Here is a 72089-nt window from a genome sequence, read left to right on the forward strand (position 1 = left end):
AAGAAAGAAGTTCCACCAGGCTATGGTCAAGTGACCACCGGAAACAGCAGCTCACTTGTCTTCTTCCTCGGTAGTAGTCTGGGAGATAGTTTGCTGTTTTTCGTTTGTTTTTGTACTTTCTTTGTACTGATAGGAAGTAATGAAATTTTGAACTGTTAGAAGGGTAAAATATATAAAGGAAATAAGAATGTTTTTGACCAAGCCTCGCTGTATGGTCCTCACTGGATAGGCATTTTCTATGCAGAGGGAGCTGGCTTTGAACTCCTACAGTTCCACCTGCCTTCCAAGTGCTTAGATTAAAGGTGTGAGCTACTATGTCCCATAGGCCCTGGGTTCTATACATAGTAGAAAAAAAATAAATAAAGGATAAATAATTAAGTAGATATGTCAACCACTCAGGAAGACATTAACCTGTGAAAATAAAATCACATTTGGTGCCCATACTCCTATAAGTGAAAAGAGCCATCCTCCATGAGATGATTCCAAGATCATTAAAGTCATAATCACAGAAATTTTTTTTATTTATTTATTTTTTTTTAGTTTTTCCAGACAGGGTTTCTCTGTGTAGCTTTGCGCCCAGGCCTTTCCTGGAACTCACTCTGTAGACCAGGCTGGCTTCGAACTCATAAAGATCCGCCTGTCTCTGCCTCCCGAGTGCTGGGATTAAACATTCTTGATGACTACATCTCACCTGACAATTATGCTAAATACCTTGGGGAATGACACTGAAGTCATTTTCATAATATTTATGTGCAAGCATACTGTCAGAAGTACGAGAAAGATTTTCTAGAGCATCGCGTTCTAAGTGAAGGGGAAGACATATCCTGTAAATTAAGTTAATCAAACCCAAGGCATCAGTTTTGGGGGTATGCTTAACACATTCACAAGGAAAAATCTCCTCAAACTGGTGGAATTAGATTACTTTGGAATTCTCCCCCCAACTTTGAATAGTCAGTAATTCCTTTCTTAGCTTCTTTGGCTTTTACAGAGGGGTTCACTAAAGCCTCAACTGATATAATTATTGGCTCAGATTGTTAGCGATCTAGGCCAGATGGCTGTGGGTTTCTAAAGTCTCAGTTGCTTGTGGTAGCTTTCAGAGTTTGTCTATAGGGTTTGGGGATCAGCAATTTGAAAGGGTTGCAAACTTGTAAAATGGTGTTATTCATGGGGGCAGAGTGTTCATCAGCGTGACCCAGCAATAAATGCATTCATTACAGGCATTCCTATTCTGCACAATTTGCCACACAGCACTGGTTTCAGGAGGGGGAAAAAGACAATGGCTTATAAAATGCTTTTGAATGCCTAAAATGAAGGAGAGTTCTTGCTGGGACTCTTGCTTCTTTGGGAAGAACCTACTCAGTGACTTTAGCTGAGTTCTGCTGAGAGTAAGCAAAGTGGAAAAATTGGAAAATTACTTTTTTAAAAATGTGTTTCTGGGGGGCAAAATAGAGTGAGAGAAAATAAATGGAAAATAAGTTACATGGAGATTCTGTGAAGCAGGGAATATGCAAGTAGAAGCTGGCTGAGGAATAATGCAAAGGGTGGGGGAGGGTGAGCAAGAATGGAGCTACAGTGATAAACTTAAAAGGAGCCGCAGAGCAGAAGGAACATCATAAATAATCATATTTTCAAATAAGAATACCATATCAACTCTGTGACCTGGATACAGCACCTACCTCCTGAGATATTTCCAGCACTCTGATGCACACAAAATGCAATTTTCAGCTCAGACATTTTATTTCTCTGTGTAAACAACCTTTGGGTTTTTTAAAATACATATCTGGAAACTGTTTTCATAAATAATGTATATATTATAAAAATTTGACTTGTAAACTATTGAGTCCATGTCCCCTCAGTACTCATTGTGAAAACTCACTACGGATAGGTATTACTATATTGGCAGAATTCGCTAAGCGAAAGCTACCAATTTTAGCCAAGATAATAGGATTTTTTTTTTTAAGTGCAAGACAAAGAAATATCAGAAACAATTTTGCTCAAACTAAAGAAAGGGCTGAAATAAGGTAGAATTACTTTGTTAATTAGTTCCAAATTCTGAGGTGTTTCTTTAAATCTTGCTAATTAAGAGAAATCAGGAGCGCAAGATAGCCGCTTTCTTATCTTCAAAGAGTAAAGATGAAAGAACACAGAAAATGAAACCTCTCCACTTGGGCTGTTCTTTAAAACAGAGCTCCAAGAAAATCGGCTTGTGTGCTCCTTGGAGGAGAAAAGACCCAAGTATTTGCCGAGGGGGAGGGGAAGGTGCATAATTAGAAGCAAGTTTTCCCATTTTATTAAATTCCTCCACTGACAAAATACAATTGGAGGTATGTTAAGTGAAACCAGCATTTAAGGAACCCCGAAAAACAGATGATTACATGTTTGTGGCATAAGAAAAGGGCAATTAAGAAAACAAGAACTACTTAATGTGCCATATAAATACAGACGACCAGAAGTTGATTTAAAGTTTTTTTCTTGCTTTCTTTTTCCTCTTTCTTTCCCTGTCTTTTTCTTTGCTTTCTTTCTTTCTTCTTCTTTTTTTCCCCCTTTCCTGCTGTAATTTGTCTTCCCTTTGTCGCGGCACGCTTGGAGAAAGTGGATGGAGGATGGAGGAGGGGCGGGGAGGGTTGAACCCCACCCCCGGCCGCGCTCCCGCGTCCCCCGCTGGTCCCCAGCCCGCGCCCGCCACCCTCCCGCTCCCACCCTCCACGCGCGCCCTCCCTCGCTCGGGTGACTCCAGCAGCTTCGGATTTGGAAGCTCACTGATTGGCTGGAAGCGATTCAACACACGCCAGGCAAAGAGCTTTGTCTGAGTTGAAGTGAAGTTGTAGAGATTTTCAGACTGGAGTCAGCAATCACGGGTGTTTAGTCTGCAGTCGAGCAGAGAAAGGGAAAGGGGGAAAAAGAAACCAAGACTCGCCCGGGAAAGGCACACTGCAGACTCCGCCAGCATCCTGCAATAGATGGGGACGGAGTCCACGCCGGGAGCCAGGCCGAGGTGACACGCGGCTCCCAGCCGGGAGGATTGGCGGCACCCCCACCAGGAGAGGACTTCAGGCTCCTGTCCGGAAGTCGCCACACGGTGTGTATGAAAACTGAAGTTTGTGAGCTGTTGATTGCTGTGTGATTAAGAGTCGCCTTCAAGTCGCAGAGACCTGATGTGGCTTAGAGCTCTGAGTGGCGGGGAGGAAGTTGCAGGGATTGCTTGGCTGTTGTAACTCGCCCTGGGAAGGGAATCTAGGAACTGACCAATGCACCAAATGAATACTAAAATGCACTTTAGATTCGCACTTGCACTTCTGATGGCGTTTTTCAGCCACGATGTCCTGGGTAAGAATCTGAAATACAGGATTTATGAGGAGCAGAGGGTCGGGTCGGTAATCGCTAGACTATCAGAAGATGTGGCTGACGTTTTATTGAAGCTACCGAACCCTTCTGCCGTTCGTTTTCGAGCCATGCCAAGGGGGAATTCTCCTCTCCTGGTGGTAAATGAGAATACCGGGGAAATCAGCATCGGGGCTAAAATTGACCGCGAGCAACTATGCCAGAAAAACTTAAACTGTTCGATAGAGTTTGATGTGCTCACTCTGCCGACCGAGCATTTGCAGCTGTTCCATATTGAAGTGGACGTGCTGGACATTAATGACAATTCCCCCCAATTCTCAAGACCCGTCATTCCCATTGAGATATCGGAGAGTGCGGCGGTCGGGACTCGCATCCCGCTGGACAGTGCGTTCGATCCAGATGTTGGGGAAAATTCCCTCCACACCTACTCGCTCTCTGCCAATGATTTTTTCAGTATTGAAGTGCGGACCAGGACAGACGGGGCCAAGTACGCTGAACTCATAGTGGTGAGGGAGTTGGATCGCGAGCTGAAGGCGAGCTACGAACTTCAGCTCACGGCCTCCGACATGGGAGTGCCCCAGAGGTCTGGCTCCTCCATTCTGAAAATAAGCATTTCGGATTCCAATGACAACAGCCCTGTCTTCGAACAGCCCTCTTACACAATACAACTCTTAGAAAACTCCCCAGTTGGAACCTTGCTCCTGGATCTAAATGCCACCGATCCAGATGAGGGCGCTAATGGGAAAATCGTGTATTCTTTCAGCAGTCATGTGTCTCCCAAAATTATAGAGACTTTTAAGATTGACTCAGAAAGAGGACATTTGACTCTTTTCAAGCCAGTGGATTATGAAGTCACCAAGTCCTATGAGATTGATGTCCAAGCCCAAGATTTGGGTCCCAATTCCATTCCTGCTCATTGCAAAATTATAATTAAGGTTGTGGATGTCAATGATAATAAACCTGAAATTAGCATAAACCTCATGTCACCTGGAAAAGAAGAAATATCATACGTTTTTGAAGGGGATCCCATTGATACATTTGTTGCTATTGTCAGGGTTCAAGACAAGGATTCTGGGCTGAATGGAGAAATAATCTGTAAGCTTCATGGGCATGGGCATTTTAAACTTCAGAAGACATATGAAAACAACTACTTAATCTTGACCAATGCCACGCTGGATAGAGAAAAGAGATCTGAGTATAGTTTGACTGTGATTGCTGAGGACAAGGGGACACCCAGCCTCTCTTCAGTAAAACATTTTACTGTTCAAATCAATGACATAAATGACAATCCACCTCGCTTCCAGAGGAGCCGATATGAATTTGTCATCTCCGAGAATAACTCTCCAGGGGCATATATCACCACAGTGACAGCCACAGATCCAGATCTTGGTGAAAATGGACATGTGACATACACCATTTTGGAGAGTTTTGTCTTGGGAAGTTCCATTACCACGTATGTAACCATTGACCCATCTAATGGCGCCATCTATGCCCTCAGGATCTTTGACCATGAAGAAGTGAGTCAGATCACTTTTGTGGTGGAGGCAAGGGATGGAGGGAGTCAGAAGCAGCTTGTAAGCAACACCACAGTTGTTCTGACCATCATTGATGAGAATGACAACATCCCTGTGGTTATAGGGCCTGCAATGCACAATAATACTGCAGAGATCTCCATCCCCAAGGGAGCTGAAAGTGGCTTTCATGTCACAAGAATAAGGGCAGTTGACAGAGACTCTGGGGCAAATGCTGAACTCAGCTGCTCCATAGTAGCAGGGAATGAGGAGAACATCTTCATCATGGATCCCAGGTCATGTGATATTCACACCAATGTCAGCTTGGAATCCATTCCCTCCACTGAATGGGCACTCTCAGTTATCATCCAGGACAAAGGCAATCCTCCTCTGCACACCAAAGTCCTTCTGAAGTGCATGATCTTTGACTATGCAGAATCTGTGACAAGCACGGCCATGACCTCTGTGAGCCATGCATCCTTGGATGTGTCCATGATCATAATTATTTCCTTAGGAGCAATTTGTGCAGTGTTATTGGTTATTATGGTACTCTTTGCAACGAGGTGTAATCGAGAAAAGAAAGACACCAGATCCTACAACTGCAGGGTGGCAGAATCCACTTACCAGCATCACCCCAAAAGGCCATCCAGGCAGATTCACAAAGGAGACATTACACTGGTGCCCACCATCAACGGCACACTGCCCATCAGATCTCATCACAGATCCTCTCCGTCTTCATCTCCAACCTTGGAAAGGGGACAAATGGGCAGCCGCCAGAGTCACAACAGTCACCAGTCACTCAACAGTTTGGTGACCATCTCATCAAACCACGTGCCGGAGAATTTCTCCTTAGAACTCACCCACGCCACTCCCGCTGTTGAGGTAAGATCATAAACTACATCACCTGCTAATGCCAGCTGTTAGTGCTCAGGGGTTGAGCAGTCGTCACACCTTTAAGACTGTCATTGATAAGTGACAATATCCAGTTCCAGTAAGACTCAAGTCACAGTGTGTACCTATCTCAAGTGCTCACTTTGTCATACTCTTCTTTTTTTTTTTTTAATAAATAATTCACTTGCATGTAGTATGTGTGATGTCAGATAGTAAATATGAAGTTCACACCAGACTGTGTAATCAGAGTCCCTTCACTTCTCAGAATAAGGTGCTGGGAAGTAAAAAAACAAAAAAAACAAAAAACAAAAAAATCTCTCCTGAAAAAAAAAAAAATCAACATTCTAGGCCTTCAGAATCTCATTTCAATGCATGCTGTCTTTGTAAAACTTTGCAGTTTTCTGGCATTGTTTTAACTAGCTGAGTTAACAGTGTATTTTACTGGATCTTTTTGAGTATTTTTGTTTTAACGTCTGACCATTTTATCTGAACTGTAAAAGAAGGCAGTTATTTAAAAGGAAATGGTTCAAGAACGAGCAACTCAGCTGTGTTTTGAGGTTATCCAACTCTCCCTGCAATATATCTTAGCTGTGTTTCCTGGCTGACTGCACTTTCTGCATGGTCTAGCATATGTAAATCACTGACATACAGAAATTGTGAGCTTAGCATGTAATAACAGGCCTCTCCTTTTCCCTTGCTTGATGCACGTGAATGCATGAGGGTTTTTTTTTTTTTTTTTTAATTCCCCCTTCAGAAATCAGTTCTGTCTCTTTGGTTTCCAGCAGGTCTCCCAGCTTCTCTCCATGCTTCACCAGGGGCAGTATCAGCCAAGGCCAAGTTTTCGAGGAAACAAATATTCCAGGAGCTATAGGTATGAATTATCCTTTGTGCTGGCTGTTAAGTCTCAAGTAGCTTAAATGCTGAAGAGTAAAATTGTGTTTTTTGGTTTCACTGATCTTTCTAGATATGCCCTTCAAGACATGGATAAGTTTAGCTTGAAAGACAGTGGCCGTGGGGACAGTGAAGCAGGAGACAGTGACTACGATTTGGGGCGAGATTCTCCAATAGATAGGCTGCTGGGCGAAGGATTCAGTGACCTCTTCCTCACAGATGGAAGAATTCCAGCAGGTAAGAGGGGAAACCATAGCTAAATCTTCATTTTCACAGCTACCACACCAGGATGATGGACAGGTTCTCCCAGGCGTCTATTGCTGCTCTCTTTATCCTTTGCACTAAAGCAGGTGTCGTCTGTACACTATTAACAGTGAACAAGCATGAGACACTTGACATGTTCTCTTCTCAAAATCCACAATAAGCAATTGGTAGAGAAGAAAAAATATGAGGGCTTAATGGAAAAAGGAAGGGGTGAGAACACGGAAGGAACCACACGGCTCCCCTTCTCTTTCTGTCTACCCAGCAGTGCCATAGGGCACTCTTTAGCACTCCAGAAAATTACTGGGTGGCTGTTTGTATTCAGACAGCCTGTTTGGTGAACATTGGTGAACTGGACTATAATTTGGAAGATGCATTTCCTGTGATGGGAACCAACTCACAAAATCAGAGACTAAAATACACTGGAAAGGGTATACTTTAGGCACTAAAAATAGGTGGAGGAATGTACCTTTGTAGGTGGTGAGTGGAGCATATTTCATGCCACTTTTCATTTCGACTCTGTACAGCAACAGAGGAGGAAAACAAACCCAGAGGGGAGATTTATAAAGCACATAGCCAGGTGGAGGAGATGCTATTAAGTTTGAACCAATTTTTCCTTCGTGACTCTTACCTCTAATTGTGCAGTAGGAACTCTGATCCAAGTCAGCAAATACTGAGAGCATCAGTAGCCGTCCTGTTGCTAAAGGCTGTGCAGTAAGAAATCAACCCTTAGGAGAACAGAAGTTTTCCTCTGACTATCACATGTCTAAATTTATTGACTGTCGATTAAATGACTGTCATTTGACAATATACACAGAGGAAAAGAACAATAGTTTACCCCCATCTTACTTCTTTCTAGCATGAAATTTTCTTTATAAGAATAAAGGAGTGTAGAAAATATAAGAGAGTTTACCAGAAATTTGGGGAAATCCAATAAAAGGAATTTTAGCTCTCCTGAGCTGTAGGAATCATGGTAGCACTAGCTAATCAGCTGCAGGAGCCCTTACCAACTGTGTCCCAGGGTATCCTCTGGGTCCAGGCTGAATACTCTGGGTCCATATGGAGTCTTTTGCCTGCCTTGTCTCGCTCCAGGCTTTGACAGTGGAGTTAGCTATGTGGTGGTTGTTGACTTTATTTGCATTTCAGTGAATAAGTCCTTATCATTTTGAAAACATTGATGTTATGCTCATTGTAGTTAGTTATGGTGGTGGCAGTGACATTAGTGTATTTTCAGCTTTGAAAACTGGAAGCTTATAAAGGTTGCAGTAACACACCCCAGGCAGGCAGACTGTGCCTGGTGGGAATGAGATGGTGAGATCTGAATCAATTCCCACACCCCCAATCACTAATCTATGACTTATTTAAATAACAAATGTTTCCTTTTTAAGTAAAATGCCTAGCTTGTTTATTCTCCCCCCTCTTCCCCCCCTTCTTTCTGTGAGTGTGTGTGTGTGTGTGTGTGTGTGTGTGTGTGTGTGTGTGTGTGTGTGTGTATGTTTGCCCATGTGTTCCTATGTAGGGGCAAAAGACAGTGGATGTCTTCCTCTATTCTCTTTGCCTTGTTGCCTCGAGAGAGGATGTCTCCTTGAGAAACTCATGGATGCAGCAAGCCAGTTGACCAGCAGGCTTCCAGGACACCTGTTTCTGCCCCCTAATGCCAGGGTTACAGGCACAGGCAGCCATATCCGGCTTGTACATGGGTGCTGGAGAGTCAGTTCTTCCTGCTTGCACAGCAGTGAGTGCTCTTACCTACTGACCCATCTCCCTAGACCCTTATTTGCTTTTATATCCTGAAGGCCTTTCTGCAAACACTAAATGTTACATGTTCAGTTATATGATTACAAGGATAAATACTTTATCACTGGCTAGACAGATGTATAGGAATGATGTCTAGTTGCATTGAGGCCTACTGTGTGCATGACGGCCTATATTTGCACAGTCACCCATGGAATCTATTAGTTTAAATTTATAGATTCTTTAGACCGATCTAAAACCAAATCACTGAAGTATCTAAAGGAACATATATCCTCAAAGACCACATGCCCCAAGACAATTAGTTTTATTTTTCTGGCTTATATAATGGAGTAGCTGGTTCAATTTCCATGATTCTCTGATATTATGATGCTGACAGGGCCCTAGACTAGAATAGTAGAATTTCCCAGATTAGATTATTTCATAAACAAGAACACATGGGCAAAACATCAATATTTCAGTGGATATTTTAAAATGCTTGGGGTTCATGTATTGGAATTTTAATTTATTATGGCAACAAACTGGAGAATAAAAAATAGACTATTCTAGAAAAAATAACCTTGCCATTTGTGGACCTAAACAACATCTGATGTCTCTTTAAATTCCAAAATCATACAATTTGAGTAGTTAGCTGTTAGTATATTATTTATTCACTCACTCATTCGTTCACGCATTCATTGCTTGCAATTCTGGGAACCGAACCCAGAACACCACACACATCAAAACTATGCTTTCTCTCTTTGCAATGCTTCTCATCTGTGTTTTCTTTTAGAAAAAAAAAGCAGAGTCAAGTTATCTTTCCCTCTTCCCTATATTTCCAAAGTTATCATCATTCCATATGTTCACGGCAGAAGAATTATCTAGTGCTTGAAGTAAATAATGATTAATAATGATAGTAATAAATGTTAAAGAATAAAGAGATTGGGTTAAGTGTGGTAGACAAAGATAAACTCTAGAAAACTGCCAGTCTTGTTTATTAAGTGTCTTTATCTCCATCAATACATAATTGTCCAAAACTATAGACTTTGTGTGTGTGTGTGTGTGTGTGTGTGTGTGTGTGTGTGTGTACACATGTATGTGTGCTTCTTATCAATTGTGTCATAGGAGACACATTCCTGCCTCAGTTGCTTCCTGCTTCTACATGGGGATGAGCTCTTCTCAAGTTACAGGGAACTGGGAAATGAGCAGTGATTGATGTTGCTGCCATTATGTTCACGTTTTACCAGCACAGATTGCAATGCATACTGAGTGTCTACAGAGATAACAGTCTTTTAGTCATGAGCATTATTGAGGTGACACTGTGTCAACATCCTAGATTCCTACTCATTCGGGCAACTTCTGCAGGCATGTTAGGTTGTAAAACTAGTGGTTTGCGAAAGTATCTACTCAGGAAATACCCCGAGTAGAGAAAAATGTTGGTCCACATCTGAATCTTATTAACAGAGATCAGCACAATTTTCTAAAGTATGTGTATTTTTAGGACTTAAGTGTCTCATTCCAACTGTTCTTCTGCATTGATTTGTGAACAAATATAGATTGCATTGCACGGCGTGGCTTGCCAGCAGGGTCATTTCTGGTCCTTCATTTTTCCAATTCCCACACAGATGTAGTTTTTTCAAGCAGCTAAACAAACATGCATTTTTATCTGCTGGCTCATGTTTGATAGCTCTTTTCCTTCTTTGTCATTCAACTTTGAACCCCAACACTAAGCCTCCATGGTCCCATTAGATATTGCTGCGCACAGATGGTTTGTACAGGCTCCCCTGCCTAGTCTTTCTCTACTTTTCATGACTGTGTCTGTTCTACTCTTCATCATCTTTCATCTGTGAGTACTTCAAATACTTGTTTTTCATTATTATTCTACTCTGCTCTCCTAGTAGGTGTCTTCTCTGGCTCTTGGCCTTCCTCCCATTGCTGGTTTACTGATATCCCAAGTCTTGTGGCTCCTCCCACTGTCAAATCTTTACTCTGTATAGTTTTCACAACCTTTTCAGAACATTTTAACTCACATTCCTTTTTATTCCTTTTTTTTTTTTTTCCCCTTGGCTCAGAATCAATCTCTGACTCTCGTTGCTCAGCAACACTGAGTGCAACTATTATCTTTGTATTCAGAGTCCAATGAAATGCACTCTCGGCCTAATCTCAATTTTGTCAGTTTTGAATCCTTTGCAACAGGCAGAAAGGCTTCTCTTCCTACAGCACACCAATCCTTTGTACACACTGCCCTTCCTACAAGAAAAGGTGCCTTTTCCTCACTTTGTGTACCTAATGCTGCTCACCTGTTTTTTTTTCAACTTTGCTCTGTCTTTTGTGATACCAGCATTCATATCCACTCCTTTTCCTTTCTTAACACATCTTGAGCATCATCTCATTTGCACTTTACCTGGATGTCTATAGTATCATTTGTTATATGTGGCTTAGAACTAGATTGTAGTCCTTTTGACAACCAGGTGCTGAAACGACCCAGCTTTGATGGGATCTTCAAGGATAACGTACTACACACTCCATAGCTAATGGCTTGATTGAAGCTCTCTCTTATATTCCTTGCACTGCTTTCCACCCTACTTGTTACAGGACACTAATAAAATTCAGTCATGGAGTGGCACAGAACAGCTTCTGTTTCTGCCTGTCCCTATCACCATAAAAAGTATCACCGGAGAGAGCTTTCGAATATTCCCAAGAGTAGCAGACAAAATGGCCGTTGCTTGGCTTCTCTTGATCCTTGCATATGGGATAGAACATGTTCAGCACTGAGCCACACATACACTGTCAAGTAGTTCAATCTCAAGGGTTAGGGGTGAGATTAGAACATCCATAACAATGATCATACTTTCCTCTTCTCCTCTCACCGGCCCCCCCCCTTTCCTTTAGGTTTTCCCCTTTTCTTTCCCATGGCCTCATTTTGCTATCTTTTCCATTAGTCTGCCTTCATAATTTCTCCTTTTTTACATTTTCATTAACATGTGTGTGGTATACATTTGAGTCTAGGTATGTTTGTATGTATGTGGGTATATATGTGTGATATGTGTGCCTGTATGTGGGTACCCATGCATGTAGAGTCCTGTGATAATACCTGCAATCATCCTCAATAGCTTTTCCATCCTTTTCAGTGAGGCAGGACCTTACAATTGAACCCAAAGTTCCTAGATGTGGGTAGTCCAGCTAGCCAGCTTGTTCTGGGGAAACCTTGTCTCCACTGTCCAAGGCAGGAGTTACAGGTTGACCACGACATCCATTTGACATGTCCACGGTTTCTGAGGATCCTAAATGCAGTCCTTGTAATTGTGAAGCAAGTGCTCTTACCACTGAGAAATCTCTCCAGCCCTCCTTTACATTTTAAGTCAACTAATTAGTAAATAATTAAATTCTTATTTATCTATTGTGCTATAAATGCCATTCATTGCTTAACAATCATTCCTGAGATGTTTGGGCTAGTCATGTGGGTCATGCTATTCTATTGTCTTGTTGCCTACAAGCTCATCGTGTTCAGGTTTTGAGAAAACTTGCATATGGTCAAGATCCTTAGAATTTCAGGTAATTTTTTCTTCTTATTAAAGGAAATCAAAGCCAAATGAAGCAGTGCAGCAGAGAAATTCTTTCCAAGCCTAAAAGCCCAGAGTTGAGGGCTAGAACAATAGGAGGTCTGTTCTCCTTCCTTCCATCAGGATGGGAGGCAGACAATATACATAGGTCTTGTTTCCATGTTCAGAGACTCTGAGGACAAAGCAGGGGCTGGGACATCACCACTGTGATAGTTCTCTGCTGAGGAAACCTACATGCTGTTTATATCAGTTGCCTTTTACCCTTTCCTGTTTTCTCCACTGGATGGATTAAAACAAGAGTTGACAAACACTTCCATGTAGCATAATACATGAAGTTGATCATCTAAACCTTTGTTTTTATTTAAATCACCCTTGTTTGCTCAGTTGAAACTTTCTTCACAGCATAATAACACAATCAGTCCTCTAAGAACAAAGGATCCCGGACTTGATTCTTAGATTCTTACACTTTTCCCAGTGTTTTTTTCATGCTTTAAATTTTTTGGATTCATATAATGAAGCCCTTCTCTTACAGCACTTGTTTTATTTTTATTCCTCAAACTTTCCCTTTTTCTATTAAGAATAGAGGTCCAGAGGAAGTGAAAGACCAGAATTAGCATGGAGATCTGTGATAAAGAGCAGTGACTTCCACATATAAAGATCATTATTTATCCCTTCCTGCCTACTTTTCATCCAGAAACAATTGTGACCACAATCTCTATACAGCTCCTTTACCAGCCTGTAGAGAAGGTATTATGCACATAATAGGTGATTTGCTTCCCCTAGCAAGCAGTGTGGCATGTCATAATTTCAGCAGTGGCAAAGGTGGAAATCTGCTCTCAGCAGCTAATTCTATAGAATCAGTGCCAAACATATCCCTATGGCTAGCATCAATCCTGTTTTCTTTCGTATTTGAGGGTTACTTTACACTTTCTGAAATTCTGTCCTTTGTCTTAAAATGTAAATATACTGAAAAGACCAAGATTTCTCTGAAATAAGTGGTTGTTCTATGGAATATATATTTTTTTACATATCTCAGATTTATGCATTTTCGCTGCTCTAAATACTGAATTTAGTGATCCTCCTCTTTATTTTTCTGCTTTTCTCATTTGTAGTATTTTCTAGGAATTCGACCACTCAAATCCCACTAGGTAACTGGAACATATGGGAGAATTTAGAATGTACTTTTCATATTTTTCAGCTTTTGATGACTTTTCCATGTAATTAAATATTAATGTATTTCAAACCTTGAAATAAAGGCCTTATAACAGGACAACTCAGGATACCTAAGGTAGTAATTAAGAACAGCTAGCATTGGTATTTTAATTACTAGGTCAGTAAATAATGTAAAATCCCTGAGAGACTGATAAGGACAATAACTGGAGAACTAATATTCTAAGTGCCTCCATTGAAATAAAAAAGCAGGTCCAGAGCCCTTATTATCAAGAAAGTTAGTGAAAGATACATTGGAGAGGTTACCTGGTATTATTCCAAATTAAAGATCTCACCTTAAAGTCTATTTTTTGCTGTTGTCATTGTATAGCTTATGTTCATCTTTCTTTTGATCACCCAAGCCTTGGCTTTTTTGGGTGTTCATGTATAAATGAAAAGCAATACCAGGTCTGTTCTCCTATCTTCCATTGGGATGGGAAGCAGACAATATGTGCAGGTCTCGTTTCCATATTCAAATAATATGTATAAATTATGTATAAATAATGGTCTGATTTCTTATGCTCACAGCAGACTACTAAAAATGATATTCCTTTCCTTTAAATAAATGGAGGAATATAGCGTGACAACTGGTCTATAAAGGCAACATACAATTGAAAAGTAACTGTAGTCTATTTAATATGTCTAGTAATAGGTTAGCATCATGACAATAGGACAAAACCTTCTCTTTCTACTCTTAAAAATAAAATGACACTCCCCAGGGCTTTGAGTGATGCTGTGTATAATAACACACCCTCCTTGCTTTGTTTATTTTTCAGCAATGAGGCTGTGCACAGAGGAGTGCAGGGTTCTGGGCCACTCTGACCAGTGCTGGATGCCGCCGCTGCCCTCGCCATCCTCTGACTACAGAAGCAACATGTTCATCCCCGGAGAAGAATTTCCAGCTCAGCCTCAGCAGCAGCTCTCACATCAGGGCCTCGATGATGACAGCCAGCCTACAGAATCTGGGGAGAAAAAAAAGAGCTTTTCCACCTTTGGGAAGGACTCCCCCAGTGACGAGGACTCGGGGGATTCCAGCACATCATCTCTGCTCTCAGAAATGAGCAGTGTGTTCCAGCGCCTCCTCCCTGCATCTCTAGATACCTTTTCTGAATGCAGTGAAGTGGACCGGTCCAACTCCCTGGAACGTCGGAAGGGTCCAGCGCAGGCCAAAACTGGGAGCTACCCACAAGGGGTTGCGGCCTGGGCAGCCAGCACGCATTTTCAGAACCCCACCAGCAGCTCTGGGACCCCTTTGGGGACTCACTCCAGCGTGCAGCCTTCTTCCAAGTGGCTGCCAGCCATGGAGGAGATCCCTGAAAACTATGAGGAAGATGATTTTGACAATGTGCTCAACCATCTTAGTGACGGGAAACACGAACTCATGGATGCCAGCGAGCTGGTGGCTGAGATCAACAAACTGCTTCAAGACGTCCGCCAGAGCTAGAGGACTTTAGCTGAGCCTTTGTGTTTCCATGTGTGTGGAATTAGGGGACAGGGAAAACCCTGAGAAAAACTGGCGTTGCCAAATAGTTGCATTTATCATAAATGTGTCTGTGTATATTGAATATTAAATACTGTATTTTCGTATGTACACGATGCAAGTGTGATTATTTTAATCTGTATTTTAAAAATACATTTGTATCTTATATTTATGTGTAATTTAACAGACAAATTTTATTTTTTTACTCCCATGACAAACATGTTTTTTCCCAATCATACAGAAACTAGCCACTATTTGAATCTATATCCTTGTCAACCAAAGGTATTGCTAAGATTAGTTAGGTTGGGGCAAAATTATTATGCTGTAGGAACAACCCCATTAATGCATTAGGTAATTCTTAGTTTCATTAAGCAGTGCAACTTCCTTTTCAATATTTACAAAAAAATTAAGCATCGTTAGAAACATTAAACAATTTTATGATTACTATTCTCACTGCTTTCTGTTAACTATGATAGATCACTTCTTCCAGCAAATTGGGGGAATGGCTTAAACCTATTTTAGACCTAGAAGCATCCTAAGGTGTTTATGGGAAGGAAATGACATGGGAATTCTTCACAGCAATGATGTGTTCACCCATGTTGCCTGGCAGGGGCTCCTGTAATTGTAGGGCATCACACTGGCTTGGCCTTGAGAATATTCTTCCAGTAGCAAAATGTCTACTTATGTTTTAAACTAAACCATGAATCTGATTTGATCCTTGCTATATGAAATATGACCTAATGAGGTGAAATCTGTACTTTAAATGAATAACATTATGTATTCTACCAGTGTAGAGTGTTAATAGACAAAGACAGATATGTCAATACCCCGCCCCTCCCCCTCCCAGGGTAGTAAACATAATTGATTTATCTGAGATTCCTATTTGAATCTCTCCCTCTCTTCTCATAATACTTGAACATTTGTATCAATTGTATTGTCTTTTTTGGCTATAATCATTCACCTTTAGCTTTTGTCTCTTGTGCATGCTTTCATGATTTTGCTTGTATTTTTAGCATATGAACATTTATAAAGTCATGTTTTGGTTAATGCAATTTTGTTTGATCTATCGTGTGACAAATGAAACCTTTATTTATTGTGCTGTTATCTTCTGTGTGGAATGCTTTGGTACGCAAGATTCTTATTATGACTATTATCATTTATGTTCAAGCTTCTATGAATGTTATTTCTATTAATACACTATCTTGATTGTATTCTCCTGAAAATTTTACTGTCAGTGAAAATAAAAGGAAAATTAAAGCAAAGCTAAGAAACTGTCTGCAAGTCAGATCCCTGCTCTGATGTTTTAAGTGCTTTGTGTGCTTAAAACTCTCCCTGAGGGGGGATTCAGCATTGGGCATCAAATGACAGAAAGGGAATAGCCAAGTGGCTTGACAACCAACAAAAACACACTGGGAAGGAAATGAGACAGAGACCAGTCAGGGGAATGAAAGTAATTGATTGGATTTCTTCTGTATTATGTGATATAAATGTATTTGGAGTGTAAACATGTATTAACAGCTTACATATTGCTCAAGTTACAGAAACCTTCTCAGAACTCATCCTGCTGAGCTGAACAAAAAGAAACAATGAGAGCCTCACAAGCTTTCCAAGGGGCTAGAAATAGAGATTTTGAATAATGTGAAATAAATAAAACACAACATTTCCACACAAGGCGTTCCATGTCTCCAACCTCTGGGTTCTCCTGGCTTCTCTGGTTAATCTTGCTTCCCATGTCTACACGTTAAGGGAATATTAGCACATAGTCTCAGGTTATTTCTCATATTCCTTTCCCAAGTAATATTTTCATAAATACCAGGATGTCATGTGCATTTACAATGGTCTAACATCTGTGGTTGATATATGTGTACCCTAATAAACTTATCTGGGGTCAGAGAACAGAACAGCCACTAGAGTAGACATAGAGGCCAGATAGTCGTGGCACACACCCTTAATCCTAGCATTCCTGAGGCAGAGTTCAAGGCCACACTGGAAACAGAGCCAGGCATGGTGACACACACCTTTAATCCCAGGACTTGAGATCTTATATCTTGCTTGAGAAAGACACATGCCTTTAATCCCAGGAAGTAATGGCAGGAAGCAGAAAGGTATATAAGGCGTGAGGACCAGGAACTAGAGGCTTTTAAGCTCTTAGGCTTTTAAGCATTTCAGCTGAGATCCATTTGGGTGAGGACTCAGAGGCTTCCAGTCTGAGGAAACAGGATCAGCTGAGGAATTGGCAAGGTGAGATTGGCTGTGGCTTCTTGTTTCTCTGACCTTTCAGAATTCACCCCAATACCTGGCACCGGGTTTTTCATTTATATGACCATTTAAGATTTGTCTTACAAACATTGTCATCCCCTCCTAGTTCCACATTCTACCTTGGCTTGAAACAAACAAGTTAGCAATTAAGGATGTCTTTATCATTTATTATTCTTAATTTCTTTTGGCCCCAGGGTTTCCTTTCAATATTACTCAATACCTGTCATCCACGAAGGAAATTTTCTTCTAAGAAATGTAATGCAGCACCTAATATGCTGCTTCACAAATCCTCACATTAGCCAGTGCCTACTGAATGCTGGGATGTATTTCAACTTGTCATAGGCCACACACATCGTGATTTATTCTTCACTCTTATCTACCTTAGTATGTAACACACTATGGCTTAAAGCTTTGTTAATCATTTACACTCATTCTCCTCTCTTCTGTAAGTCACACTGACCAATTACTAATACATAATTATTAAAACTCTTCTTGTCTTACCGAAGTTATGGGAAGAGTTACACACACTTTCATTTCCTTGTTTTATTCTTTTCCTACTAATGTCAGAGAATTTTCAAAGCTGAATTGAAATTACTGTTGCATTGAAATTCAAATAACTGTGAATGTATATGAGGAGCAAGTAATTTCATATGGAATGGATTGGATAGGTGAAATGTGTGTCTCAACCCTAGCATGCTCCCACATAGCTGAAGCAGGTGTTCCCCAGTGTGCAGTGAATTTGTATGCTTTCTTTTGTGTCCTTATATTTCTATTCCAACTCAAAGTATGTCAATAATATGGCATCGCAGAATTGAAGATCTAGGGGACTCTGGTTGAGTGATGAATATTCTGTGTAAAAATGAAAACCAAATCATGAAAGATTAAATGATTTATGTGAAGCTTTAAAATATTCTAAAAGTGTACACATTTGAAAAGAGATAAAGAATTTGAATTAATTCTTTTTCCATTGTGTGTGTGTATGTATGTTTATTATGAATACATTTTCACATGTTTGTGGGCACACATTCATAAGTGTATGTGGAGATCTGAGGTTGATGTCTGGAATCAGCCTCTGTTGTTCTACATTATTCATTAAGGCAGAGTCTTTCAGTGAAACCAGAACTCTTGGATATGGCTGATCTTGCTAGTCATTTTGATCTGAGACTCCTCATATCTATCCACCATGTAAATTACAAGGAGTCTACCATGCCCACCTGCTACATAGTTTCTGTGGATCTAACTCCATTCTTTATGCTTGTCTGGTGAGTACTTTAAGCACCAAGACATTTCTCCAACTCCAAATTGTTTATGTCTTTATTTGCAGATTAAATTCATAGAACAAAACTTAGTTTGGGTTCATAATGTACCTTAAACTGTGAAAATATAAGATATCAAACTAATTGTAACCACTTAGGACATAAGTTTTCTCCAGTTGTAATGAACAGAAGTATTTCTGAATGTTTAAACACATTGAAGTTTTCATTTGATTTATAAAGTTTGTCAGATCACTGAGGAGTCTTGTGTTCCAGTTCAATGCTTAGAGTCATTTCCAAAACGATTTCATATCATGTAGAGCATGTTGTATTTAAAACATCATTATTGCCTGAACTATACTTTTATTTGCCATTTACATCATTGGTGTCATAGTTCAATATATATGTTCTGAAATGATTAATAGGGACTCTTAGCCTACAGTATAGATCAAAACTAGAGAAAATGTGAAAATGGTGTAAATAATCTTCATTAACTTGTTATATTGTATTATATTCTTCCCTACACAATATGAAAATCTGATAGAACATTTTATGTGGGGCTGACATCATAAAAATTGCTATCCATACTTTCTGACTTTTAAAATTGTAGGAATACAACCTCCTCTGGCACTTTAAAATAACAGTTTTCTATTTCTTTTTATGACTTCTGAAAGATGCTCTTAATTCTTGTTTGCCTGCTCAGATTTTATCTCTTCAATTTATTTTTTTAATGGTATTCCTCCTTAGTAACGTATCCTACTGTCCACATTTATAGCTCCCATCTCCAAATTTTCATAGGAATAAAGCTTTCACATAACCATTTAGAATTTATCATTTTCTAGTGTTTTTCTTTGTTATCAATATGATTATCAGCACATTTCTTAAATACAAAGCTAATACTTTTCACTCTCAGCAAACCTCACTCTTTTGATTCATTAGTTTAGTGAAAAGGTAAGGTCACAAAAACAGAAACAAAAGAACTTTTGTTTTTATTCTAAGTTTTAAAGTTTTCTAAGTTTTTATTCTAAGTTTTATATGTTTTGGGTGTCTAAAAATACTTACATAGAAAGCTGAATATCAAAAGAGGAAATTATCTTTTCCCCAAATAGAAAACACTTTTTAGGTATTTGGAGTTAAACTGGGAAAGGTGACCTTAGACTTTCACAATAATTGAATTTAAACGCAGAAGAAAACAGTATTAAGAAGAGGTCTTTACTCTCTCTCTCTCTCTCTCTCTCTCTCTCTCTCTCTCTCTCTCTCTCTCTCTCTCTGTGTGTGTGTGTGTGTGTGTGTGTGTGTGTGTGTGTGTGTGTGTGTGTGATAACTTTAGTAACTGAAGTATGAAGCCTTCAGGGTGAGTGCTTTCAGGAGGGTAAAATGTAAGCTGTCTGTGTCTCATTTGCTCTCACAGTCATCGTCTTTACCAGAGTTATTGACCAGAGTTTGGGAGGAAGTTGCCTCATTCCCTGAGCCTCTTGGTCCTGGAATGCAGTCATCTGAGGGAGAGGTTCCAGGTACTCAAAGCTCTAGGAAGCAAATCTCCTGTTCTTCACCCTTGTCTGACTGGACAGCCAGTCTCTAAAAGTGGATGGCGGAGAATATAGCCCCCATTACATTTCAAAGTGCTTTTATCTTAATGAAAGCAAGCTTTCTAAAAGCCCCAGGTCCATTCTTGTCATATTAAAAGGTACATTCTGCTGCTGAAAATAGATAACCACATCATATTCTAGACAGAAACAATGAAGATCTTTTCTCTGGAATTGGGCCATTGTGTTAAACAGTGTTTTAGGTCCTAACCTATCTACACAACTTCATGTAAACTGTGTTAGATACTGCTAATTTTTGTCAACTGACACAAGCTAGTGCAACTGGGAAGAGGGAATTCCAAATGAGAAAATACTTCTATCAGATTGTCCTACAGGCAAGACTGTGGGGTTTTCTCTTGATTAATGACTGACATGGGAGAGTTGAGTCCTCTATGAGCAATGACAACCCTGGGCAGGAGGTTGTGGGTTGCATAAGAGAGCAGACTGAGCAAGCCATAAAAAATCAAACTAGGGAAAAAATTGGCAGTGACAGTGGGTATATTATTCAGGGTTCTCTAGTGTGATGAACTTACAGAATGAATCTATCTATAAATAAATGTGTGTGAGTATGTGTGTTATTTATTAGAATGATTTGCAGGCTGTGGTCCAGCTAATCAAACAATGGCTGCCTATAAATGGAAGGCCCAAGAATCCAGTATGTGTTCAGTCCATGAGGTTGGATATCTCAGCTGGTCTTCAGTATATACTGGAATTTTGAAGAAGGCTCTAATGGCAGTGAAGAATTAGACTTGATAGCAAGGTAAAAGCAACCAAGGGAAAGATAAGAAACTCTTTCCACCTCCAAAGATCTGGATTAAAGGTGTGTCTTGCTACCACAAATTAAGCAAAAATCCCTCACAGATGTGCCCCTCCATTTTTGGATTTTAGTTGATTTCAGATGCAATCAAGCTGAGAACCAATGATAGTCATCACAAGTCCATCCCTTGTCAACTTAACATACAATCTATATCCTTATGTCATGATTAATTTCTAAATAAAAACAATAACCAGGTCATAATAACGCCTAACCATGATTTCAGTATCTCTGTCAACATGACACAAACTAGAGTCATCTGAAAGGAGAGACCCTCAGTTGAGAAGATGCCTCCATAACATCTGGCTTTAAGCCACTTTCTTAATTAGTAATTGATGGGGCAGGGCCTAGCCCATTGTGGGTGGTGCTGTCCCTGGGCTGGTCATCCTGGGTTCTATAAGAAAGCAGGCTGAGTAGAGAGCAAGCCAGTAAGCAGCACCTCTTAATGGCCTCTGCGTCATCTACTGCTTCCAGGTCCCTACTTGTTTGAGATCTTGTCCTGAGTTCTTTTGTTGATGAACAGTAATGTGGAAATAAGGTGGTGAGGATTTAGCTCAGTGGTAGAGTGCTTGCCTAGCAAGCACAAGGCCCTGGGTTCCGTCCTCAGCTCTGAAAAAAAAAATGTGGAAGTATAAGCCAAATAAACCCTTTCCACCCCAACTTGCCTTTTGATCACGGTCTTTCATCAAAGCACTAGAAACCTGAACTAAGATAGTATCCCATGAACAATCATTAACACACTACCTATTTAACCAGGTCATGATTACACCTAACATAATATAACTATCTTTCACATAACCACAAACACATTGTAAATTTGAAATAGGTGACAGTGTTTCTTGAGGGACATTCTTTTGGTACTTCAAACTGAAATATAATAGCCACTGATATTCTCTTAATCAATGTTACATTACATAATAAAGAAATTGAGAAAAGAAAATACAAATATATGTACAACCACATTCTTAACAAAATGTAACAGAAAAACTTGTGTCAATTATAATCCTCATTTCTGCAACTGTTAATGTGGTCTTAGCTCATATTTATTAACTGCCTTTCTCTACTGCCTGTTCTGTATTTTCTTCACCCTCGTCAAGCACCTCAGCAGGTCTTGGCTCTTTTCCTGGAAGAGTGACCCACACCTTCACTCCTGAAGTGTCTGTGCCTTTTGCCACCCTTCCTAGATATGCCCTAAAGGATCTCCTGCACTCAAGACATGATCTTTCTTACCTCCACTGTGGAGAAGCAATCCAATTTCCCCATGGTTATCTGGATCAATCATCTCTCCTAATGCTGTTGTTCATTTCTTAGCCTGTTGGCTTAAAGGCATCAGAAGACCAAAGTGGCCAGGGAAAAGTCTGAGCTTCCAGTTCAATGGAATATTTGTTGTGACTCCTGGCCAGAACACTCCAACCTGGAACCAAAACTTCTAGGTCAACTGAACTTAAGGTCTCAGGTATAGGAAGCACATTTTTTCCTAGTGGGACACTAGGGGTTTTAGTGAGTGTAACTTATTCCCTTTCCACCCCTTGATTCCTGAATCTGTGGTTCTTGGCTATGGGAGAGACCATACCATATGTTGGGTGCTGATTCAAAGCATACATTGTTTTTCTGTCCCCAGGTTTCTGCCATTTAATTGACACTGTAACTGTGTCTTCAAATTGCCATTCCGTCTTTCTATCAGGCCATCCTCTTCAGGATTGTGGGGAACAAGGTAAGACCAGAAGAATCCATGAGTGTGGGCCCATTATCACACCTCTCTGGCTGTGAAGTGAGTTCTTTTGTCAGAATCAATACTTCATGGAATACCGTGATGGTGGATAAAGCATTCTGTAAGTCCATGGATGGCAGTTTGGGGAGAAGCATTACATTCAGGGAAGGAAAATTCATAACCAGAATAAGTATCTACTCAAGGAAGGACACAGCAGTGTTCTTTCCATGGAGAAAGTGGTCTGATGTAGTTACCTAGCCACCAGGTCCTTTGGTGGTCACCCTGGGGAATGGTGCAATATCTGAGGCTCAGTGTTGGCCTCTGTTCTTGGCAAATCCAGCACTCAACAGTAGCTGTAGTGTAGCCAGCCTTGCTGAGTTGGAAATCCATGTTGACAAGCTTATGCATAACTTTTGACCACCATAGCCCCTTTGTTTGTGATCTATTGGGAAATGACAGGGACGGCTGGAGAAACAAGCTAATTGTCCACAAAGTGAGTCGTCCACAAAGTGGTTTGAAAGAAAATGGCCCCCAAAAGGGAGAGGCACTATTAGGAGGTAGGGCCTTGTTGGAGGAAGTGTGTTACTGTTGGGGCGGGCTTTAAGGTCTATTTTGCTAAAGCTTCCCTCAGTGTGACTTTCAGTGGATTTCCTGCTGCCTTCTGGTCAAGATGTAGCTGGCACCATATCTGCCTGCATAGATAATAATGGGCTAAACCTCTGAAACTGTAAGAGAGCTATCCCAATTAAATGTTTTCTTTATAAGAGTTGCCATGGTTATGGTGTCTCTTCACAGCAATAAAAACCTCAACTAAGAAAGGTACCAGGAACTGGGGTATTGCTGTGATAGGCCTGTACATGTGTTTGTTTGGGGGAATTTAGACTTTGGAACTTTGGGTTTGGAGAGCAGTGGAATACTTTAAGAACTGCTGAATGGCCTATACTAGTATAAACATGGAAGACAGATGTGCTAAGAGATATTTGAGCTATGGGGGGCACTCAAGAGGTTTCAGAGGAGAAAAATTTTAGTATTTTGCCTAGAGACCATTCTTGAAATATTTTGATGAAGAAAGTGACTGCCTTTTGCCCTTGTCTGAAGAGTCTCCCTGAGGCTAAAGTGAAGAGTTTTGGGTTAATTCTGTTGGCAGAAGAAATTTTAAAACAGCCTGGTATAGACTTTGTCATGTGGATATTAGTGGTAACTCTAATGAAGATTTATAATGAAAAGGAGCAAGCTAAGCAGGCTAAATTATAGAAAGTAAATTTTGAGGAGAAAAAGAGCACCAGGAAGTAGAATGGAGCTAAATCCTGTATTGGTTGTAGTGTTAAGGCAACTCCACATAGTTAAAAGGGAGGTTTATTTTGTTGGGTAACTTACAAGGAAAGGGATAAGTTACAGGGTCCAGGAAAGGTGTAGCGCAGTCCAGAGGTGTTCTCTGGAAAACTCTGCTCAATCTACCTCCAGCGTCCAGGATCCAGGAACCAAGAGAGCCAGCACATCCAGATCTTGAGTCTTAAGGGCTCCTGTCTCGGTCCCGCCTTGTAGGTGTGACAGTTACTGGAGGCTCAATGGGGGTAGTACTTCCAGGTCAAAGCTGGAACAGCTACCCACTACAATCCTATGGTCAAAAAGATAAAGATTAAGAAATGGAATAAAGGGAGTGGTGATCTCAGAGCAAGATCCTACCCAGCTAATTTTCCCATTTATGGAATGAAACTAAATAACAGTTTAGAGCTGGGCATGGTGGGTCATACCTTTAATCCCAGCACTGGGAAGGCAGAGGTTGGTGGATCTCTGAGTCTGAGGCCAGCTTGGTCTACAGGGCAAGTTTCAGGACAGCCAAGATTAGGCATTGAAAGACAGAAAGCCGGTGAAGATGTGATTGAATAAGGAAGCCATGTTCCAGCCCTAGTAAGCAGCAGAGCTTGGGAGCTTCAGCCATGTGGTTCTGGCTTTAGAGTTAAGGATAAAAGTAATAGGTTATGAATTTGCCTCTATGCCTAAAGAAAGCTGCTGAAGCCAGGCATGTGTCAGGGGTGTCCCTGAATGAAAGCTTAGTAGAGAGGCCATTTGGTGAATCTGGGAAATTGAAGCCTGGATTGCCTCAGAGAACCCAAGATGCTACAGATGCCAGAGTTATAGGATACCTGCTGAGGAGAGCTGCCAACAGGGAGTGGAACCAGCCCAAGAGAAAAAAAGTGCATTACAGTCAACAGAGCTTAACAGAGTTGGAGATCTCAAGAACATTTTAATATCAGACATGGAACAGCAATTTTGAGTTTGCCCAGCTGGTTTTTGGTCTTGCTTTTGTACAGTGTTTCCTCTCTACTCTCCTTTCCCTGTGTTTTGGAATGTTAATGTATATCTTGTGCCATTATATGTTGGAAGTATGTGATCTGCTTTTTGAATTTGATTTTTATAGGGGGATTATAGTTCAGAGACTTTAGACTTTGGACATTGAAACAAATTTGAGACTGTTATAGACTATGGGAACTTTTGAAGTTGGACTCAATACAATTTTTGCATTATGATATGGCTATGAGCCATTGGGGGCCAGGGAGTAGAATGTGGTGGTTTGAAAGAAAATGGCCCCCCAAAGGGAGTGGCACTGTTAAGGAGGTGTAGCCTTGTTGGAGGAAGTATGTCACTGTTGGGATGGGCTTTAAAAACTATTTTGCTCAAGTTTCCCTCAGTGTGACTTTCAGTGGTCTTCCTGCTGCCTTCTGGTCAATATGTGACTGACACCACATCTGCCTGCATGGTGCCATGCTCCCTGTCATGTTGATAACAGACTGAACCTCTGAAACTGTAAGTAATCCACCTCCAATTGAATGTGTTCTTTATAAGAGTTGCCGTGGTCATGGTGTCTCTTCATAGCAATAAAAACCCAAACTAAGAATCCTATTTACTTGATTATTGGACTCCTCTTCAGCTGAAATCACCTCTTGACAAGTGTTTACATGGGACAAAAGGATCTTCACATCCTTCACCATTTGGTGAGATCTATCCATGTAGTTCTTCCCCCGATGTCTTTATTACTAATTTTCCAATCATGCTCTTTTCAAGTTCCTAACCATTCAGTCAATCCATTGGCAATAGCCCATGAATCAGTGAACAATCACACATCTGGCCATTTCTCCTTCCAAACAAAATGCATGGCCATATGTACTGCCTGAAGTTCTGTCCACTGTGAAGATTTCCTTTTGCCAGTGCCTTTCAGGGCTGTGCCTGAAGGGAGTTGTAATGCTGAATGCAGCTGTCCACTTCTGGGTAGTGTTTGTATAGTGTGAAGAACCATCAGTAAACTAGGCCCTAGTCTTCTCTTCCTCAACCACTCACCTGGCCAACCTATGAGGCTATAACTGCATGCTTAGCAGTAGATGAGCATTAATGAGAGTAGAAACCATAGGCATTTGGGCAACTTCTTCATGTAGCTTTCTAGTGCTTTCAGGACCTGCTCAGGCCCAATCACATATAAACCATTTTCATTTGGTAATAGATTGCTGTTGAGCATATTGTACTTTGTGACTTGGTGGATGAGATAATACCCAGCTCATGATGAGCAGTTCAGGTCTCCTGGTAACTTGGTACTCCATTGTTAAACGCTCATTTTCCACTAACACTCAATAGCAACCCAAGAGCTGACTTTCAAGGAAAGAATAGTTGTCTGCAGATGATGGTAAAGCCTTGCTCCAGAATCCCAAATCCTCTTCTGTGATTCACCTAAAGGGGTCTGCCAAAGGCTCCATACAGCATCTGCATCTGCCACTGATAGCTCAAGTATTGTTGGGTCTACAGGATCATATGATACAAGTGGTAGAGCAGCCTGCACTGCAGCCTGGACCTACTGAAGATCTTTCTCCTTTTCCGGGCCCCCCACAAAGTTAGCAACTTTTTGAGTCTCTTGTTATGTGGGCCAGAGTAGCACACCTAAGTGGGGAATGTGTTGTCTTCAGAATCCAAACAGACCAACGAAACATTGTACTTCCTTGTTGGTAGTAGGGGGGTGGGCAGGTGCAAAAACTTATCTTTTACCCTAGAAGGAATATGTCTGCATGTCACATACTGCTGGACTCCTAAGAATTTTATTGAGGTAGAAGGCCCTTAAATTTTGATTAAATATATTCCCCATCTTCTGATGGGCATGTGTGTTACTCATGAGTCTGAAGTAGCTGCTACTTCCTGGTCAATTGACCCAATCAATGTAATGTCATCAACATAGTGCACCAATGTGATATTTTGTGGAAAAGACAGCCAAGATCCCTTCTAAGTTATGATAGAGGGCAGGAGAGTTAATAAATCCTTGAGATAAAACACTAAAGGTATACCGATGGCCTTACCAACTGAAAGCAAATTGCATCTGGTGGTCCTTATGGACTGCTTTGAGAAAAAGGCATTTGCTAGACCAATAGTCGCATACCATGTACCAGAAGATGTGTTAATATGCTTGAGTAAGACACCACATCTGGTACAGGAGCTGCAATCAAGGTCTACTTGATTGAGTTGCCTATAAGTAAGTGTTGTTCTTCATGATCCATCTGTCTTCTTCACTGGCCAAATAGGAGAGTTAAAGGGAGATGTGATGGGAACCAATGCCCTGAATCTTTCAAGTTCTTCATGGTGGCACTAATTTCTGCAGTTCCTCCAGGGATGTTTCTGATTCACTATTTTCCTTGGCAGATCCAACTCGAAAGACTACAGTTTAGCCTTTCCAACCATAATAGCACTCACTTCACAGGTCAGGGAACCAATATGAGAATTTTGCCAACTTCTAAATTTGTCCCAATTATATATTCTGAGGCTGGGGAAATAATCACAGGATGAGTTCAGAGACCCACTGGACCTACTGTGAGTCAGATGAGTCAGATTTTCCATTAATCACCTGACCTCCATACAACCCTACCTTAACTGGAGAGGCACACTGTTTCTTAGGAATTCCCAGAATCAGAGTCGATGCAGAATAGACCCAGGAAAGTCTGATTATTTCCTTTCGCCCAGTGTACAGTTACCCTTGTAAAAAGCCATAGGTTCCTCTAGGGAAAGGCTAACAGTAAAACGTTTAGGTATTTTATCAAAGTCCTTTCTCAGGGGAATTGGCAGTTCCTTCATACAAGATGATCTATGTCTGCAAACTGCAAACTGGTCTGCACTCTGGAAATTGATTCATGGGCTGAGATTCCCTTTTGCCAAGATCCAACATAGCCTTCCTTTCATTTGTTTCAGAATTTATCCACTTAATACAGATGAAATAAAAATCTAGCAGTCTTCTTATTTATTTCATTCCTGGAAACACCATGATGGATTAGCCAGTACCCAAAATTTTTATGAGTCGTGCCACCATAAAATTCACCTTGCTTATGCTGACAATTACAGGTCAGGCCTCTATGGACATTGCTTTGTTTGTGCTGCTCATTATAATAACTATGATCACCTTGCTTTTGGCGATTCAGAGCCACAAACTAGTCCCGTTATCTCGGGCCCAGTTAAACCCATTGCATTTAATCCATTCAACTGAGCAGCAGCATCTCAGGTCTGGTACAAGGAAAAGGGCAACAACAAAGCTCTTCAACTGTGGTGGTGCCCCTCTCACCATTTTGTGTCTTACAGGATTAGTGAAGGGCATGTCTTCTGGGACTTCCCTTTGTGAAGGATTAGGTTTTACACAGCATTGCAATTTCTCTGAGCCTTATCAGGCATCTCCAACTCCTCTTTAGTAGGTCATCTTTGGACAGATGCTTCAGCCAACCATCTAAACATACTTTTGACAACTCTTTTAACTGCAAGCTTCTATATTAAACTTAGAGCCTTCACTAAGAAGGCCTGTATGAAGAAACTCAGCCTGATCCAGTTTTATGTTCCTGATTCAGTTTTCTATCCCACACCCTTAAAATCCATCCCCACACATATCCCCACATCTCTGCTTGAATGAAATAGCAAACTCATTAAGCTCTTTAGTAGTGTAGCGCACTTCCTCACAGACTGCACTTTCTATTTCCTCTTTAGGAGCCTGCTTAGCCTTAAGTCCTGTTATAGGTCCAGTGGCAACTATTGGTGGGTCCTGACAAAAATCAGTATTGTCTTCCCTGGCATTTCCTTCAGAAAAAGTCACTGCAGGTTTAGCAGACAATGAAGTATTAATTTCCTCAGTCAAATGTGGAAAAGCAATATTTCCGGGGGCGGAGGGGAAGAAGTGAGTGCATCATCTGTTGAGGGTGGAGAGACTACTACCTCAGGTGAGATAAACCCTTGAGAATCTGAGGGTTCAAAGTTCTCAGCTTCAGTAGAGTCTTCCTACACTCCCAGCCCAAGTTACAGGACCCCATTCTTTACCAATTAATGCCCTTGTTTTAAATACTGATACCCTCTGAGGCTGCTAATTGAATTTTTGCTGTAATTCAGCCAACCTTATAATGAGGGCTTCAGTTTGATTTTCTGCAACTTGAGCTCTGTGGCTTCTGGAGAGAAGATTTGCTTCCAGGGCACACTTGGAAAACTTTAGACTGTTTATTTGCATCTGGAGCCTGTCAATTTTTTTCACCAAGTTCATTGTTATCTTTCATTGTATTCTGAGATGCCATAACTTGATTAATTTTATCACAGATATATCCCTTTTCTCTGTCAATTTATTAAGACATGCTTGGAGCAATTGATCAGCATGATCATTTTTCTAATTTTTCCACGAACTATCATAGTTTTATATACATAGTCACCAAATTCTTGGCAGTTCTAAATTGGTTAATCAGGATAATCAAATGCATTTATTTCCTTAAATTTGTAATATAGTCATACCATGGGCTTTCAGTACTCTCCAAGCTCCCAGGTAAGGCTTCAGTAACTGGAGAGGCTTTGGTGTTGGCAAATTGGAAAACCTATTCTAGATATTTAAAAGATTCATCCTTATACTTTCGTTGCTCTGGAACCACTTCTGGTATCAAAATCTATATTACTCAGGGTTCTCTAAAATAATGGAACTTATAGAATGGATCTCTCAATGCATATATAGAAAAGAGATTTATTAGAATCACTTACAGGCTATGGTCCAGCTAACCATCAATGGCTGCCTATGAATTGAAGGTCCCAGAATCCAGTTGTTATTCAGTCCATGAGGCTGGATATCTCAGCTGGTCTTCAGTATACACTAGAATCCTGAAGTAGGCTCTAATGGCATTGAAGGAATGGACTTGCTAATGAGGTGAAAGCAACCAAGGCAAAGATCAAAAACTTCCTTCTTCCATGTGTTGTGGGATATTTGTTTACACTGTGTGAAGATGTGTCACTGTGATTGGTTTAAAAAGGAGCTGAATGATTAATAACTAGGCAGGACAGAATAGGCAGGACTGCCAGGGAAAGAGAAGAACTTGGCAAGAATCTAGGTGTTTGAGAGATGCCAGCAAGACATGGAGCAAATTAGACATGCAAAATGGAGGAGCAGTAAGGCCACATAGCAGAACATAGATTAATAGAAGCAGGTTAATTTAAGTTATAAGAGCTAGTTAGGAGCAAGCCTAAACTAAAGGCCAACCTTTCATAATTAATCATAAGCCTCCGTGTCATTATTTGAGGACTGGCAGCCACAAAGAAAGTATGACTACATCCATGTCCTTATATAGACTTCTAGCAGAAGGTATGGTCCAGAACAGGTGTGTCTTCCCATCTCAGAGATCCAAATTAAAAGTGTATCTTCCCACCTCAAATTAAGCAAAAACATGCCTTATTTTTGGGTTTTAGTTAATTCTAGATGTAGCCAAGTTGATAATCAAGAATAACCTTAACAGTGGGCTATTGCCATGGCATAGAGGCTGAATCCAGGAAATTTCAACAACATGATTGCCTAAACAAGATTTAAAATAATGACAACACCAGTTAATGTACCAGCATAGATGAGGGAACTTTTGCACAGTTTACTCCCAGAAGGATAGCAATTAGTAGCTGTGGAGAGATGGAGAATCAGTCTTCTTCATGATAGGTTAGCTAATCTAACAGGTCAGCTGTACCCGTATAACAAACAGAAAATAATCTCAGAATATTTTATTTATATAAACACACAATTGTAACTAAAGAACAGGAGCAATAAATTTGGAAAGCAGTAGTACGGACATTGAAGGAGTCGGATGGAGGAGAAGGAAGAGGGAATGATGTCAGTACAGTTTACATAAGAAACTATAAAATAATTACATTTTGAAAATTATAAGGTGAAATAAACTCTTTCATCCCCAAGTTGCTTTTGGTCACAGTGATAGTCACAGCAATAGAAAGCAAACTGGGACACATATGATGACATAGATCTAAAGGCACAAGTGATAATGCTGTATTAATTCTAACCAGAGAAAAGCCTGCTTAACGCCTGCCTGGCCATTGAGGAATGCTTCCTGCATAGTGGTACTTGGCAACTACGTTCATTGTCATTTTTTTCATTAGGGAATTTTACTGGTTGTAGAAGGGCAGGGTGGCAAATGCATAAGTGTACCTCCTGTCAGTGAGTAAAGAAAGTCCATGGGAATGGGCTCAGAGGACCAGCCATAACATAGACCCAAGTCTGCTTCATGTTGGCAATTATAACCAGCTTTATGCTTGGGTGGATAGAGGACCTCAGGTCATGGAACCATGGAATCCTGCTATCCTCAATTCATAGGCCTTCTGCACAACAACCTCAAGTTTGAGATGACATCAATAAACACATTAAACAAATAAACAAAAGACCAACAAAGTCCACCAAGATCACATTCACAGTGGGAGAAGGCATTGGTACTAGAGTACAGGGACATTTCTCCTCTGACGTCATGAGATTCAGGAAGACCCAAACACTGAGCTCTACTAACCAACACATCCTAGGGTACCAGAACAGCAACTGACCCATAGGTTCTCTGTGAACATTTGAAGTACATGGTCTTAGTTAGCATTTCTGTTGCCGAAATGAAACACCATGACCAAAAGCAACTTGGTGAGGAAAAAGTTTATTTTGATTATGATGGTTCCATATCATATCTCATCATTGAAGATATTCAGGAACTTAAATAGGGAAGGAGCCTGGAGCCAGGAGTTGATGTAGAGGTTGTGGATGAGTGTTCCTTACTGGCTTGTTCCTCATGGTTTGTTCAGCCTGCTTTCTTATAGAACCCAGAACTGCCAGCCAAGAGGAGTCACCTTCTGTAATGGGTTGGGGCCTCCCACATCAATTACTAATTAAGAAAATTATCTACATGTTTGCCAACATCCCGATTTTATGGAAGCATTTTCTCAGTTGAGGTTCCCTCCTCTCTGAAGACTATTGCTTATTTCCAGTTGATGTAAAACTAGCCAACACTTACACTATAAACAAACGACCACACATTTTGAACTCATAGTGGTATCTAAGACAGGTTGGAAATGGATGCACTGTCACCATTACAAGATATGCTTTTGCAAGCATGTTTGAATGATAACCCTGTTGGGCCTAAGGTTTAGTTAATTGTCAACAAACGGTGTTTTCTGCCTACAACACGAATAAGAAGTCAAGAGAAAACTAGAATCAGAAAAGAAAGTGTACATGTCTATTTGTTTTTCACTTTCCTAAGAACCATCTGGGTTCTCTGCAGTAACTTTCATTTCTTTGAAGGGAGGCAGAGTGCATTCTTTTCCTCCATAGATCAGGAGGGACAATTGTAGTTTGTCCTGGCTTTCTTTCAGTGGCTGTGATAAAACACTGACAAAAAAGTAACTTGGGAGGAAAGTGTTTATTTGGCTTATGTCTTACAGTAAATCATCCAGAGAAGCGAAGGCATGAATTCAAGTCAGAAATCATGGCGGAAGCAGAGGCCATGAAGGAACACTGTTTACTAGTTTGCTTTCCAGGGCTTACTCAGCTTGCTTTCTAATACAACTCAGGCAACCTGCCCAGGGTGGTAACACCCACCGTGGGTTGCATCTTCCCACATCAATCATTAATCAAATAAAATGCTCCAATGTGATGGAGACAACTCCTTAGTTGAGGATTTTTCTTCCCAGGCAGCTCTAGAGTATGTCACACTGACACAAACTAAGCAGCATGCTTTTTATTTCGCTATTTTATTTTTATTTGTATGTGTGTGATCAAGTGTTTGCACGTGGAATTCCGAGAATGAACTTTGTGTGAGATCGGGCCTGCGAGTTTCCCATGATCCTCCTCACTGCAACTCTCCTCTCACTGTAGGAACACTGGAACTACAGATGCGTGCTACCTTGCCAGGCCTCATGTGGGTTCTAAGGACCCAAACTCAAGTCCTCACATTTGTGTAGCACTCTCTTTACACACTGAGCTTTCTCCCCACTCCACTGTTGTATCTGAAATTTCAAAGACAGTGTTCCCTCACCTTTGGCAGTAGGTGCAGAGTCAGTCGCATGGCACATGCACAATGTGGGCTCTAACATTAGCAGAGCAGTGTTAATAACAGGGGCAGGACTGCTCTCCTCATAGGACTATTATACGAAGCAGGCAAAAGGAGACACAGTCTTTACATTAGATGAACCTGGGGACATTTGTAACAAAAGCATGCTGTTACCTTACGTCAGGTTTTTCTTCTTCTTTTTTATTTTATTATTATTATTTTTTTTTAAGAAAAGACTCATTAGCTCAGGTGCAGAACTTGAGAAACAACTGTCTGAGATCTTACCAAATAGATGGAAAACAAAACATTTTATTAAAACATAATAAACTATGGATCATATTATATTAATGGATGAGGACTAATAGCTGCGAAATTAAGCTCAAAAATGGATAACATACAACACAAAAGAGAGCCCCTTCATCCACAGGACCATTGAGTTGGCATTTGTCTTCCAGAGAGGGTACCACCACTCATCTGTTATTCCAGAAGGATCTCATTTTCAATCTGACGACATGAGGCAAATGATAGTGGAGAAGTAGCAGCAAATAAGTGTTAGGGTCCAGACCTGAAAATGTCATATGACACTTCTCCTGGCATCTCTCATTGGCTGGTAACAGTCACATGACCACACAAGGGCACTATGACATGCTGGGTGGAAAATTTGTTGAACTGTGCCTACAAAAGATCCAATAAGGTCTTTTGGAGTTCAAGCAGCTCTAAACAGTCACTATAAGTCAATCACATGTTATTTCTGCGGTAATTTTATTTTTAAAATGTATTCATTTACTTTTACTTTATACGTATGATATTTTGCTTGCATATATGTTTGTGTACCGCATGGATGCAGTGTCCAGGGAGTACAGAAGAGGATGTTAGATCTCCTAGAACTGGAGTTACAGATAGTTGCTAGCCTGTGTGTGAGTCCTAGGAATTGAACTCTTGTCTTCTGAGTATGTATGAGCAGTATGTGCCCTGAATTTCTGAACCATCTCTTCAGCCTCTACCATAATTTCAGTTCACTTCTCTTAAGCCTCACTGTAGAGTACCTTGATGGAAAGGAGAAGTATATTTTTATGTTCTGTACCTTGATGTGTAGAGACGAGCTCACTTTTGACCTGTTACATATACTCATCTGTGAGTAAGTAAAGGAATTAGACAAAAAAATAACAGGATTCAAAACCTACACAAATCCCATATGTTAAGTTCTAACTGCTGGTAGGTGAAGAAGTGAGGGTAGGGAGCCCAGTGTGATGAGTGAAGGTCGAGTGCTTCCCAGGATTAGGATTTTAAGACAAAAATGAACATTCTTTCCCAAGCCTTGATGGATAGCATAGAGGTGCTGCTGCCTCACTTGTGAGGCTGTGGAGACAGGAGCCTGGGCTTGCCTATACAGTGAGGCTCATTTTTCAGGTTAAAGAATGTTCTGCCTTGATGAGAATAGCATATCACATTTATCAAAACTGTGGAAACGCAGTTTTAACCTCTACACATTTTATTTAATGTATATTATACTTTACTAAGATTGAAAAAAAAATGACCTTAAAAATACAGGAAAAATTTGCAAAATTGTAGAAGAATATGGGGACTTCTCCCTGAGTCATATTTATTTAGTCCTCATTCTCCTTTTCAGGAGAAATCCCTCCAAGAGATTTTGAAGGCTGTGTTGGCAACCACTCAGCTCTGTGACCTCACCTCCGTCTTTCTCTTATAGCTTCAGGCTTCCCCGGGAAGAGAGCATCTAATTAGACCTAATGGCTGTGACTCTGAAGCATCAGTTGTGACAAGGGTGCCAGTGCTGAAGAAACTATCAACACTGATAACCAAACTTCATTTCATTCTTCCTGGGTTTAGAGAAATCCTCCTCATTTTGATTGTGTTTTGACAGCAACCCATGTTGCTGGCTGTCACAGAGATGAGACCTGCATGCTTTTCTAGGGTAGCTGGTGCACGTGAAAGTCGAGATCTCAGACAACTGTCCTAATTTTTACACACACACACACACACACACACACACACACACTATACACACACACACACATACACATACACACACACACACACACACACACACACACACACACATTGTTTCTAAGTATTCTGAAAGTACATTTGGATGAGTTCCTATCACCAACAACAGAAGTTCAAAATTTCCTCAGAACAATCACATGACGCTTCTTCAATAGTAACAAGGCTTATCCTGTGAGATCATCATATGGCAAGGGCCTGGAAAGCTGTCAGAGTGTGCAGCAGTCCCTAGCATGCCAGTGTAGACACCCCTCATCAGGCACCTAACCACGACTACAGGATGGTAAAAAATACACATGGAATGGAAATGCCGCTCAAAAATATTTGTTGAAAATGTGTGCTCCAGATTTACATGCCATGACCAAAAGTTTGTGACATGTTACATTAGCTGTTTGTTGTGACAACAAAATAAGCCAATGGAATAAGCCGAAGAGAGCACAGTCTCCCATTCTTATCCCTGTGTGTATTGTAATGTATTCAATGTAATAGAAACAAATCACGCTGCATTTGAAATTGATTGCTTCATGTGAAGAAGGAACTCCTAATGCAAAGGAGGCAGGGAAGTCTTGGACTTCTGTAGAAAAAAATTGTTCCTTTCTTCCCTCCCTTCCTCCACCCTTCATCCCTCCATCCTCCATCCCTCTTGTCCTCACTGCTTCTTTCTTTCTCCTTACCTCCCTCTCTCCTTCCTTCCTTTCCTAATGTCCCTCAGTCTTTTTTGAGACAGGGTCTTACTGTGCACACCCAGGCTCAAAGTCGTGGTGAGTCTCCTGCATCTTCAGAACTAGTATTTGCATACAGATACTTTAACGTGAAGGGATGCTTTCTTCTTTACCAAGAAAACTCTATTGATAGCAACTCTTCAAATTTCAATGAAAACAATAAAATTCAAACCACTAGCTAGTTACTCATGTTTTGGTCATAGTTTAGTCTGTGACTCAGAATAATTCATTTCATTTCTTGATGAGTGCCTTTTCTTCAAGAAATGACAACATCCATTCTAAATGTCTTACAATTTTCTGTTCTGCTACCAGAAGCTTATTACTCCTCAGGATATCACATCTGAATAACATTTCTTTTGCTCAGGAGGAAAGTTGGTTTGATTACATCGCCACTTGACCCTTCACAGTGTCTTCATTTTATTTGGTTCTAATTCAGGCCGAAGCTATTGCTTACGAATACTTTCTTCAATTTGTATCTTCTGTGTCCTGTATTCTGGCTCCTACCTGTGCTTTTCATTTGAATCTGTTGTCTGAAACTTCTTGAAATAAATTACATAATATTGAGTAGCTGGTCTCAGATTTATAAAAGTCAAGCTGATAATAACATAACATCAGTTCATAAATTGCCTGTCTCTTCAGTATCATGTTGTTTTAATGATTGTTAAGTTTAAAGTAATAGGGTTAGGGAAACATACTTCTCTGTATATTTTTAGGATGTTTGTGGCTGTGTTATTTTGATTTTAACTTTGTATTTATATGTATCTCCAAAAATATACTGTTGACATTTTTTACTAAGATCAAATTAGCTTTACAGATTAAGAAAAAAACAACTATTTTTATGATACTACATTTTTCTCTTCTAAGATCCTAACATTGCTTTTTTTTTTTTTTTTTGTTTGAGACAGAGTTTCTCTGTGTAGCTTTGGAGCCTATTCTGGAACTTGCTCTGTATACCAGACTGGCCTTAAACTTACAGAAATCCACCTGCCTCTGCCTCTCGAGTGCTAGGATTAAAGGCGTGCGCCACCATCTCCTAGCCCTAACATTTCTTGTCATGATAGAGCTTTTTGTTATTACCAGTGGCAGGCACAGTTTATTTGTAGAAATTGTTATGTTCCTTACTCTTGCATTTTATTGGTTTATGTTTTATTCTCTCTCTCTCTCTCTCTCTCTCTCTCTCTCTCTCTCTCTCTCTCTCTCTCTTTCTCTCTCTCTCTCTCTCTGTGTGTGTGTGTGTGTGTGTGTGTGTACATGTGGGCATGCAGATGCATGAGCTCCCCTGCCTTTGGAAAGCAGAGTAGGATGTCACCTCTTCCATGTCAGCTGTCCTGTCAGGTGTCCTCCTCTATTCCTCTCTACCTCATTTTTATCTGGAATTCAATGATTTTTATCTAGAGAGGCAGGTTGGCAAGCCTTAGGAATCCTCCTGTCTTTTCTCCCAACAGGGTTGGACTCACAGGCATGTGTAGCTACACTCAGCTTTTTACTTGAGTAATGAGACCCAAACTCACAGTCTCCCACTTGAGCAGCAAGTGCCCTCACCTGCTGAGCCTTCTCTCCAGTTCTCTATATTTTTATTCTGCACCTAGTTATAATCCACATGAAATATCCATTTAATTCTAGTTTATTTACTTAATTTTGCTTTGTGTAGCCTCGAATTGCTTTATTTCATTATTTAAACAAGTCTTTTATTGTTTTTAAGAAAGTTTCCTAAGAAAAGGATAAAGAAAACTTCTATTATTAAAAAATTAAAATTCTTATTTCCAATTTTTATTTCTAAATTCATTGCACAATTTCATTGGCTGCTGTCTTCAGCACAGCTTATAATCAGAACATTAATTGTAAGATGTTGCTATATGTATAATTGCATATACACATATGGTTATCATTTCATGTCACTTTGGCAAGCACATAAACACAGTTTTATTGAAATGATTCTCTTATTTAGATTTTAGAAATTAAGAAGAGATGTCAAAATATAGTAAATGCATTTCATACCTGAGATTGATATGACCCTCTCCCCGATTTGCAAGGTGTATTGCCTTCTATTTTTAGCTAAGTTAATATTGCAAGGAAGGAAAATAATGTTCTAGAAACGTGTCGTACATGACTCATTTCAAATTAAATAAAAAATTAAATCTTTCTAGTTATTTTAGAAATGGATTTTTATTGAGTACGATGTTCTGTAATTGTGTTTGTGTGCCTCTCTGTGTGTATGTATGTGTGTATCTGTGTGTATATGTGTGTTCGTATGTCTGCCTTTTTTGTGTATATGTGTGTGTTTGTGTATGTATGTACATGTATTCTTTGTATGTATGTGTTTATGCCTGTATGTTTCTGGATGTGTGTGCATGTCTTGAGGAATACATGTGCATTTCTGTATGTGTGCATTTGTGTATTCGTGTATGTTTGTGTGAGTATGTTTGTATTTGTGTGTTGGTGTGTGTGCCTTTAATAGATATGGCATTAATGTGTTATGTACATTGTAAAGTAGTTAGGAAATGTTCCTTTTTTTTTCTCAGTGCTCTGAACAATTGAAATTTAATTGCAGCTATCTGTTATTTGACATTTTGGAAGAATTCCCCTGTGGAACCATATGGCAACAGCTATTAGCAAATTATCTCCTGAATGGGGAATTTGTCCATGCAGTTTTGCAGCTCCACATCTGAGGTCAGTTCACGTGTGTCTCTAACTGACTTTCAAGACTCAGATTGTTGCTTTTTAAAGTCTACTGGCAATCCCAATGTCTACAGATGGCATCCAAAAAGTCAGATAGAATCTTTTTTACTGAAATTATTGAATTATTTTATTTAAATTATTAATGTATCTTCAGTAAAAATTAATTAATTGCATAATTAGTTATTGGTTTTATCAGCTGTTTATTTGTGATGATTAATCTTTTGTTTAAAATTATTTAATATTTTATTGTGAATGTGTGCACATGGGTTTGTTCCTGTGTGAGTGAAAAAGTACTGCAGTGTGTAGATGGAGGTCAGAAGAAAACTTGTAGGAGTTTGTTCTCTCTTCCCCCCAATGTATGTCAAAGGAAGTAAACTTCAGGCTCCATGGCAAATTCCTTTGCCCACTGAGCTGTCCCTGATGCTTCATCTTGACTTAGGAATTTGAAAGGATTAAGAAACACTTAGGAGATTAGTAAGGCCCGCCCGTGGGAGTGGAAGGCTTTAAGGCTACTCCACTTAGATAGTCATACTACAAGTTTGTTCTTACATTGGGTCATGTTACTTACGTTATTACTCACCATTAGCTCTTTTGCCACAGTTGCCTTTGATGAAGTTGTGAGTGTGTTTAGTTTAAGAGCTGCTCCTTGGAGATCTTTGTAACACTGCTCTTCTTTCACTGATGCTCTGGAAAGTTGAAAACCCAGATTAATTTCTTTCCCTTTATAAATGATGTGAATCTTTTGTCTTAATTCTAAAATGAAATGCACTCCCTATTCAACTTAAGTAAAATCCTATCGGGATTACTTTCCATGTGACAATTTTATTTTTTAACCTGACTGTGTTCACATTAACATTGTTTGTGGGTATTTTCTATGTGGATATTTTCTGTAGAAATCATTATCTTAATCAGTATATGCATTCAGTTCCATTGTCTTCCCCTGTGGTAGGTCTCAGTCAATCTATGGAGGGTCTGAAAAGAGATTCAGAGGGAGGGGAAACATCTCCTTTTGCTTACTGTCTGTCTTACTAGTACAGGACTTCAGTTTTCCTATTGGCCTGGTATGTGTATCAATCAGTTCTTTCATGGTTTTGGCCCTTGAAATCTGGCTTGAAAATGCATACATATGCACAGTGCATATACATCACCCCTACCCTCCATATATATACATATATGCAAACACATTTATATTGGCTTGGTTTCTCTGGATAACCTTGATTAATATAGGTATTTTGTAATTCTCTAGGCATTCTTATGTTTTGGCCATAGTATTTCATTTTGTTTGAAGTGTCAAATATTGTACACTGTTTTTATTAAGGGAATATTCCACTGTGCTTGAGAAGATGTACTGAAAATGTGGCTGGTTGTGGTAAGACAGGCATATAGGGTTGAGGAAATTGGCTCAAACCATTTGCCAAGGCATGCACATACTTGCTTATGAGTCAACCTGGAGTTTGCCTGAGGGCCTAGCTATAGACATAGTCAGAGTTTCTCATTGCTGTCAGAGTTCCTGATCATGCTTAGCCAATAAGGGATGACCACACAATGCCAACAGGTTGGGACACAGCTTGGGTTCTGGGAAGAGGGTATATAAGGCCTTCCCCATTACTGAATAAATGAGTTTGTTGTTTGCCTTCAACTGACTCCCAGTGTCTGTGCCCTTGATGCTACACCTTCTTACCTCCTTCCCTGAGGGAGCCATTAGGATCCAGCAATAGCTGGTGCTTATGACTCTTTTATTAATATTAAGGCCTTGTTCCAAACTTGTTTCCTTAAGGCTCACACTAGTCACGAATATATCTTAATTCTTGACTAAAACAGAGAACTGTTCTTGAGTGGGCCTCTGAAAAATGTGCATTTTTTTGTTTGTTTGATTTCTTTTTTGTTTGTTTGTCTTCTGAGTTCTAAATAGAAGAGGTATGTTAGCTTTTGGGTGCTGCCATAACAAGGTACCTGGATAGGTGGGTGCAAAGGGAAAAGTATCCATTGACTGAACAGTCAAGAGACTAGAAGTCTATGGTCCATCAGTCTAAAGGGCTATGGTTCTTCTCAAACCTCTTGGGAGAATCCTTCCTTGCTGATTCCAGCTTCCAGAGCCACTGGTATTCTCTGGTTTCTGTTACCACAACCCCTATCTTGTTTGTCTTGAATGGGTCATCATGTGGCCTATCCCCTGAGTCTTTACACTGAGTGCTACACACACACTTGACATGGCCAGTGATAATATTTCTTTTAATAAAATCTTACAACTCCCTTGATTTTATTGGTTGTATGTGTGATATAATAATTTACCACTAAATTTACCAGTTAATTGCAATGTTTGATATCTCAGGTTTTGTTGAGTAGGAAATGGAGAAGAATACAGATAGGTGGTTTAGCTCAGGATCTCTTATGACACTTCAGCCAAGATGCTGGTAGCAGACTACACTTTTCTGAAAGTGTAGCTGGGGCTGGTGTTTGTTTCAGAGAAGGCTTAGTTGGGATGCTATTCATGGCTATTGTCTTTTCCTGCACAAATCCTCATAACATGATGCCTTTCTGCCTCCAGAGAGAAGGATCCAAGAGAAATTTAAAAATGGACATTTTTTCAACCAAGTCTTTCAAGTCATCTCTCATATTTCAGCTTCATCCATTTACTGGAAGAAATCACTAAGTACAACAACATTAAACATGAGAGGAATTGGGTTTACCTGTTGATGAAAAAAAGGATGAAAATATTTGCTTAATGTCCACTCTGGCCCAGTACACAGAGCAACTAAATGTTCTTCTGTTGATTCTCAAGCTGTGTCCTCTCCACAAACACATTTTCTCGAAGTTTTTGTTTCTCCACTAAACTATGGAATGTTGCTGTGCTTTAGAGAATGGAACCAGTTGCTTTAAACTTAATATCCAATTCACAGGGACATTCTTGGTATCACTACATATATATTTATTGTGTCACGTCTTCTTAAAAGACATAAACAAACATCTTTTTACCCCAGATAGAGCACCTGATGGAGCAAAGACATTATTCTATCCATTTATTTTGGGGAAAAAGAGAGTTTATTGGAGTTATTCACAAGAAGAGGATCTATTTAAAGAGGCATTGTTTTTGTTGAATAACGTTAATCATTTTTACATTATTCAATCATATCTACTCTTACGATTGAATGAAAACCAGCTACAAAATGCCACTGCATTCTGCTATAAAAGATGGGAGTTGAATCCTGAGTTTTTTCTTTCTTTGTATTAAAGTTGAACCCTGTGAGTACCTTCTAGCACTCTACCTCATTTTTTCATCTTTATTATTTCTTTTTCTTTCAATGCATTTTAAGACCCAGGATTCCAAGACAGAATTTTAGAACAGATATGTCTTGTACTCTCTTTCTCTTGCATCCTGATAGCTGCAAGAAACAGTAAACCAACAGGTGTATCTCATCATCCTTTTCCATTTTCCTGACAAATCAGAAGTCAGTAGAGAAGAGAGCATCCTCACATATTTTCCTGTTGTAACTCATCTTTCACGTGGACAATTTCATTTTGGAAAGAAAGCTCACGCTTAACTCAGCGTTTGTCTTGTTGCCCACAGCAATGACCACATGGTGATTACCACAGCCTGTGTACCATATTGTCCCACATGTGGTACATCCAGGGACTGTGATATTGTCTAGTTCACCAGGCATTTGAGAGTAATTAATTTCCTCCCAAAGCATAGTCCATTCTCTCGTAGCTTGGCCTCAGTTGCATGTGTTATCATCCATGGAAGGAGTATGCACCCACCCTAAAGCAAAGAAACACAGATTCTCAGTCCACAGTGGGGAAAGCAGCAATATGAGGATGGCCTCTACGGTGTTTCACTTGTAGGTGGAACAGGTTTGGTTGCACTTTTAAATCACCACAGAAGCCATGCCACCATTAATCCCTATTCATCTTTGCTTCTATTCACCCCTGATAAAATTAATACTGTGTTTTGTGACTAGTCCTAGAGAGATATGAACAAATGTCTATTCAACTCAGGCCACCCAAAACAGAACAAGAAGCAATTTCTCTTGTTTTTTTGGTGAACCAATTTGCTTATGAGTGTTACTTACTAGAACATTGATGAGAGTTTGTAGCTAGAGTTTTCCTGCCTGGCCCACAGTCAGGACAAATCTCTCTCACCTGCCAAATCTCTCTCACATGCCAGTCCCACAGCCGCTCAGACCCGACCAGGTAAACACAGAGACTTATATTGCTTAAAAACTGTATGGCCGTGGCAGGCTTCTTGCTAACTGTTCTTACAGCTTAAATTAATCCATTTCTATAAATCTATACCTTGCCACGTGGCTGGTGGCTTACCGGCATCTTCACATGCTGTTTGTCATCGTGGCAGCTGGCAGTGTCTCTGACTCAGCCTTCCACTTCTCAGCTTTATTCTCCTCCTTGTCCCACCTATACTTCCTGCCTGGCCACTGGCCAGTCAGTGATTTATTTATTGACCAATCAGCAACACATTTGCCATACAGAACATCCCACAGCAAGAGTTCATTTACTGGACTCTTTTCCCTTGGAAAATATTTTATCCTAGATCCTTAAAGTACAGTGAAAACATTAGTATTAATTTTATTTCATTTAATTTTCAAAGAACACCAGAAGACTTGAATTCACTCTCAAAACTAGGTCAGAATCACCAATTCCTTCAGTTTTGGACATTCAAGTGGCTACATTTAAGCTATGAACCCCACATTACCTCCTGGACATGCCTTTGTTTTCTAAGTCTGTTTATTTTATTCCAGCACAAGTATTGGCATAGAAACGTGGATTCTGTGAATGGAGGGTTGTCTTCATTTTCTCCAGTTGAAGGGAAGGGTCATGTGTGTGTGAATCCAACTCTAAGGCTAATGTGCCTTCAGCTGCTTTGGGATCTATCAAGTTTTTTACTTACCATTTTCCAGACTCATGATGGAAATCCTAGTGTTTTTTCTTCATCTTCTTTTTTCAGGTATATTGTGAAATGGCAAGAGGTTATTTTAAGACAGATTTTCAGAGAACAATTTAAATCAGCATAAAGTTAACATTTTCTAAATGGTTATTTCAGAAACTAGACTATTAACCTTTAGAAAAAAAATAGATTGGAAAATTGTTCTCATATTATTGTTTCCTTCAGACAGGACTTGGAAAATGTATCTCTTGGGCCAACTTAAAGCAGAAACTAAGGAAACTTCCTAATAACACTCTTTAAAGGAGAATTTTCTTTGGTTGTTACAGGGTAACAAAATTCAGTAGAGCTTATTAAAAATATAATGCAAAGTCAAGAAATAAACAGCATATGGAATGCATATATATATCTTCTATTAGATAATAATATTTCTCTTAGAAATTGAGGAGTCTAATAAAAGGGATTAAATGTAAAGAAAAGGCATAAATATCTAGCTCAATGAGGTGACAATTCTATAGGAAAAATATTAAAAACTTCTATGTCCTGTGAAATAATTATGCAGCAGTACTATAGACTATAGAAAGTCTTTCAAACATGAGCCAAATAACCCGGTATTGAAATGAACTCAAGCCTGTGTATAGCAGCAAGTAGGCTACTGTGAGTGAATGGAATGAACTGGGAAAGATTTCTGGTGGAGTAGGAGGCAGTGGATTCTCTTTGGGATCTGGAATATTGACAGAGCATCAAAGATTCACTTGCCTATGTGAGAACTGGCCTTCTGCAGGATATTTATAAACAATAGAAGCACAATCTATTGAAACCAGCTGCAGAGGGCTGAGGGAATGGGTCAGGTCTGCAAGGAATCAAAACAGTACATCCCGTGTCTGTGAGCCTAAGCTCTAGGCTCCAGTTCCTCATATTGATAGGAGGCACTTCTACTTTCCCTGGCATGCTTGAAGCTGTCTGAGTCCAAAGTCTAGGGACCTGGTCTCTACTGCAGATTCTCAATTCCTTTTACATTCTCACAATGTGTAGGCTTGGACATGATCAGTAACGGAATAATTGCAGTTACAGAGTAACTGATATTGTGGTATTTAATTTCCACAATACTGAGTTTTCAGAGCCAGTAGCTGTATTCCTTGATCAATTAGTCTTCTTTGACAGTCTCCTTGGGAACGTAAAGTGATAGAGTTTAGTGCTAGTTGTTTAGAAATTGTAGCTACTTTGCATAACTCATAAACCACAGAAAAGAATGACAATATTTACTAGGATAGTGAATAATTGATAGTTTATTGTCATATATTCATAATTGGATTTTGGACCCTTAGAGCAAGTGACAGCTTTGATCATTGAGTAAAGTTAGGGATTTTTTTTAATTACTCCATCATATAAACTGTTATGACAGACTGAGTAAAAGGCAGCTCCTGGTTATGGGTGCTTTGTATCATAGATAATGCTGTATGAGTCTGCCTCCTGAGTGTGGGTGTGTCTCTAACAAGATAATGCGTTGTCACTACCTCCTATGAGCATGTTCAGTGAGACTGCAATTTCTGTCTCACTGGCAAACATTCTATTGGTTCTTGTTGTGGGCTTTGATGTAATTTACTATATACAGAAACTGAAATAGCCAGGGACTGAGGGACTGACAGTGGCTAGGACAGCCTTGATGCCCTTAGTTAAAAAAAAAACTCATGAGGCCTCAGCCTTACACAAAAAATTACAGGCAACTAAGGAAAGCTAGGAGAAGGAGAGATGACCTTCCCCAAGGAAGAGCATACTGATTGCTTGTCTGGTGTCACATGGTGAGCCCTGAAAAGATGCATACAAGTAACATTACATGGACTTTACATGTTACATTTAGGAATATACAGCAAGTACATATACTGATAGGCATGTGACAATTAGTGAAAAAAGAGGCCACAGATTTGTAAGACAGCAGGCAGGGGTTTATGGGAAAGTTTGGAGGGAAGAAAGGTAATGAAGAAATTTTATAATTAAATTAAAATCTCAAAAATAGAAAAACCAGCTTCAACTGTGAAAATGTAAAATATGAGAGAACACAAAATATGAACATATCCTTTGAACACCCATGGAAACTGGGAAACGCATCCTTCCCCATCTGGTCCTCACAGGAAGCCCAGTCTGGACTGGTACTGTTCAGATTTTTGAGAGAAGCTGAGGCAGAAAACCTAAACAAGAAGTTCTACCTTTTCTGGTTCCTTATCTGCAGATGATTAAGACTCTATTAAGAAAACTTCGTCAGCCTTGGGGAGGCACATGGGGAGTCCTGTCTGCCCCACCCCTTTGGATTAGGACTCTCTCAGGAACGCCTCCTTGATTGCGGTACAGAAAAGAATTTCAGGATGAAAAAGCAAATGAAAGTTAACAAGATTATTAAGTAGAGATAAGGAATAATGTATACTTTCGGTTGAAGTGTGTGCAGAGAGGGGTGTGGAGTGAGGAGGGCTTATGACAGCCACGCTCTGCTTCAGGGGAACTGTCTTAAGACAGAAACGCTGATTAGAGTAGTCTGCTTTTGCAGAGCCTGTCTGATGTCTTTAGATAAAGTCTACACTTTCATAAACTAAAGTAAATACTAAATTAGATGGCATACCCAGAAACTGAAGGGAGTTTGTCCGCTTTATCATCCTAAGAGGCTGGTACAGAAAACATGACAAAGAGTTCTTAAATGAAAATTTTGTTATCGTGGAAACTTGACTAGTCAAAAATATCAACTTTTAAGAGCACTAAGATAATTTTCTCGATAGTATCAGTTACGTCACAGGAAAGCCTATAGAGTACTTGCTAGTGTTTATTTATCAATAGGGTGCTGAAGTTATCCTGCTCGGAATCCAATTCCAGCTTCTCTCAGCTTTGCCTGTATAATTCAGACAAATCAGGTTTAGAATCTGTTTCATGATCTGTAAAACTCACAAAATGCTATCTACTCCAAGGAGTCACTGTGAGGAGCAATCATGTTGAGAAAGGAGGAATGTATGGATAATGAAATCCAATATCTTTTAACTATCACTATTATAATCATCTTCAAATCATTTACTTGTGTGTTTACTGCTGTTTTGGAGAAGACTAGCAGACAACTACTACAAAGGAAAATGTAATATCTCCAATCAATTCATGTGCAGCACAGTAATAGCAGCTGAAGTCATGATGGTAGTTGGATTGAGTCAAATTGTCCTCCCGTGACACATGAACACCAGCAGAATTGGGTATGTCTATGTTTTAATCTTGGCAATCTGTGAATCTGCCAAGTTTGCATCTTGGCAAGAGATCAGGCTGCATTATTCAGGTGGGCTGAGCAATTCAATCCAACGTCATGCTTCTTCACAGGAGGGACAAAAGAAGGCACAGAGGAAAGAAGGCTAGCTATAGACAGGGAGGGATGGGAATCATTTAACTGCAAGCAATCAAAAGGCTGCAACCATCAAAAAGCAGAAGAGATAAGGAAAGATGGTTGCTGAGAGTCTTTGGGGAAGTTCAACCTTGCCAACATCTTGAGTCTGCAGTTTTTATTTTGAAGTTGGGAAAGTGAAAAACAATTCTGCTGGTCTTTGATGCCGAGTGTGTGTTAATTTGTTACTGTAGCCTCAGGAAATGAATGCAAGGGAAGATCCATGATTCCACCTTTGAGTACTCTGGGCAGATTGGCTTTTGTTCTTTTGTGGTTTTGCCTTCAGTAAAGCTAATAGCAGGTAGCAGCTAGCATTCAATTTCACAGACTACTGACTGGTTTGCTGAAAGTTTTGGATTAAAGTGTCATGAGCAGCTATTCTTGGACTCAGTTGAAAAACTAGAGCCTCGGGTATTTGGTGCCAACACAAGTTCTAAATTGTTCTTGCTTGAGTAAGTCAACAATGACAGGTGGTAAGGTAGGTATATGTCCATGAGGGATTTAGGTTTGGGCTGCCTTGAATGTGTTCTGAATCTGGTACTTCTAAGAGAAGTGTGTCTTTGATTAAATAGTGTTTATTTTCTGATAAAAGCCCAAATATTTGTAAGTGTGTTTTCTAGACCATTATTGGTCAATTTTTTCTTCTTGGAATAATTCATTCTGGTAAGAAATAAAACTAACTTCCTTAGTTTAAAATTAGCTACTAGTATTGCTAGGGTATATGTTGTAGAAGCCTACTTGAGTGGATGCTACAAATTGCATTATTGACTGATCAGCATTAATATCTTAAATATGTGTATTACTCTGTGAGTGTTCAAATATAGAAAGAAAATCAAGTGTGTCTATTCTTCAAACATAGGACTTAGAGTTGAGTTTACCTAGATGTCATTTGTACAGTTAGGAAATTCGCTTCCTCCAGCCATGATCAATTTTATTTTACATTACATTAAAAACAAACTGATTACCAAAAATCTTATATGTATAAATGTATATAGAGACATGTTGATGATTTCCCCACACCCTTTGTATCTTAAAAGCAACTTTCTGAGAACAAATTTCCAAATCTCATTCCATTCTAGCCTTAATGGTGGGAACTATGCGCTTGCAATCCTGTGAAACAAATGTATGCAGTCACATGTACAAGTAAATATGTTACTGCCGTTTCTGGGAGTTGTGTCCAATTTTCAAAAACCATGAACTTGATTTGTTCTCTTTATATTTTGTGTACTAAAAACTAGAACTGAAATGTTTTCTAAAATAAATACACTTTGATAAGTAGAAGATTTTTAAGTTAGACAGGAATCAACTCTATAGTTCAGTTAGATGTCATAACCACACAAAACTTGACAAAATTACAAACAGAAAAAAAGCAGGGTTACACTTGCCTTCGGTAATATGAGCAGAAGGCTTATGTTAATATACTATATTTTTCAAATTAATGTACTTCTGCTTTGGCCTTTTAAATACAATGTTTATTTTCTTTAATGCAGTAGTCATAGTTCTCACTCAAGGGTCTTAAAAACACCCATTTTCCAAACTAAATTCTTTTAAGTGGAGCTTAGGTGAAGAAATTTTCAAAATACTATGAAAGTTCTTATGGGCTAGCTTATATACAACATTGGAATAATTCATGCACAAAAAAAATCAATTTTTATTTGGAGAGAAAATAGACACTGAAATAAAAACCGCACTAACATTTCATTTCCTCCATGCTTAAAACTGAAAGTACCGTCAAAGCATTTAGAAGGATCCTTGGGGTGGTGAAGAAGCTTTGGAGATTGGCAATGATGGTGGGTTCAGAGCAATGTGAACGCACTTAGCACAGCTGCATTGTGGACTTCAGAGAGTGTAGACGGAAGTGCTACATCACATATATCTCACCACAGTGAGAAGGTACATCCTTTTCTCATTTACTCACTAATAAGGAAAGTAGAGATTGCCTCCAATCCTCATAGCTCATGAGTTTGATTTTCTCTATGTATGTTGTGCATGAAAAACTGGAACAGAAGTCTTTTCATTTATTCATTTGTTTTAGGCCATATGTTTTAGAATGTTCTAGAACTGATTAGAATCCAAATACAGACAGACTCCAGAGTTATTTAGAATTCTGATCTTTCCTCTGTACAGCAGTGTTGACCATCTCAATATTATACAATGAGTACATCTCATTGTTGAGATGATGAATTAGTCTGGCACAATGAATGGATTAAGAGTTTTACAAAATTATTACCATTAGATGTTCTTTCCTGTTTTGAAACCTATTCATTGAAAATGTGATGGACTTATGCTTCATCTTCCCTTAACAATGGAGAAGTGCATACATTCTTATTCTAAGGTATAAATCCAATATTTCATTGCAGTTAACAGACAACTTTAAGAGAGGCACTTTGAGATTTATGTAAGAATGTCTTTTTAAGAATCCTGAGCAAGGCTGGTGAGATGTCTCAGTTGGTAAAGGAGCTGGCTTTCAAGTCTGAGGATTTAAGTTTTGAGTTCTCCTAGAAACCCACATGGTAGAAGCCGAGAATTGACTCCTGAAAGTTGTCCTCTAACTTCTACATGTGTGCCATGACTTGTGCAATTGGGTGCAAATGAAAATACACACACACAAACACACACACACACACACACACACACACACACACACACACACACACCACCACCACCACCAACACCAACACCACCACCACCACCACCACCAACAACAACAACAAAAAAGAAAGAAATGTTAAATAAATAAATAACATACAAAATCTGGATCCATCAAACTATGTCTCCTCCAATATAGTACAATTGTTATGTGATTGTATGTGATGTTTACAATCTTAAAATCTAATGTGTGATTTTATCCATTGAAAGGGAATTGATAAATATTAGTTTGCAATCAAAGTTGAACTACCTAGAGAAATAGCCTGGAGTCACTCATCCCACCTTCCCTGCACAGTGATGACTGTATGGGATATTCTTAGGCCAATGATATAAAATATTTGTAGTAGTTAAGCAAATTAACTCTTGCTTTGGGGATCAAACAACTTGCTGGCTTTGTACAGATTGCTTGTGCAGACTGTTTTTATGACACTAATGTGTGGACCAGATGATGTGGCCAATTCTATTCCCTTGGAAATAGTTTTAGAAGTCTGTATATAAATCTTATCCTCATAGGTCTTGCTAGTCCCATAGCAGATATTAAGCAATATGTATGTCAAATTGCTGGTTGTGCTCATGTTTTCTTCAAGCCATCTTTAACTTTCTTCATATCTAAGGCCTCCAATTCTACACAATTAGTTCTAGAAAATTCACAGATACTAATAAATTCTCAAATAATTTGATTTTCCTTAGAATTGATATTAGAAAAGGTAATAGGAATTCTCCAGCAAGGTTTTCTTATATATTATGACTTGGGTAGTCTTTGTAAAAATCAATGTGACAAAAACAGTTTGGATGAAGACTTTCTGTTCTTATTTAGGATGCAGTCTTTATGAGAGAAATATGTATTTTAAAAATACTTATATATTTAGGGTGAGAATTCAATGTACAAATATCCATATGTGTATAAGGAATCCAGCAATTTCTTCTCTGGAGGCAAAGAGTGTTGTAGATGGGGTTCAAACTCTGGAGTCCATCTGTGTTTGGATCCCAATCAGTTCTAGAAAAATAATATTGCCTAGAACAAATGTTTGCTGTGTGTGGGTTTAGTTATGAAGAAAATAATAGTATTTGCCACAGAGAGTTATTAGTACTGCAATTATAATATGCTTAGAATATATTCAGATTACACCAAGAACTCAGGAATTAACTAGTTACCTAATTGGCATATCATTTTAGAATATCCAAATCTATAGTCTTACATGGAAGAGTCGTCATGAAATCTATAAGAGAATGACAATTGTAATTTTAGTTACACATTTCAATTTACTCCTTCTTGTGTCAGTGACCATCGACTCAGCAAACAGCATATTAAGAAATAACGAATCAAAATTGCCTTTTACATAAGTGAAATGTCAAATTTGTTTGATATCCCAATTTTTACATAGTTCTGAATTTAGTTATATTTTCAATTGCAGAATCTCAAGTTCTTTGACCTTTTAAGTGATTATTTTTGTTGCAGAATCTGAAATTGGAGTGGCATGAAGTATTTGTCTCTCCACTTTCTCCTTCTCCCTTTCCGTTTTGGAACCAGATCATCAAGTTTGTACATCCTGTCCTCAGAACCCTTACAAACAAGACCTCTTTTGTCAAGTCTTATGCTCCGCGGTCCTTTAACGTCCTGAACCTGCTACGGTTGCCGGAATAGTTTATCATGAAAAGAAAAGAAATGCCTTTGGCATATATATTTAAAGTCAAGAAAACCAAGAAACTCCTGAGCATACAAATAATCTATTGTGGAGCTTCAGCTTTTACGGGACACAGTTATGAGATACCTTTCACAGTATGGAAAGATGGGCCATTTTAGCCCCTCCCTGGGTGGGACTGAGCCAGTCAGTGCTGTTTCTTTACAATTCCTTGTGACTTCTGTGTCCCCCAGCCCTTTTGCATGAAAATGAACCACGAAAACGGTCAAAACACCTGCTTTACTGACAAGCCGATTAATGCTTTGATTTATCCCTCTAAGTGTGAATTCATCTGCTGTTACAAGGGCCTTGGCTTGGCACATAATTCATTAGACACTGAAGGTCTTCTTTTCTGTGTCCCAGAGCTTCAGCTGTGGGTGTCTATTGTCTGTGCTAGAAGTTCTGTTAACCCTAGAGTTCTCAGCACAGCTGGATGTCAAAGTTTTAGACACATGTGGGTTTAGAGTATTTTCAGTTATTAAGTGAGTGTAAATGACAAGATTAATTGGAAAGAACTCTAGTCTGTTTAGATTTGCACTGTTAAAACAAACAAACAAACAAACAAACAAAACAAACAAACAAACAAAACAACAGCAATAAAACACCCTACCTGCAAGAATCTAGAGATAGAAAACATGCATTCTATAGTTTACTTTAAATCCATGTCTCGTATCATCACTGGAAACCTGACACACTGTGCTTTTCTGTGTGCATCCTAAGCGGACTGACTGGAAACAAGTGCTCCTGTGGTAGACGCTGGCCTGTTTTACAGAGGAGATCCCCAGTGATCGTCAGTCTGTGGCCTTCTGAAACTTTGGACAACACAGCATTCATTATTTCTGGGTAGAAAACTGTTGCCACAGCATACATCTAGAATCCACTAAGAAAACTAACTTTAAAAATTCAGTAGACATTCTGTGTTCAAATAACATTACTTGGCAAGATGCCTCTTTCTGTCATCATACTTGAGAGCAAATCTCTTTTTCTTTATTAAATGTATATATCTTTCTTTTTTGAATAATAAAATATTTAATAAAAAGATGCAGACTCTCATTTATCCCTAGTTTCCTTATGTTTTTCATAACATATCATTCACAACATCATGATTTTTTAAAGTTATTCATCAAATTTCTCATCATACTGTCCTACAGAACATTGCAAAATGTTTTTTTTCCTCAGTTAATTTTTTTATTAATTTCTTTACTGAGGAGCTTATATTTAAAAATATATGTATATACATATATGCATGTAACAACAATTAATTATAAAACAATAATCCATGAATTTGAAAGAGATCAATGATGGGTATATGTGAGGATTTAGAGGGAGGAAAAGGAAGAGGGGACTGATATAACAGTTTCAAAAATAAATGTACATGTATCTATTATTTTAAGGAGATTAGGAAACTTGGGACATGATTCATACCTCTTAATTCCCATACCTACAAAGAATTTCATGAATGATCCATAAACTTCAGGGTTTTCTTGGATAGAAAGCCTGAGCCTTTCCTATGACCTGTGACAATGCACAAAAATGATACTGTGGTAGGTTGGATGTAATTGGCTCCCATCATGTCATAGGGAGTGGCACTATTAGGAAGTGTGGCTTTGTTGGAGTAGGAATGGCCTTTTTTGGAGGAAGAATGTCACTGTAGGGGTGGGCTTTGGAGTTTCCTATGCTCAGGATACCATCCAGTGTGTCAGTTGACTTCCTGTTGCCTGCATGATGTAGGACTCTCAGCTACTTCTCCAGTACCATGTCTGTCTATGTGCCGCCATGTTCTCCACCATGACGATAATGGACTGAGCCTCTGAACTGTGAGCCACCACTCCATTTAGATGTTTCCATTTATAAGAGTTGCTGTGGTCACGGTGTCTGTCCACAGCAATAAAAACCCTAACTAAGAGAGACACAATTACTGGAAGACAAAGGAGAGCTGGTAAAGGAAGAGAAATTAATCTATAGAAGATAATTATGTTTAAATGGTAGAAGAGAAATGAATGTGTAGACTTACACCGACACACTGATAATCCTGGCAAAGACAAATACACACACACACACACACACACACACACACACACACTTTAAATTATGATAGGAAATTTATAGTTTGATTAAACTATATAGTGAGCCAGGACTGGAGAACCAATTACACTCTGGAGCTAATGGTCTTTCTGTAGCACCCACAGCAGCAGATGGTTTTAGGCCTAGATGTGTGGGGTGTCCATTTGAGCCTTCAGAAAAAGGAAGTAATTACAGGTCAGAGACAGTTTGTTTTTCAGCTCACTGACAGTTTTGGTGGTCATCAAAACCACCTGCAGTTGGTCCTGGTCGTTTGAATGTGTTTCTGCTGAAGACAAAGCTAGATAAAATGAAAGGCCAGTGAACAGTCTTAGCTTCAAGTCAGTTTAAAGGCCTGAGGGGACATCCAATTTATCCTGAATTTATATTTGGTGAAAGTGACCTGTTTTAATGTCCCCTGCAGTTCCCTAGCAGGATGAGCTTTGTAAAGAATAGCTAGTCAAAACAAAACAGAATAACAGCCACAAAAACCCAAATCCCTCCCCCCACTATCTTCTGCTTCAAATAAAAGTATCAGCTCAAAACAACCACGGTCTGCTGTAAGATCAAGTACTGCTTTCTTTGCCTTTAAGCGAGGACTTACTACTGAAATCAGGATATTTTCTGAATCTCTTGAATCTTTTTATGTCAGAAGTCTTAAAGAAAGATTTTGATAGGAAACTGCACTTAATCAAACTTTAATTTTGTTCATGCAGCCAAAGTGGTAGCAGAAGCTAATCAGATGTGAACTAGAGTTTCTCTGTAGATTGGGAAGATATACACATAGTTATGTGTTGGAACTCAAAGACCAGACTGTCGAATATGATTCTAGCTAGGTCGCTAGTGATTGATACACTGGGATACTGAAGTTCTTATCTGTACACGAAGCTTAAAAGAGTCCTTAATGGTGACCTGCCTTAAATCAAGGAAGCGTTTTATGAAAACTTTGTATTATTATTATAAAACTCAACACTTGGCAAGTCGTTTTATTGCAATATTCAGAGACAAAATGGCTAAAACTCAAAGTGTGGAGTAATAAGACAGAGTTTGAAGTGGTCTAGGTTTCCACAAGCCTCTACCATTTCTAAGATGACTTAATACATCAATTTACACACAATCTTCAGTGAATGACTGCTTTAGTAATGAGCTCATTTTCATTCACAGAGTTTGTATCACAATGCCATTCATCACCCACAGACAGATGGGCAGAATTTAAGAATGATTTATTTAGAATGGTAGAGCATCCTGAAATCCTAAATGTTCTCAAATCAGAAAGCTTTTTAGTATGGTGATTCTAGAAATGGGAAGGTCTACATTTAACCTCACGTTAGATTGGAGTTAAAGTACAGCCACTCTGAGTCTACTGTCTTAAAGCATCTTCAGACTATGTGTATTAGAACTATATAAAACATTCAAAGATATTATGTGTAGACTCAGATTCTATCACCCATGATATTTCACCAGATAGATACAAACATTCCCAAACTCCCCAAAATCTGAAATCTGAAAATTTTCTATTCCTATGTATTTTGAATAATTACATGAGTACCAACTATTTAATTAAGTGCCAAATATCCTGACTTATGAAATAAATTGATGTTACTGGTACATGTGCCTAGAAAAATCAGAAGATATGTTCTTCTTCAACATTTATCTTTTTGTCTCTAGTTAATAGTTTTGAAAATATATTTTCTTCATAGTATATGAATTGACAACATCCACTTACTATGAACACAATGGAAATTAATTTATTGCACACAAATTTTTTAAAAAAATCTAATATTTAATCATTACCATATACACCCTTTTATATTACATTTTTGTTGATTATATAGTTAACATGCCCTTTTAAAACAGAAATTAAGTAAGAATAATTAAATGCACTAACAATTCCATCAAAGAAATCAAATTAATAGCTTAGTGCATACGTTTTCAGTTGTGTCTGGACGTAAACGATTACTTTGCTTTGTGCATGATCTTCAAGTAGGTGTTTTGTTGTTCAGCTGTGATGGTGAAAGCACATTAAATCTTATTGTTCAAGTTTTCTTTTCCCTTGTGCTTGATACATGTTTACACCCCAGGGAAGCAACATGCTACTTAATTGAAAAGAACTACAAGAAAAGCAATTTGCTTTACACCCCTGACTACTTAAGAAGACTAACTGGAACATTTTCCTTTCTGATTAACTAACAAAATATTTCATTCCACAGTCACCTGCAGACTCTACTTTTGTCAGATAGTCTTTGTCTGGAGGAATCAGAGATAGTTTTAATGATGTATGTCTTCAAAATTTTTCTTATACTTGTTACTCAACCATATATATATTTTAATTTTTTTTTGTTGTTAGTGTTGGCTGGCTTGAATGGAGTAAAGACACAAAACTACAGAAATTATTCATCTCGAGCTTTATTATATCATTTTTCCAGTACAGTAAATTGATTATCATTCTTCTATCACACGGGTGCTTTTGAGTTCTGACACTCTCCCTGTATAAGCAAGGTCAATGTTTGTGATTTAATTTATTTTTGGCAGAAAAAATAAATTTAGTATGTAAGGCTCTAAACTAAAGTCATACAATTAAGTTATATTTCAGTAACTTTGTAAAATACTGATGTTTTGTGAAGAAAATTAGACTTCTTATGTGCTGGTTTTGCTTCTATGTGTTGAACAAATACGTTTCAGAAAATCTTCAGCCATGTCACAACACCTTCATGGTATGGATGCAGTCATTTATAAACTTAAGCCATTGTAAACTAGAATCACCTCTCTTAAATATTAGCAGTAATTACAAGGTGTGTTAGTTTGCTTTCATTTGCCGTGATAAATACTATGAACAAAAGCAACTAAGGGTAGGAAAGGGATTATTTTATTTTCTAGCTCACAGTCCATTGTGAAGGGAAGTCAGGGCAGAAACTCAAGGGAGAGACCTGGAGGCAGGAACTAATGCAGAAACCACAGAGAAGTGCTACTTTCTGGCTTGCTTTCCATAGCACCTACTTTCTTGTACAACTCAGATCCACTTTACAGGGATCACCACTTGGTTTAGTCTAGTCCAGTCCCTCCCACACCATTCATTATTCAATTGAAAACAGAGCCCAACAGACATGGTTGTTTGTTAATCCATTGGAGGAAATTCCTCAATTGAGAATTCCTGTCAAGTTGACAAAAAGTTAACTAGCACAGTTGACCTCCTGTCAGCTTGACACACAAATGCATAAACCGCAACCTTTCCTTTCTTGTTTATCCCTAAGATCCTGTGTTAATATCACAGCATGATTTTTAAAGTCCCACATTCTTTTTTAAAAATTTTAACAATTTAAATGTCCAAGTTCTCTTAATAAACATCAAGAGTATCTTTTAGGCTTCGGTAAAATAAAAAACAACTAAAAGTTAAGAGTTAAGAACCACAAATATGAGAAAATAAGGCATTTGTATTTGTGAGTTTGGGTTAACTCACTTTGTATGATATCTTCTATTTCTATTTGCATAAAATTTTTTAAAATAATTACATAATTTTCCTTTGTTGATATACACAACATTTAATTATCCATTCATCAGCTAAAGGATATTTAGGTTGTTTCCATTTCCTAGCTACAGTGAATAGAGCCACAATGAGCATGGCTGAGCAGGTATCTGTGGTGTAGGATGTCAGGTCCTTTGGGTATTGCCAAGAATTGGTATAGTTGGATCATGTGGTAGATATATTTTTAGACTTTGGAGAATCTTCCCAATATTTCCAGAATGACTGCACAAGTTCACAAGCCTACCAACAGTGAATAAAAGTTCTTCTTTCCTAGCATCTTGCCAACATTTGTTGTCAGTTCCTTCCTTCTTTCTTTCATCTTAACAATTCTAGTGGGGGTAAGATGAACTCTCAAGGCCGGGCAGTGGTGGCGCACGCCTTTAATCCCAGCACTCAGGAGGCAGAGCCAGGCAGATCTCTGTGAGTTCGAGGCCAGCCTGGGCTACCAAGTGAGTTCCAGGAGAGGTGCAAAGCTACACAGAGAAACCCTGTCTCGAAAAACCAAAAAAAAAAAAAAAAAAAAAAAAAAAGATGAACTCTCAAGGTAGTTTTAATTTCCATTTCACTAATTGCTAATGTTCCAAATCTTTAGGTCTGAGTCTATAACCTGGACAAATGCTGAAACAAGGAAAGTGAAGAGGGAACAAGGAAGGGAGAGCTCTAGAATGGGGAACAGCAGGACACACAGGTACTATGAGTGAGAAATGGAGAAAACATGAATAGTTAATAGGGAGGGTCATACAGAGGGACACGGAGGATGGAGAGATTAATAACACTAAGAAACTTAGGGAAGAAAGTGTTTATTTGGCATATATGTCCTGACCACAGTCCATCATTGAAGGGAAGTCAGGATAGGGACTCAAGGCAGGAACTGAAGCAGAGAGCATGGAGGATCACTACTTGATTACTTTTCCCCTGGCTTACTCAGCTTGCTTCCTTCTACAACCCAGGATCACCTACGCAGGGATGGCACCACCCACAGCGAGCTGGACCTTCCCACATCAATCATTAATCAAACAAGTGCCGCTCAGAAATGTCTATATGCCAGTCTGATGGATGTAATTCCTGAGTGTGGTTTTCTCTTCCCAGGCGACACTAGCTTGCTCCAAATTGGAAAAGAAAAAGATCTAAGCAGAACATGGAGAGTTGATGTTCAGAGTTATTTTGTGGATGTCTAAATAAATTTACTAATGTGACTAGTTAAGAGGGATGGTCATTTTTTTTGGTTAGAAGCAAAGTGGTGCTGGTAAGAAAGTGAAAGTAGAATCTCTCTGAAGTCAGGACCTGATAAACTTCATAAACTATTAGTTGTCCTCTGTGTGTAGGCCACGGAACCTGTGTTGGAAGTGCTCCACCCTACAGTGTGCACAAGCAGGTACAGGTGCATCAGTAGATGGGCAAGGCTCTGAGCCAAGGAACACAGTTACCAAATACATCTGCATTTTAAGTGTAGGTTTTGACCTCTTTTCTTGAGAATCCAGTGATGTTATCTTGATGAACTCAGCACCTATGAAGTCCAAAGCAGGCATGCACCGGTAACCTTACCAAGTCACAGCTTTCTTTATCTCATGGAATCTGAGAGCCCCAAAGACCCTTGAATATTCCTGAAATCATCACTATTTTCTAGTGACTTATTTCTTCAATTCACCTCCACATTCTTATACCCTTTGAGGAGCCCTCCAATCAGCCTCATTGAAATTACAGTGACATTTAAGCTGGAAACTCCATAAGAATATCTTCCATCTGCCTTGTCCATGGCTACACAGTCTTCTTTATGATTCACTATGCACTCTGCCGTCATGATGGCCTTCTCGAAACTCTGTAACTGCTCAAAAGTTCTCAGTACTTTGCAATTAAATTGTCATAAGAACACTACCTGTAACCTAGTCTGAGGAGTTCTTTGTGGTCCATGTTTAACCACTTCACTTGTTTGAATCATAATTTTCTTTGTCCAGCCAAAGTATTTAACCACTTCACTTGTTTGAATCATAATTTTCTTTGTCCAGCCAAAGTATAATTATTTATACATTTCTTGCACACATTCTTTTGCAGCATTGATTCCATCTGCTAGAAACCTCCCCACAGTAGATGCACTGCTTCCTGTAGTCAGAAAATATTACAACCTCAGGGTCCTCTGACTCTTGAATTTATGCCAAATAACTAGACATTACTTTCAAAAGGGAAATTTGGAGTGTAGATCAGTATGACATCATTGGCTTTTTCTTTACAGATTGACAAAAGTAACACAAATATATTGGGATGTTTGCTTTTGTTCACTGTTGCATTCCCAGGTCCTAACAGATCTGACAGTGTATGCTCAGGAAGTAGTTGCTGAGAAGAGTTAGGAAATGAAACAGTATTAGCTCCCCTTAAGATGCTCTAAAGTCAGGCATACCAAGTTGGGAATGATGGCTCCTCCCTGAATGCCCAGCAAGTAAGAGCTGGGGGATCAGGAGCTCAAGACAATTCTGTATTACGTAGTGAGTTATTGGAAGATCTGGTTACAAGATCAGATCAGAAAGGAGAGAGAGAGAGGAAGAAGAAGAAAAAAGGAAGGGAGGAAAGCAGGAAGGGAGGAGGAAGATTCAGAACTAGAGAAAGTGGGAAGTTGAAAATGAGAGAGAGAAGTGAAGAAGAAACATGTTGAAAATTGCTTTTTACCGCTATTTTGTAATGACCCTTTTGTCATAAAGTGTCATACAGTGAATGTATTGGTATGATCTTTATACATTTATACTTTTTTAAAAAAGAGAAAACATAGAACCCACAATTTTCATATTAGGTGGCACTGGGAAATGAAGTCCATAGGTTCATGTTTCATCTCTAGTTCCATGTATTCTATACCTCGAGATACAGGCACACACATTAGTATTCATACCCAGAAGTCTTTGCCCATAGGTTTCAGTGTTTTGTATCTTGAATATTGTCGGAGTTGTGCATAGTGCTTTGCAGCATCCTGAACTGAAAAGCAGCTTGTTGGAAGGTTGATCCACGCTTACTATCGGTGGCATAGTGTGTGCCGTCGACTCATCTGGAAATATAGCAGAATTAACACACACACCAGGCTTTGGAAGGTCCCTAAGCAGATGTACAAAATAATCTAAGATCAAAAGAAAACAAAAAAAGTAACAGTTTTATAAATATTATTTTGCTCCTGAAGAATGGGATATTTTAGTCCCTCAAGGCAGTAAAGTGTCTACATTCCTTTCTCTTTTTTGATGTTTTCTGCTATTTCAGCAGTTTGTTCTTTACCATGTGGCATCATAGTGGTTCTGTAAGATTGTTTCCCACATATCTTTATTTACTCACAAATGCCAATAATTTATCTTTGTTCCTAGCACATTACTGGCTATGCAAATATTCAATATATCAGAAGTATAATTCATAGGTTATTTCTTAAAGGATATTTAAATTTGCTTATGACTTATGAGCAACTTATTAGATAATATAGTAACAGGAGAAAAATTCAGTATTATTAATAAACTGTACAAATAAGCAAACCAATATTTAAGCTCACAAGCTGTTAATTTACATTTTTATTGTGTTTTATTCATTCTGTCTGAATATGTACACATGGAAGTCAGATATCAACTTGCAAGAATTGGTCCTCTCTTTCCACCATGTTGTTCCAGGTATACCTGGGGATGGGATGCAGGTCACTAGATTTGGTGGCAGGTGCCTTTGCCTGCTGAGGTGTTTCATAGGCCCATAGAAGTCATTAATTTAAATATTTAGAGACTCAGTGGGTCTCTATATTCTCTATAAATGAGATCTGATATTTCTTCTAAGAATGATATATATTATGACTAAACGGTGGGATGAAGTGAATATTATAAAATCTTTTATAGATTAGAATTCATAGGAAAAAATACATAAATATTAGTTTGATTTTAATTTATCTACTTGATAATGGGGCTTAAATTTTCCATTCATGAGCTATAAAACCTTGTGGGGCAGTGATTTAAGAAATAAACGAGATAAATCAACTTTAGTCAGTTCATATGACATAGTCTAAAATTCCAGAAGGAAGGCTTACTGATCTCCTCATTTTACAGAATTTTGAGTTCTTTAAGTAGTGACCCTTCAAATAATAACCTTAGGACTTGTCTTATTGATACAACACAAAGAAAAAAATGCAAATTCCTGGAAGTTGTTTTGCTTTATTTGATTGCAAATATATTGTTTTCACTAGTTCTAGTAAGAAGTAAACATTATTAAAAAAGGGGGATTATTCCTGTAAATTACTCTCATGTTCAATGACAATATTCAATAGTTATATGAAAAGAAAAATGTAAAAGTGGAAGGAACAACAGATAAGTGAAACCTGATTATAAATAGAACAGCCCTCCGAGTCCTTGGAACAATATAAAAACAAAGAAGTCATTTTCCATTATAATGAATTCTCTGTCATCATATCCACTTTCATTTTTACTTACAATCTTCCTTGACATTTAAATGCACTTGACAATATTAATAACTCCTTTATTCAGTATCTGCCCTGGGTCTGCTCATGCTGTAATGCCTGGTTCTCTTTCTTCCTTTTCTGACTTTTTGTTGTTATTCGGCAACTTGTTTGTCTCATTCACCTCTACTCCACATGAGTAGTGCCTGAGTGAGTATGGTCATAATCTGAAGTACCTGCATCTTTTACTTTCCCTCCTACAGATGTTTACTTCTCCTTTCTTTACATCTCTATATGCCTATCATCTTACCTGATCCTTTTAAAACTGCAATTAATAACTGTTCTCAACTTAAATCTTATGCTCAACTTACCATTCTAAAGATCTTTAGACCTTTAAAGGGTCTAAAGTATTTCCTGATCGGTTCTGTGAGTCTCTGCAGCATTTTTTTTTCCTTCCTGAAACCTTGGCTTCAGGGGTAAAAGCTCATTTTCTTCCCTTGTTAGGGCTTTACCCTCACCATGTTGTAGCAAAAAGAGTTGCTCATTTTTTGTTTTTTTTTTTTTATCATGCTTGTCGTATCTCCTATGACACAGCTCTTCCACGGGAAGACTTCCCAACCTCTGAACTGTTACTTGCTGTGGGATGTTCTGTATGGCAAATGTGTTGCTGATTAGTCAATAAAACACTGATTGGCCATTGGCTAGGCAGGAAGTGTAGGCGGGACAAGGAGGAGAATAAAGCTGGGAAGTGGAAGGCTGAGTCAGAGACACTGCCAGCCGCCATGATGAGAAACAGCATGTGAAGATGCCGGTAAGCCATGAGCCACGTGGCAAGGTATAGATTAATAGAAATGGATTCATTTAAGCTGTAAGAACAGTTAGCAAGAAGCCTGCCACAGCCATACAGTTTGTAAGCAATATAAGTCTCTGTGTTTACTTGGTCGGGTCTGAGCATCTGTGGGACTGGCAGGTGACAGAGATTTGTCCTGACCATGGGCCAGGCAGGAAAACTCTAGCTACAGTTACTTTCTTTGATGATGCTTTTTAATACATGTGGTTAATGATTTACAAAGATAACTGATTAATATTTTTTCTCTTCTTAGATGGACTCATAATTATGGCTCCACACTACTGCTGACGGCTTAGCACAGCTGGTTGAGATATATAATCAGGATGAATAGGTCAATTGATACATTTTACATTTACTTACTTAGGCTTTGTTTTTTATAGAATGAGAATTGAAGCTAGGGACACACATTCTGGACAAACAGTCACTTGGGCAAATCTCACATCCATTTTGTGGTGACATATTGTGTCCCCCAAAATATTGTGCACCCTAATAAACCTCATCTGGGGATTAGAGGAAAAAGCCAGTCACTATATTAAACATAGAAGTCATGACTTTTATCTTATTATTTGGGAGGCAGAGATCCTTCCAGATCTTTGTTAGTTCAAGGCCACACTGGGGAAGAGAACCAGGCATGGTGACACATGCCTTTAATCCCAGCACTAATGGTAGAAATCTGGAGGTCTGTACAGATAGACAGGAAGTGATGTAACTGGGCAGAGAGAAGAAATGAGATGGCAAAACAGAGAGGCACATAGACGTGGGTATACAGGAAGTAGTTTTCTATGGAAGCTGAGGAGTTGGTGAGGTGAGGTTGGCTGTGCCTTATCCTATTCCTCTGATCTCTCAGTTTTTCACCCCAATATGTGGCTCCAAGTTTTTTATTAATAAAACCATTTAGCAATTCGTCTTACACCATTTTGCATTTTTAATTTTGAAAATAGGATCTTCCTAAGTTGCCAAGGCTGGCCTTGAACCTACATCTTCCTCCCTCAGCCTGCCACCTAGGTACTATCACACCTCTGTGCCACAAGGCCTTAAGTGTCTTATATTTCTAAACCTCAGATTAATCCTAGGGAAAAAGATATTCCAATTATTTCATTTTACCAGGAAAGTCTAAAGCTGATAGAAAGGAAAAAAAATATAGAAAAGAAGAAAATGAAAGAAAAGACTGACCTTTATGAGCAGTAAAATTCATGATCTCTTGCAGGAATCATTCAGCTTCTGACCTCTCCTGTGCAACCAGATTTCGTCAAGTGGGAGTGAGAAACGAAGCCATTTCCACTAGGGAGTATTGCAGAAGGATTAACGTCAGAGGATCTTCAGCTCAAAGGAGTTGGCATGTTTAGAGCATTTAATAACAAATTCGCCTCAAAAATCACTTCAGTACTTAATCATCTTCTTCAGCAGTAATACAGAGTTCAGAATTGTGCCAATTAATTAAGTCACATGGTAACTATAGGCTCAATGAAGGGAGCAACCATATTCAGTAACAGCAGTCAGGCGTTGGAGAGATGGCTCAGTGGGTAAGATTAGGGAAGTCCTGAGTTTAGAGCCTAGTGCTCCACTAAAAGAGCTGCATGTGGTCCGGCATTGTTGGGAACCGGGGCAGGAAGATCCTGGGACTTTCTTGATTCCGACCTAGCTCCAGTTTCTGTATGTGCCTTAGTTTTGTTTTTATTACAGTTTATTTGGATCCCAATTCCAGGCTGTACTCCACCCTTTCTGGGAGGCTTAGGAGCAAGGAGCTGGAAGTAGTTTTAGTCACAGTTCATCCACTACAGTCAAGAGCAGAGCATAACGAATGACGTGCCCGGGCTCCGTTCATGCTCTGAACATTCTGCTCAGGGCTCAGCCCAAGAAATGGTGCAGCCCACATTCAGGGCGGAGCTCCCCATCTCAGTTTGTTCATTTAAGAAAATTTTTAGCTTTCATGCTAACATGCAAACCCAATCTAGACAATTCCTCATTGAGACTCTCTTCCCGGGTCGCTCATCGTTTTCTGAAGTGGACAACTGAAACTAAACATCACAGTGAGATACCCATCTCAGGAAAATAAGGTGGAGGGCGGCAGAGCAGATTACTTGGGGTCTTCCTCTAGAGTTTCTGCTCCAACCTGCACGTGCACGTACATAACTCCCATAACACACACATACATGCACACGCACACCACAGAAATAATTTCATCCAAACATTTTTGGTTCAATTTTGAGTAGAATATCATCATTCACATATTTTGTTTTTAACATATGACTCTCCTTGTATCCCATTTTCTAGTCTCTGACATATTTTTGTATGACAAAGAAAGAGTTAGACACACATTATCTCATCTCTAATTTATGTCTCTGTAGATATCACAAAAATTGAAGTTTTTTTGTAATATAAAATTTAAAAAATATATAATTCTACTTAGATTACAAAATCCTCCACTGGCTCAACAATTTGTCCCAAAGCAGTTTCACAGGCCTATTTCTCACATCATTAAAATTATAATGTACTTTTATCAGTTCACATTATTTCACGAAAATTTCATAATCACCATTATCTGCATAATTAATATTTCATGCCTATAAAATATTTATCTGAGTAAATATTGAAAGCCCTTTATTTCTCTGTTGTTGGACATTTAGCATATTTATAGTGATTTGAAGCCATCATAAATAATACTGTAATTAATATTTGTAAATTAAATTTTCTTCTGTTGAATTACTCTCTTTATATAAAATCTTCAGAGAGGGAAATTACTGCTATCTTTTGCCATTATGGATTTGTTATATTTATGAGACAGAAATTCCCTTCCCAATAAGTCAAATAGTAGCTTTTACAAAACTCTAGTGGCCTGATGCGTAGATAAATACAAAAATTTCAAACTGCACATTCACATGCTAATTATTAGTAATTAGTGACACATACTCCTGGGAGTGTTATAGACCATGAGGACAATTCTACATGCTTCTCCTGAAAGTCATTCTGCTCTAAAAACAGTGAAAGCTTTCCTGCAGTGCTTTTACAGAAGCCAAATTTAGTGTTTTCCATGTTTGTCCTTCAGATGACACTGTGGATAGACCGAAGCTAGCCAGGGGTATCAGTTTAATACCATGTACAACGTAAATCCTTTTACAGTTACACTGGGAATGAGAGAGGTCGCCTTCCCCAAGGAAGAGCACACCAACTGGGTGTCCAGTGCCAAATAGTCAGCCCTGGAAACATACATGCAAGTAACACTGTATAGACTTAGCAGGTTATATTCAGGAGGATATTTGTGTAAACATATATGTATACATACAATAACAATTAGTGAAAAAAGAGGTTATGAATTTGAAGGAGAGTGGGAGAAGTATATGGGAGGGTTTGGAGAGAGAAAAGAGAAGGGAGAAATGTTTTAATTAAGTTATGATGTCAAAAAATAAAACGTTAAAAAGTCTTAAGTATGGAGCCAATTTCACCTTCCTAACATGTGACTAAGAGCACTGGGCTCTGATTCCAAACCAGAAGTGACATGCCATCTCTCCATGTAAATGCTAATCACAAGAATCAGACTTACTCCTATGTGAGTGTGAATTAGCCAGAATCAGAGTTACCTTGCAGGTTATAGGAAGGCTCCAGATTCGTTCTGGAAACGTCTTCAAGACAAATGACCATTTTGTCACATGAAAACCATATTGATCTTTGGATTTTTAACACTAAAGAGTATACATTTTACCTGTAAATAAAATGATATTGGAAACCTTTGGGCAATTTTGATCTCATTTAACTGAAAAACTTGTTTACAGACATTATCTTAATGGTCACACATTTATTACTAGATTCCCTTAGGTAAGTACAGGACAAAAATCTTCAATTTTTATCCAGTGTATCATATAACAAATGCAATACTTTTATCAGTGCAGGAAATAATCTTTCCATTAAATATACACATTTCCCATTAAGGTGAATTTTAAATATAAGAGAAGATTTTAATTAGATGTGAGTCAGAATTTACTTGTGAATTTTAAATCGCTTTTCCATGGAATATGAAAAAACTGGGAAATGACAGGAAACTATTTGAATAGAACATTTTCTTATTTTTTGCATTCTTAAATTATTCAATTCATAGAACTTTTTATTAAATGCATGAGGCATTTCTTCAAAATTATTACAACATCTTTCACTTGTGACTTTTGATGATCATATATTAATTTTATTCAAACAAAGCATATCTCTTCTGTCAATCCCTACCACCACTATTACTGACATCAGTGCCATGGCCTTGTTCCTTGTTGATTTCAGATACATTTTGTAAAAATTCAATTAGGCTAGACCAGGAGTTATTTCAAGTTGAAAAAAAAAGTTTTCTTTTTTCTCTGGATTTTAGCCATTTTTTTTTCATTTCTACCTTCAACTCCCATACATAGGTGAAACGTCCACAGTTGGGTGCAGCCCCAGTTGTGATATCTGGAATCCAAGTGGGACACACTGCTGTCCCGTCTTCCAAGTATCTGTCTTTCTAGTTATACAACATACACCACTGGATGGCGTGGTAAGTGTGCCCCTCTTCATTCAGACCTGAGTGGTTAAGGGGAGAGTTTCTTCTTGCTGGAATTCACTCAATGTGTTTGGTTTCTCAGTCACTGGCAAGGGAGTTTTGCGTGGCTCATTTTCACTGTGATTTTCAATAGACATTTAAACTGGTCAATTTTCTGTTTCCTCATCTTACAGTCCTGGAACACCAAGTTTATTGAACTTTATATTAGTGATTTGTCCAATAACAGAAATCTTGAGAAATTAATTCTAGCCATAAATGAAACTAGAGAAGTAGTAGCCTGGGTTTTAACTTCAGTGGCAGAGTACTTGACATCAGTGCAGGAAGCAAAGAGATGTAGAAAAGGTTTAGATTGGAGTGAACAACAGAGAAGGTTATTTTAAATTTTGGTCTGAAAACATGCATGTTTCAGTAGCTGCTAAAATCAATGTAAATAACTGGATTAGTCAAAATTGTCACTACAGAAAGAAGAAAAACAATGCAGCCAAATACATTTTCATTTGTTTTTTTTTTGGGGGGAGGGGAATTTATATTTTCATGTTGTATGTTTAAAAAGAAATGAGGGACTGAGGAAATCTCTTTCTTTTTAAAGTGTTTGCCATGCAAGGATGAAGATGAGTTTTATGTACAGAAACTATGTAAAAAATTGGACATGGTGTTATAATCCCAGAGATGTGGAGGCTGAGACAGATGCAACCCTGAGGCTTGCTGAACAGCCAGCCTACCTTCAGTTAGAGGCAGGTCCAGTGAGATAACCTGCCTCAAAATAGAAGATGAGGCAGGATCGAGGAGATGAGGAGAAGTGGATGGGGAAGGGGGTAGATGGGAGTTAGGGGGTGGGAACAAGAGGAGAGGATGGAGGTGAAACTGTAGTCGGTATGTAAAATAAGTGAAAAAAACATGTTAATTAAAAAAAAAAGATGGACAGCTCCAAAGGAACAGCATTTGAGGTTGTATGCACACACACATGAGCTCATAATCATGTGAACAACACACACACACACACACACACACACACACACAGACACACACACGAAAATAAACAGGATACAAGAAAGGATTTTGAAGTTGCCTGGGATTTTCAGAGGAAAATGGATAGGAGAGGTGAAGATGGAAGACAAGATAAGTGTAGGTAAAACCTCAAAGTCAGAGCCTAAGAGACATCCGAAGACATGAACTCAACACCTCATGCCAGAGGGCAGACACACCATGTCTTCAAGGAAATGACACAGAGGAAACTTTTGACATGAGTGTTTCAGAAACTCAGTGGAGTGAAGGAAGGCTTGAGGATGTCGTGACGACATGTTGCTAGCCTTGGCTATGCTGGGACTGCAGGGCAGTGGGTATTTACAAGCAGGGTGTTCTATGGTTGCTTAACAAGGTAGGTAAAAAGTTGACTCTTTATCCTGAGGTTGTTTTTCTTAATAATATTTCTCAAGAAAGTACTGTTTGAGGTGCTATTTCCTTAAAGTTTCTCAGTCCTTATTGGAAGCTTACCATGCCTTCTATAAGCTGGGGACTACATGTTATTATTTTCACCTCTTGTTTAGTCTTCAGGATATAGAACATCATATGTGAAATTAATTGAAATGAGAATTAACTTTATATTTCTCTATCCATAGAACACTTAATTTTAGAAAAACATAAAACACTTCAAAATGTTATATCCCAAGAAATAAATATAAATAGCAATTGAAAGTAAACAATGTATGTATCAATAATAATATATAATAAAAATAATATAAGAAAAGTACTCATCTATATTATTTTATATCAAAGAATTCTCTAAAATATGTATATATAGTTGATAAAATTTTTAAATACTTATTTTATAATATCTAAGATTGCCTATGGCATGCAAGTTGAGATCAGGCAGCCTTAGTTAGTCTAAATTTCAAATAGTTCAAGAACAACTTCACTTTAGCTTGAAAATGAGAGGGAAATTTGGGCTCATTTTATATTTTTAGTGTTGAAAGAAACCTTGAATATTAACTGGCAACTTTTAAGAGTAAAATAAGTAGCTAATAGCTGAAAGTGTTTTAAAAACATTTCAAGGGAATTCTTAGACAGTCCAACAAACGGCCAATTTTCTACCATCATTTCTATGGTAATAGCACCGAGGCCCAGCATTTGGTAGTGTGGTTACTACAGGCAAGCATTTTCCTACATAATTTCCGTGATTAGCACATTTATCACTGCTGAGATTCCCAGCAGATAGACTGCCTGTTTTACAGATAAGAAGTTGAGGTAGGGAGATTGAGTGATATAAAGACAATGGCTCAGCTGTGTAGCCCCAACATCAGGATTTTATGCCATCTCACTCAGAGTCCAGGATCCAAAGTATGTTTCTCCACATTACAGTGTCTTGGACCATCATTTACACAGTATTCATAGTGTTTGATGGTAGCTGCATGTATGTTGAAGGTAGCTAAGAGACTTATTGTGTATGGTTCAAACATCTAGGATGAATTAAAAAGAATGACTTTAGTGTCTTCCTGGGAGGCAATGCCCACTTTAGAGACACTGCTCCATGTTAGCCAGGACAAAAACCATTCATAAACTTCTTCCATTTTGCTTAAACAATGACATTTACAGAAACCAAAGCATCTCATTTCTCTGTATTCTTGTCTTCCCAACCCTATGGACCCCATAATGGGTTGCCAGGCAAGGTGATTATAAATCATCTGACACTTGGTAACTGACTATTCACTGGTTCCCACCTAGCAACAGCCAACTGCCAGCCTAAGGAGGGAATTTGTTACTCTTCTTCCCACCCCACTTCCTCTGGAGCCTCTGAGAAGGAAGCCCTACTCAGTCAAGTGGGCTGAACTCTCCTCTGAAGCCATACCATGCGGCTGTCTGCCTTAGGTAATAACGACGCTTCTAATAAAACTCTTACCCACAAAGAACAACATGTTTCAGTGTCTCCCCAAACTCTAAACCTGAAACCTTTCACCCCAGAGACAACACAGACCTGAGTCGGAGAGGAGCTATGTCCTAAAGAGAAACCTCTGGAGAGTCTCTTCAGATGATAAGTCTGCTGGGAGAGGCACAAAACAACGGTGGGGAATTGGAGTGTACCACGATGAAGACTTTGGCCTGGGTAGTTAGCCTGACCCCTGAGGAAATCCGCCCAGATGTCTCACTGAGGCCAGGGCATGGGGTGTGCTGATGTATCTTTCTTCCAGTCCTGGGGCCTCAAGGCCAAGCACAATATGTGCTGAACAGCAAATAGAGAAAGAGTGAGTGCCAGAAAGGATTACAGCCAGAGGAAGGACGGCCTTGCAAGATCTACACTCACAAGATCAGATAGAAAAAAAAAGCGTTGAGGGGCAGCTGTAGACCTCCTTAGCAGCTGACAAGTACAGAAAGGGGACTGTTTGGTTCATTCAGAAACAGTGAGACAAAACACACCCAGACACAAACAAATCGGTGAGACCCAGGAACTGTAGCTGGTGCTTGGTGGAGTTGCCTGTGGTTTTCTTGTGTTTGTCCGAGTTACTCTTTCTGAGTATTAGAATTTTCACCTGAACTTTGCTTTTCCTGTTCACTTAGTATATACTACTTACCCATGGAGCCATGCTTAGCCCTCTCACCTAAGCATACCGAGCCTGAAATAAATATTCAGTGGGATTTAGGGTGCACTCAGCAGATGGTTTGTAACTGCCTTGTTAGAGAGGAATGCAGACACCTTGATGACCAAGTGCATATGCTCAAAGTGTGCATTCAAAGCGACTCTGTGTGGCCTGGCCCCTGTCACTGTTGTCAGAATGGTGAATCACATGAAGAACTCAGTGTCCTAGGTTTCTTCCAGTCTAGTCTTTTCCATGTCCTCATTTCTCTCTCTATGGTACTCTCAGAAACACATGTTTTTGTAGAGACTGCTAGTGCTTTGGCCAGTCAACAAACGTGAGGAAACCTAAGCAGGACATTCAGTGTCTTGAATTGGACTGATTTTATGGTCTTAGTCCCACAATGCTCAGGTTAAAGGTAAGAACTTGTACAGCCATATCCAGCTTCTTTTGTATTTATGGTTTTTGCTTTATTTTTTTTTTGTGTGTATTTGTATGTGTGGGGTATGTGTATGTGTGTTCATTTGTATGTGGTGTGTTTATGTGTGTGTGTGTATGTATGTGCATGTATGTGTGGGTATTTGCACACGTGTACAGATATCCGTTGAAGTCAGAGGCTCTGGATCCCAACAAGATGGAGTTACAGGCAGTTCTGAGCTACTGGACATGGGTGATGGAAGTGAATTTGAGCTCTCTGCAAGAACAGTATAAGCTCTTAACTATGGAGTCATCTCCTCAGCCCCATACCTGTAGCTAGAGTTTTCCTGCCTGGCCCACGGTCAGGGCAAATCTCTCTCAGGCTGGAGAATTTCTCTCCAGCTCCCGCCACCAAGTCCCGCCAGTCCCAGAGCCCACTTATAAAATAAACACACAGACTCTTACATTATTTAAACTGCTTGGCCATTAGCTCAGGCCTGTTATTGTCTAGCTCTTACTCTTATATTTAGCCCATTTCTATTAATCTTTACTTTGCCACATGGCTCATGGCTTACTGGTACCTTACATCTTCCTTGTCCTGATGGCGGCTGGCCGTGTCTCCCCCTCAGCCTTCCACTTCCCAGAATTCTTTTCCTTGTCCCGCCTATACTTCCTGCCTAGCCAATGGCCAATCAGTGATTTATTTACTGACCAATCAGCAACACACTTGACATACAGACCATCCCACAGCACTTCCCCTTTTCTTTTCTTAAAAAGGAAGGTTTTAACTTTAACATAGTAAAATTACATATAACAAAACAATTATCAAGCAAGAATTACAGTTACAATATTAAAGAAGAGATACTATCTATCTTATATTTGTAAGTTTAAGGTTTTATATCTAACTTATCTTTTATTATAACTAAGGAAAATTGTAAGTATCTAGTCTTTAACCACATCAAAGACCTCAGAAGGATATACTACTACCTGAGAAATGGAGAAGGATATAAGCAACTTTTAGGAGTCTTGTAGGGTAGACAGAGACAGCTGGCAGCCTGGACAGTCATTCAAAGTTCTCTTGTAAAGTTGGGGCATCTGTCTTCAGCCCACAGGCCTAGAGTCTCTTATTCACTTTTCTCAGTGTCCTGTAGAATATCTGGCAGTTTTCTCTGCAAAGCAGGAACCTGAAGGACCATTTTGTCAAGCAAAGTTCAGTGGTCACCTTTGTATGGGTCCTGCATGTCCAGTTGATCAGGCAGTCCAGGCAAGAACAGTTTCTTGCCCAAATGGCTATTTTTGTCAAGGTGAAGATAAACTCCGTATGGAGTGTCTTCGATGCCCATCCTCCTCTCTGAAGTAAATCGGTGCTGTGAGGAGCAGACATGTCTCACTGTCCAGAAAGTCTAAATTTTTAAAACATTTTAAATGCCATATTCTGTAGGTCTTTGAAGTGTTTGAAGACTACCTATCTATCTGAAATATAACTATGTATACCTAGAAGACTTAACTAACATGGCTACAAATATGATTATCATAGATGACTAATTATTAATCTATTTTTTAATTATCCATTATAATTTTAAATGAGTTACATAAACATAATACCTCAAACAAGAATAGAAATATACAGTATAACAAAATTAAGTTTAAATTTGTATCAATAAACTAAAATCTATAGCGATGTAAAACATTTTAAACAAGTTGTTACTCTTTAAAAGTAGGTTCATTAATCTACCCTTTCATCCTATCATATCTAAACTATCCCCTTTTTTTCTTTAGAAAGAGATTGTATTTATAATCAACCTGCTTTAAATAAAAATATTGTTTTTTCTCTGTC

The 72089-nt window shown here is 39.0% G+C and overlaps 1 protein-coding gene across 1 annotated transcript; it reads left to right on the forward strand.

Moving 5' to 3' along the window:
• Nucleotides 1-2779: 2779 nt before the first annotated feature.
• Nucleotides 2780-16041, forward strand: Pcdh18 (protocadherin 18). The gene is made up of 4 exons (XM_059264666.1): nucleotides 2780-5735; nucleotides 6530-6615; nucleotides 6709-6872; nucleotides 14176-16041. The coding sequence occupies exons 1-4, from the start codon at nucleotides 3249-3251 to the stop codon at nucleotides 14841-14843; spliced, it is 3405 nt and encodes a 1134-aa protein (XP_059120649.1). The 5' UTR covers nucleotides 2780-3248; the 3' UTR covers nucleotides 14844-16041.
• Nucleotides 16042-72089: the final 56048 nt, after the last annotated feature.

This window comes from Peromyscus eremicus, chromosome 6, assembly GCF_949786415.1.
Source record: "Peromyscus eremicus chromosome 6, PerEre_H2_v1, whole genome shotgun sequence".
NCBI lineage: Eukaryota > Metazoa > Chordata > Mammalia > Rodentia > Cricetidae > Peromyscus > Peromyscus eremicus.

Bases quoted from the DNA above. Each gene is read 5' to 3' on its own strand.
- Pcdh18 (XM_059264666.1), top strand. From the start codon at position 3,249: ATGCACCAAATGAATACTAAAATGCACTTTAGATTCGCACTTGCACTT. The intron at 5,736-6,529 runs GTAAGATCATAA...GGTTTCCAGCAG, and splicing joins ACGCCACTCCCGCTGTTGAG to GTCTCCCAGCTTCTCTCCAT. The intron at 6,616-6,708 runs GTATGAATTATC...TGATCTTTCTAG, and splicing joins AAATATTCCAGGAGCTATAG to ATATGCCCTTCAAGACATGG.